General features: G+C 36.5%; 1 protein-coding gene across 1 annotated transcript; it reads left to right on the forward strand.

The window, feature by feature from the left end:
- Positions 1 to 15,842: 15,842 nt before the first annotated feature.
- Positions 15,843 to 50,909, forward strand: LOC150081280 (fatty-acid amide hydrolase 2-B-like). Its single transcript, XM_090379485.1, has 7 exons — positions 15,843 to 16,025; positions 24,190 to 24,409; positions 36,503 to 36,712; positions 39,725 to 39,844; positions 41,362 to 41,516; positions 41,662 to 41,763; positions 50,301 to 50,909. The coding sequence occupies exons 1-7, from the start codon at positions 15,843 to 15,845 to the stop codon at positions 50,907 to 50,909; spliced, it is 1,599 nt and encodes a 532-aa protein (XP_090235611.1).
- Positions 50,910 to 72,089: the final 21,180 nt, after the last annotated feature.

Here is a 72,089-nt window from a genome sequence, read left to right on the forward strand (position 1 = left end):
TCCTCATGTGTGAATGTCGATGCAAAATATTCATTTAGTTTGTTAGCTACCTGAGCAGGGTCATCAACAGTTGACCCATCGATCTCAAGTGGACCAATCTGATTCATCCCCTTCCTTCTAGAGTTTACATAAGTAAAGAACTCTTTGCTGTTTTTCTTCGCATCCCTTGCCAAGGATCTCTCGTAATCTGCCTTCGCCTGCCTAACCTCCTTTGTAACTTGGTTACAGATCAACTTGTATCTATCATAGGCGTCTGTGTCACGTGTTAATTTGTATATCATCACTGATGGTTGACCTTGGATGACGAAGTCGTCATAAATCGACAAGTTAACAATGTAACATCAGGTCGGCTCTCCACTGAATGACGAAGACAAATAACATATGGTAGCTGTTTGTTTTGTTTTGTTTGTTGTTTTGTTGTTTGGTTTTTAGGAGCATTAGCAACTAAGGCCATATTGCTCCGGGATATGCGGTGGTCATTCCCTGACCTTCCCGCAATCTTCGTATTTGGTGGTGACGGGCTCTAACCCCGGTCTAATCAAGAAGCGTGTGCTACGCACTGCTGCTCCTTCCCACCTGGCTACGGAGGCGCCACATGGCATCCTTAAATAGCACTATGGCCTGTAAAGCCCAAGAGCTATAAAATTGAACTCGGTCAGTCAAATCTTCGTTATGTTATTGTTATTATTATTATTATTATTATTATTATTATTATTATTATTATTATTAGCCATATGGTGCAAGGAAATCTGAGGCTTATGCTGCACCAGCCAAAAAAAAAAAAAAAAAAAAAAATTCTCTTATTACCCTGAGAGACAGAGAGAGAGAGAGAGAATGATGATATCCAGCTCAGAACCCTGGGTTTGCCAAGTCCATACTTATCAGATGTGGGCCCATGGGGTTGTATGTACTGTATACTGGTGTATACGGAAATCAAGCTTATGCAAAAAAAAAAAAAATCACGTAGTGTAACTCTTTTTTTTTTACCTATTTCTATCAAGTATTAGTCCAATTCCTCTTTAAATCTATACAAACTTCTAACCTCTGTAAGGGCAAGTGAAGTTCGTTTAGGAGTTCTATACCTTTCCTTTCAAGTCTGAGGACAAAATAACTTCAACCTAAAGAATATGGAAAATAAATATATATAATTTTGTTTTTCTGGGGATAAAATTAAATAATATTAATTAAATTGTTTTTATTTTTATTTGGGGCTTTTTTTATCATGTTTTTTTTTTAATGCGACTATGGGCCTCAAAAGCCCAAAGCCGTATCAAAATTGCATTGGCAAGAGTCCCCAGGAGACGTCTGGTAGCCCTGTTTATTATTATTATTTTTTTTTTTTATGAAAACCCCAAACACGAAAGGTATCAAAACCTATAGTACTTAGTACCGTGCATGGGTTGAAGGAGAAGTATTGTTTGACTGAAGGAAAATTTTCTATTTTCTTTCTACAATTATTCACTCAATTAAATGTATGTCTCCTTTGTCAGAATGTTATGCTTTGCTAAATAATTCCCTCAACATCAATTGCAATAAAAAAAAAAAAAAAAAAAAGGTGTATGCAAATGATCGTAACACCAGAGACAAGCAGAGAGAGAAAATAATTCCTTCCCCCAATTTTTTTAAAAAATAATACATATTTTTATATTTTTACTTTTATTCCACCTCACTTCCCGAATCACATTTTTGCGTATGATAGATGTGCATAATAATAATGATGCCCCATGTAATTTAGTCAGGAATCGTTACTTCGAAAGAAGAAAATGGATAAGTTGGTTGATCGAATGATTTCTTATGCAGTGAATATTTAATTTGGAGAGAGAGAAAGAAAGAAAGGGAAAAAAAAAAAAACTTCCAGAGATCCATTCTGTGGCAGAGTGTTACAATTTCGCTATTATGGTATCCACTACAGCAGCGCACAGTTGGAAACTGACCATGCATTCTTTGTGGCGACATACAGATTCTAAATGGCAACATGCCAACCTGCGACCATTTACCCTACCCCAAGACCTCACTAATTCTTTCCTGGAAGGTCTGAAACTAGTTGTAGGGCAGGCAGAAATGAGTTATATTAATCAGTACAGGATCAATACTTCGTGCGTTGCATGAAATATAAAATTTTACCTTTTTATTGTAGCTGTTGCACAGCCTTAGTATCTAGATCTTCCCAGAGACCTTGATTTTGCTGTAGTAGTCCCAACCATACGATAAACGAACCCCGGTATTTCCGAGTACAGTAATACCCCGAAGTTACGCGATAGGTGGGTCCGACGAAAATCGCTTAAGTCGAATTCGCGTAAGTCGGGTACAACTTTGCATATAAATACATATAAATTTTGCTTAATTGGGACCAAGGACTAACAAAAACACTAGTTTAGAAGAAAAATATTAATAAAATTGCAGTTCTTTATACATATTAATACAAAATATGTATTAAAAAAACAAATGACTTACGTTAAAAAGTTATTTGGATGTCGATGGCTTCATAAAATCTAACAAATTCGTCTGACGACACAGCGCGTTCTTTTTTTCACGCAGAATTTCTTCGTAGCAAGCTAATAATTTTTTTTATTCCTTGATTTGTAGCTATAACGCGTTCTTCGTTGGAGTCTATGTTTTCTAAAATTTTTAAGCCCTTTACAATTGAGCCCTTTTCAATTTTCAACCTGTCAAGTGTGCAATTGTCATGTGCTTTTCGCCGTTGCTTCATTTAGGCCTGTAGCACGTGCAATATCACATGGTCTTTCATTTCGCTCAAAGCGTTTCACAATTTCATATTTTTTCTCTATCGACAGAGGCGGATTGGCCATAAGCCTTACCGGGGAAACCCCGGTGGGCCGGTGTGATTTTGGCCATAAACCATAGTATGAGGCCATTATAAATTTTCCCGGGTAAGAATTTTTGATCCAGTCCGCCTCTGTTTATCGATAATTGCTTTTCTTTTTCTCTCTGAATCTGCAGTGTCTTCACCAGGACGCTTCCTTTTCACACCTTTTAATTAAGTACTTTACTCATTTTTAGGGAATAAAGCACAATTACAAAACGATGAGGCACGCTTGATACACATAAACAAAGCTGCGCGCATGTAGCAACTGAATAAACAACACCATAAAGGCAGAGATACACTATTAACACCTCACATTTCTAGGGGTTACTACCATAAAACAATAAAAATCCAGTTGCGTTTCTGCTAGTGAAATCTGTTATAAACTGGTAGTAAACTCGATCTAATTGTATTTGCGATTATACCGATAGCTGGAATTGTGTTGGTTTTTACGTTATTATGGTGAAATGTGTTTCCTCTTCACTGATATAAAAAACATAAAAGCAGCAAAGTTGAATTTTGTTTATCTTTCGCTCTCATTCTCCGCCGTCGCACCGTATATCGATAACATATGAAAAACGACCTTGAAGATAGTGGGCGGCAGCGTTGCCAAACGAAAAAATCAAGAACCGCGTAACTCCGAGTTCGCGTAAGTCGGGGTATTACTGTACTGTATATGTATTCATTTCTCGTGCTTTGAGACTGTTGCGCGACGCCCCTTCAGTGAAAGTTCTACTACTACTGCTTGTGTGTGCCACAGGTATCCTTCAGGTCTGTATAACTTTGGGCAGTACTTGGTATAAAAATATGGTTACATTTGTTAAAAGTACGGTTGATCTGTGGGTTTTGACTCGTACATAAGCCATAAAGGGCAATTCTTCATAAACTTATTGGCTCGCACAGCGAAAACTTGCCCCAGACTTCGGGGTCGCAGTAACGCAACCGGGGATTTTTCAAGGGTACGTTTGCCTTCAAGAAACCCCCCTTCAAGAAATTTATGTATTTTGCCATTATCGGTTCAAATTGTTAGAAACTTCCAGCTATTAGTTTAATTGCTGCCCACTTTGAGATGTTATCAAAAAATAAAAGGAAATAGAAGGCCCTTTATAATAATATTAATAAGAATATTTTTTATCATTTTGGTTATTTTATTATATTTTAATGAATTGAATGACCCTACACTATTATATCAAGGTGGTTGACTGAGTAATTTATTACTTTTTATTATTGTTATTATTATTTATTTTTATTATTAATCAATCATGTGATATAATAGTTTAATGTTATTAAATTCATTAACATAATGAGGAAAAATCAGGTAAACCCCCTCTTCTAAGTATTTTATTATATATATATATATATATATATATATATATATATATTATTTTTTTTTAAATTATTTATTTATTATTTTTAAATTATTTATTTATTATTATTTTTTATTTATTCATTATTTATTTTTTAAAATTATTTATTTATTATTTATTTTTTTAAATTATTTATTTATTATTTATTTTTTTGTTTGACCATTTTTTACCTCTACCAGGTACAAAATGGTCAAAAACGCAGTGTCTTATCATTGGAGTTTTCACAATTGATATTTGCTGGCTAGAATATATTGTAAATTAAAAATATAAATTAGAAATGAGAATATAAATAAAAATGAGAATGATTGTTCTTGATTTTCTCTGTACTTTATGATAAACCTTACTAAAAAGGTTACCAGCCCATTACATTATTATCTAAATTTGTTTTCAGCTTTATGTAAGAAATGATAACCATTCAGATAAATGACATTTTTTGGTGTCAAGGGTTAGAACATAGCGGTAGTTTTTTTGTTCCAAAATGTGCTATACTACAGTTTACTGTACCCCTCGTGTTTCACTATGTGATGAACAGAAGGTTGCGTGAAGGACAGGAACTGATAAAAATAGTTGTACTTAGAAGGAAAAAGAAACAATTATAACAGGGGTCATTAGCATTAGCATTAGTAGAGGCATTTGATGCAAGAAAGCAAGCTTATGCAGCTTCATCCAAAAAAAAAAAAGAAAGAAAAAAAAAAAAACCCACTTCCACTTCACCCCTCTGTTCGTTCAAAATACCTGTCCAGCTGAGCCTTAAACTTATTTAGGCTATCAACCTCCACTACAAGGGATGGAAGTCTGTTCCACCAACCAACCACCCTCTGGCTAAAGGCAAATTTCCGCACGTCTATCCTACATCTGTCTTTCCTCAATTTGAATTTATGCATTCTCTCAGGTGATTATTCTGAGCTAGAGGAAGAATCCCATCAGCACTGAGCATGCTCAAACCATTCAAGGCTTTATACACCTCTATCAGATCACCTCGCTGGTGCCTAGTCTCCAGACACTGTAATTTGCAAAACTTAAGCCTTTCTTCGTAAGGGCACCCCTTTGTTCCATTCACTAATCTTGTTGCCCTTCTCTGTATTCGTTCCAGCAGCTCTACATCCTTCTTGAAATGAGGGCTCCAGACCTGTATACAGTACTCTAGGTGTGGCCTGACCATTGCCTTATGCAAGGGAATAATCACCTCCTTATCCCTGCTGGAAAAATTCCTGTATATCATTGACAATACTCCATGAGCTACTCTTGCAGCCCGTCTGCACTGCTCAGAGAACTTCATATCTGCCTGCACAACCACCCCCAAGTCCTTTTCATTCTCTACCACTGTCAGTGTAGTACCATAGAGTTGATACGTTGCTCTGGGGTTGCTGTTTCCCATGTGTAGTACTTTACATTTGTCAATGTTAAACTTCATTTGCCACCTCTCAGCCCATCTGCTCAACCTTTCCAGATCCTGTTGCAGCAGCATAGTGTCAGTAGTGTCCTTGACAACCCTGCCAACCTTTCTATCGTCTGCAAACTTGGACATTAAGCTTGATATACCATCATCGATATCATTTATAAATACAGAAAACAATAATGGACCCAATACTGAACCCTGAGGGACTCCACTAATAACACTAGTCCACGATGAGCAGTGTCCATTGATTACCACTCTCTGTCTTCTCCCCCTAAACCACCCCTTTATCCATAGCAGCAATTTGCCTCCAATGCCACACTGCTCCAATTTGTGCAGCAGTCTTCCATGTGCAACAGTATCAAAAGCCTTTCTAAGATCCAAGTATATAATATCAAAGCTATTCCCTGCATCCAGTTCTTTTGTGATTGCATCATAATATGCAATCAAATTGGTCAGGCAAGACTTCCCCTTAACAAAACCATGCTGTGTCCCAGCTATAACTGAAGTCTTGTCTAAACGATCCTGCAGTGCTTCTTTAACCAGTGCCTCCATTAATTTTCCTGGAACAGAAGTTAAGCTCACAGGTCTATAATTACTTGTGTCAGCCTTTGATCCTCCTTTGTGAATTGGGGTCACATTTGCACATTTCCAGTCTATGGGTACCTCCCCTGAGTCCAAGGAAGCTCTCATAATTATGGCTAAGGGTTTGCTTACTTCCTTTGCTGCCTCCTTTAATATAACTGGATAGATCCCCTCCACCCCGGGTGCCTTTCTTGTGTTTATCTTCAACAGTTTCTCCTCCACTTTACTCCCAGTTATTTCAAGATTCTGTAGCTTACTGCTAGAGTTGAATACACCTCTGGCATTCCCCTTGCTGAATAACTCCTCATGTGTGAATGTCGATGCAAAATATTCATTTAGTTTGTTATCTACCTGAGCAGGATCATAAACAGTTGACCCATCAATATCAAGTGGACCAATCTGATTCATCCCCTTCCTTCTAGAGTTTACATAAGTAAAGAACTCTTTGCTGTTTTTCTTTGCATCCCTTGCCAAGGATTTCTCGTAATCTGCCTTCGCCTGCCTAACCTCCTTTGTAACTTGGTTGCATATCAACTTGTATCTATCATAGGCTTCTGTGTCATGTGTTAATTTGTAAGTATCCCATGCATTTTTCTTCTCTGCCATATGCCTCATTAGTTCATCTGACATCCATTTTGGCCTAAACCTTGAACAATATTTCTTAGTTGGTATGTAAAGCCTAGTAGTTTCCAAGATTAATTCTTTGAATGCTTCCCATTTTGAATTTGCTGTTGGTAACATCATCAGTTGGTCCCACTGTATAGAATTTAAATACTGTCTCAGTCCATCGTAGTCGCCTTTACGGAAGCAGTAACCCTTCCCTTTACCCCTAATGGTAGTTACTTGTTTGAGTAAATCCCACTTCAGCACACTGTGATCACTGCCACCTAGTGGTTCATTTATCTGCAGATTCTTAATGCATGAAGAATCACTGCTGATAATCAAATGAAGAGTATTACTCCCTCTAGTTGCCTCCCGAACATGCTGATGTAGAAAACAATCATCCAATAAATCCACAAAAGCCTTGCTAGTGTGTGAGTGACCAGCCCCCAAATCCCTGATTTACTGGCCCACTCTATTTCTCTGTACAGTTTCTTATTATACTCATCAGAGTCATTAGGCCTATAGCACACTCCTACTCTCAATTTTGATCTCCCAATGCTTATGTCACACCAAACTGACTCAACACTGCACTGTCCAGCGATGTCGACTGGCTTCACTTCCTTGGTTTTTATGTGTTTCTTAACTAATAGCATAACCCCTCCTCCCTTCCTATCCTGTCTATCCTTCCTGTACACTTTGTACTCCCCAAATTCCAATTCTGCATTCCTTATATCTGTGTGACACCACGTCTCTGATATCCCAACAATATCTGCCTTTGATGTTTTGAGCAATACCTCAAATTCATCAAATTTATTTACTAAACTCCTAGCATTCGTGTACACGCAAGTATACCTGCACCTGTTTCTATTCTTAGCTACCCTAACACAACCCATGTTTACTTGTACCGCAATGGCTCCCAGCAGTATCTGAAATATCATGCATCTTATTTTTCAGGCTTCTGCTCATTCTAATAGAAGCAGTGCAAGAATCTCTTTCACCTCTGCCAGTGGCTACTGTCAATCTATTGGTCTTTGTCCCCCCCCCCAAGCTAGCAGTTTTCCGACCCACCTAACACTGCCTCGATAGCATCAGCAAATATTCCTGCACCCTTTCTATTTAAGTGTATCCCATCCCTGTAGAAGCAATCTCTCCTGTTAACAAGTATAGTCCAGGCTGAAAAAAATTCTACCCCTTGAGCCTTGCACAATCTTTCCAGGTCGAATTTCATGTTTTTAATCGACTTTCATTTGTGTTTAGTGAAAAAAGGTTAGTTTTTACTTGCTTCGGGAGGGATTCAAGCAAAAACCGGTAATTGGCCATGGCCAGGGGTACTGTAAACACATAAAATATATATACAGGGTGTTTCAAAAGTGATGGTCAATAATTTGAAGGTGAACTACAATATGCAAAAAAAGCCTAGTAAACATGGGTCCTTAAGTGAATTGTTTTCGAGATATTGCACATTTCTAGTTGGGATCCACCACTGACTTGTTTATTAAGGTTAGGTTATGCTTATTCTTTCCCTTTCCCCTTTCTCTGAGACGCAGCAGGCATACTAGTGCTTGTCAAAGGATAGTCAACATGGAAAGAGGTTACAGCAACAAAGGGTATGTGGACATGCACTTCATGTATGGTAAAGCCAAAGGCAGTGCACTCAAGGCTGCACGTTTGTACCAAGAAGCATTTTCCTGCCGAAGGCAGCCCAATAGGCACACATTCATCAGGGTACATCAACGCCTTAGAGAACATGGAGTATGAGCAGGTAGGCCCAGAAGCATAACACCTGATGTTGATGAAAGGGTGTTAGAAAGAATAGAACAAAATCCAGGAATTTTGACAAGGAGGATTTCTCTGCAAGAGCATATACTGAGTCCTAGCAGTGTGTGGTGAATTTTACATCGCCAGTTACTGTACCCCTACCATATCCAGCGTGTACAAGGTCTCAGCAATACAGACTGCCCTCCTAGAGTGCTCCCATAGTCAGTGGTGGATCTTAACAGAATATGTGCAATATCTCGAAAACAGCTCATTTGCAGCCCGATGTTCTTTGGGACTTTTTTGCTTATTTTTGTTTGTACTTTTCACCTTTAAATTATTGACTATCATTTTTGAAACACCCTGTATATTATAAAATATATTTTGTGTTCACGAACTATACTAAAATAACTCTATACAGTTATTTATTCTTTTTTTGGGGAGGCAGAAAAAGAATAATATGTGATAGAAGAATAATAAATAGACAAATAAGGCTATCCACAAAAGCACCTCATAGACATGCAACATTCCTGGTCAGGGATGGTCCTCAGGATGGGGATGCCAGGACCCTGCAATGGTATTTGGCATCCCGGCTGCAGGCACCTCTGTAGCCAGGTGGGCAGGAGCAGCAGTGCGTAGCACATGCTTCTTGATTAGACCGGGGTTCGAGCCCGTGACCACCAAATACGGAGGATGCGAAAAGGTCAGGGAATGACCACCGCATATCCCTGGCGCAATATGGCCTTAGTTGCTAATGCTCCTAAAAAACCAAATAGCAACAACAACAGCAGGACTGGTTTTGGGACTCCTCCTTTTTGTTGTGGCCATGTTATATCATTTAAGAAATGCTTTAGGTCTGTGTCAGCATCTAGCCTCCCTCCGTACAATTTTTTATGGCCCTGGGGATTGCAGCAGATGCAACGTACACCAACATCTGAGCTTCTCATTGAAAAACTACCTTAACTGTTTTCAATGCTGCATTCTGAATACCGACTGTTCTTGGAACTTGAGCACAATGTTTTGGGGTAACCTCCTCCTTTTATTATAACAAATGTTTTAGGTAGGCACCTTCAGTGTCAAGGCACTCACCAAACCCCTTTAACAGTGGTCTGCATTTACATTTCTGGCAATAGATGCAGATAAAGAGACAGAATATCAGTTGAAAATATGATCACCTAAATGTTGAATTTAATTTTTTTGTTTTATTTAATTTATGTTATTTAATTATTCATATGTTGCAATTTTCCCCTTAAATTATTAAAAAATAACTAAACGTTATATACTCTCTTCTTGCTGCATGGCTGTTAAGGTCCAATTTGTATTTTATATAGTTCCTGATTTCATTTCCCAGCAATTAGAAATACACATATTCAGAAAAAATAAATAAAATGAATATTCATTGAATGATCTCTGTTTTTCACAAATAGCGATCTTTTCTAAATTGTGGTGACCTTTACTTTGAAGTAGTCTATATAATTGCTAAATCATATACATTGAACCAGATTAGATTTTTAGAACATATGAATTATATAATTAGGATGCTGTTTTTCTGTCCTGCGACCATAACTGAATGGTGGAAGTTAATACTTTGATCCTCTTTTGTTTTTTCTGCATGTGATTTGGTTGGCTTAATTTACTGAAAAAAATGTGTGCAAAAAATCATTCATCTTAAAAAATGCATTGTGAAATAAAACACTATAGTGCGTGTAAGATATAGTCTGTGTAGGATGTAAATATTAAGATATTTATTGAAATTTTACAATAAAATTGATACCATTTCAATACGTACATTTACCCTTGAGTTAGGGGTGCAGAGCCAATTAGACCAACAGACTGTATTTCAGCAATTCATGCTCTTCATCTACTCCATCCACACAGCTGTTTTTCAAAATGTTTTCTTAGATTTCTCCACTGAAAATTCCAGAAATCTATGTTAATTATGACATGGTTATGAAAAATCATGAATTAAGTTAAACCTAATTATATGCAAGTGTTGATTGTCATTTGTCACTTACAGTTATTGAGAGCAAACTAGCTTTACTGCTGCATACTTTCCTCCAATTGGAAGAAAGCATGTGGCACAACATGTTGGCCACTGCTTCGACAAGATGGGTGGTCCCAAATGGCTTGCCCAGGATCAATTGGCTAGTGGGTTTGCCTGCAAGGGCCAACTGTATTAATGCCATGCCCCTACTCTCATGGTCTGAGATACAGGATTCAGGCTAGTGTTAGTAGTGGTACTGTGTTTAGATAGCCCTTGAGCTTATCCAAAAGCTGATGAGTCAGTCCTGGAAATTTTCATTGAGGAAGATATGGACACAAGCTGATGATCATACTTCCCCAAAAAAGATAAAGCCAAGACAGAGAAAGCAAAGCTCTTAGTCCTTTGGAAGTCAATTGATGGATCCATCAATTTTAGAACTTTGGTCTGAGGGGGACATCATCCCACTTTTATAAGAACCTCTCATCAGAATAGACATTTGAAGTTCTGGTCAGACCTTCTCTTTCTTACCTTTTCCATCAAGAGGAAGGGGTTCTCCAAGGTTCTATTTAGAATCTTGGGGAACCCCTATTAACACTCTTTGCTATTAGGAGAAACTCATTACAGGTCAGCTCTCATCAGTGACTTCCAATGCTATGTCAGTGATTTCAGCAACTTTTGTCAATCTTATAATATGAGATTAATTAAAAGACTGTTGAAGCAGGCTATAATGGATGCAAGCTTTTATCACAAAAATCTGACTGTATCCATTTCTGTCATAAACAAAACCTTGATCCAGAACTTATGGCAGGTTGGCAAGGAAGTGACATCAGTGTGGTATACAAATTAATGTGGTGTTCATGCACACATTACACCTGAAATTGCATGTGATGTTTGAGTTAAATTGATCCTGTAGGACAATTTACTAATTAAGAAAATAACTAATGTGAAATAAGCATAGATTAATTTAACAATACACTGAAAACACAAATGAAATAACTTCTTTATAAAGATGACTCACAGGTGAATTATCTTTATAAAAAAGTCTAATTCGTTTGTGATTGCTGTACAGTAACTAGAAGCCCCTGGCTGTAATTTTCTAAGTATTACCCCGGGGGGCTCACATCTGGTGAATATGGGCTTGGCAAACTCAGGATATTGAGCTGGTTATCATCATTCTTCTCTTTCTTGCATCGTGGTGATTCCCTTCTACTTCTGACACTCTCTTTCTCTCTCTCTCTCTCTCTCTCTCAGGATAATTCAGAAATTTTTTTTTTTTTTGGCTGGTGCAGCATAAGCCTCAGGCTTCCTTGCACCATATAGCTAATAATAATAATAATCACAGAAAACAGTATTGAAATAAGATATCTGCCTCACAATCAGTTTCATGCAGTAAAAATTTCATAGTATATTAAAACAATAAATAATGCAATCCAAGCATGGAATGGAACATAACCAGAGTTATTTTTCTGTTAAGAGTGATTGCAAATTATATTGAGGTGCAGTCACAATATTGTGAAGGATTGAAATTGAGGCACAATAAATTATAAAAAAAGTACTGGCACAAACTAATTGTTAGTTTTTTGGTTCATTTTGGATGTAAATGTGAAATAATTAAATTTTTTTTTTTTTTTTTTATAATTGCAATATGACTGCATATAAATTGGTAATTCAGCATCACTGTGTTACATATTTTAAAATAACAAAACCAAGACAAAAAAGAAAGTTTTAAAACACTATTTGTATATATAAGTATGTTTCCAACCAGTTATATATTTTACATTAACCTTTTTTATTTAGAAACCTTGACTCATTTTTGTTATTTTTGTAAACTTTTTGTAAGATTTTTGTAAAATTGATTGTTGTCCATTCTGATGACTTAGCCATACCATTGTCAGTTCAATGTTAATTTTTCTGAAAAGCAGAGTTCGAAATGTACTTTGTTCCATTTACTTCAGTCTGGTGAATACAAATTATTAATGAGAGATAACACTCATTGAACCATATATATGTATAAACATGTGCTAATGTTAAATGTTTAACATGTGCTAATGTTAAATTAGATATGCTTATTTCTAGAATTTTCATGAAATTCAGGTTTTTACTTGAGAGATGGAGAATAAAAGAAGAAAGTCTGTTCCCTCACTCCTGTTCTATGAGATATGATAAGTGCATGCCTTTGTTTTCTAAGGCTTACTTACTTTTTCACTAAAGGATAGATTTGCCTTAACTTTTTTTTTTTTTTTTTTTAACTAAAAGTATCTAAGCAGTAAATATTATTATTTTAATGGGACCCAAGCTTGTTTCTCATATCTGTCATATTATGTCTGTAAATGTATGTATGTGTGTATGTTCAAGCCAAAGTAAAATGTTAGATGGTTTGAAATATTTTCAGTCCCCTGGCTGAGATTGGCTGACTACAACTTTGAGTGAAGAGGATTTTAGAAATTTCTGCAGTCATCAATAGGAAAATTGAATTTTCCCCTCTCCAGAAAAAAGGTAGACAGCAATGTGTTATTATGACTAAGCCTCATCAGAGGAGAATATCCAAGTTTGTGTGTGTTTCTTTTCTTTTTTTTTGTTCTGGCAGATATTAGTATTAGCAATGGCCACATGGTGCAAGGAAGCCTATGGCTTATGCTGCACCAGCCAAAAATAAAAAATAAATAAATAAAAGAATAAAAATAAATAAATAAAATAATAATATTAAGAAGAAAATTTAGAAAAAGAATAATAATAATTAATAAGAGAAAAGGAAATGGACAACCCATGCATTTCTCTCCCCAAATTTTCAACCTCTACAACCCATGTAGATAACTTATCCCAGTAATTTATAACACGCTGGCTAAAATAAAACTTCCTTCAATCCAGTCTAAACATCTCACCCCTGTAACTTGAAATTATGGCCCCCTTGTTCTACCTTCAGAGGTAAAGGGAGGGGTTTTTGCTTTCATAAAGGTGGTCTGAGACAGTATTTAAATTCTATATGGTGGGACCAACTGATGATGTTACCAACAGCAAATTCAAAATGGGAAGTATTCAAAGAATTTATCTTGGAAGCTACTAGGCTTTTCATACCAACTAAAATATATTGTTCAAGGTTTAGGCCTAAATGGATGTCAGATGAACTAATGAGACATATGGCAGAGAAGAAAAATGCATGGGATATATACAAATTAATGGGTGACATGGAAGCCTATGATAGATATAAGCTGGTCTGTAACCAAGTCACAAAGGAGATTAGGCAGGCAAAGGCAGATTATGAGAAATCTTTGGCAAGGATGCAAAGAAAAACAGCAAAGAGTTCTTTACCTATGTAAACTCTAGAAGGAAAGGGATGAATCAGATTGGTCCACTGGATATTGATGGTTCAACTGTTGATATTCCTGCTGAGGTGGCTAAGAAACTAAATGAGTATTTTCCATCTACTTTCACACATGAGGAGTTATTCAGAGAGGGGAATGCCAGAAGTGAGTTAAACTCTGGCAGTGAGCTAGATGATTTTGTAATAACTGAGAGGAAAGTGAATGAAAAATTGTTGAAGATAAACATAAAAAAGACACCTGGGGTGGATGGGATCTATCCAGTTATAATAAAGGAGGTAGCAAAGGAAGTAAGCAAACCCTTAGCCATAATTGTGAGAGCTTCCTTGGACTCAGGGAAGGTACTCACGGACTGGAGATGTGCAAATGTGACCGCAATTCACAAAGGAGAATAAAAGGGTGACACGAGTAATTATAGACCTGTTAGTTTAACTTCTGTTCCAGGAAAATTAATGGAGACACTGGTTAAAGAAGCACTGCAGGATCATCTAGACAAGATTTCAGTTATAGTTCGGACACAGCATGGTTTTGTTAAGGGAAAGTATTGCCTGACCAATTTGATTGGATACTATGATGTGGTCACAAAGGAGCTGGATGTAGGGAATAACTATGATATCATATATTTGTATCTTAGAAATGCTTTAGAGGTGGAAAATGAAGCTTAACATTGACAGATGTAAAGCAGTAACCCCAGAATAATGTATCAACTCTGTGGTACTACACTGACAGTGGTAGAGAATGAAAGGGACTTGGGGGTAAATATCTGTAGTCAGATATGAAGTTTTCTGAGCAGTGCAGACGGTCTGCAAAAGTAGCTTATGGTGTCTTGTCAATGATATACAGGAATGTTTCTAGCAGGGATAAGGAAGTGATTATCCCCTTGTATAAAGCAATGGTCAGGCCACTCCTTGAGTACTGTATACAGGTCTGGAGGCCTCATTTTAAGAAGGATGTAGAGCTGTTGGAACGAGTACAGAGAAAAGCAACAAGATTAATGAATGGAACAAAGGGTTACTCTTACGAAGAAAGGCTTAAATTTTGCAAATTACAGTGTCTGGAGACTAGGCACCTGCGAGGTGATCTGATTGAGGTGTATAAAGCCTTGAATGGTTTGAGCATGCTCAATGCTGATGGGATTCTTCCTCTTGTTCAGAATAATCACATGAGAGGACATAAATTCAAATTGAGGAAAGACAGTTGTAGGATAGATGTGCGGAAGTTTGGCTTTAGCCAGAGGGTAGTTGATTGGTGGAACAGACTTCCGTACTTTGTTGTGGAAGTTGATAGCCTAAATAAATTTAAGGCTGAGCCGGACAGGTATTTGGAACGAATGGAAGGGTGATATGGGAGCAGTTTTTTTTTTTTTTTTTTTACTGATGCTGCATAAGCTTGCCTTCTTGCATCATATGCAAGAAAGCAAGCTAATGCTAATATCAGCAGATCTTCTGTGTAAAAATGGAGATGCTTTACATAGTAAACGTAATCAGTGTAGTGTTGTGTTGTGTTGTGTTGAATTGAATGATTAGCCTAGTTGACAATAAAAACTGCCATTACTGCCCCATGGCAGTGGACCATTATAAGTGGTCAAATCTGGGATCTTTACAGTTTTCATCAGCCTGCCAAGATGCTAAGACAGTTGTTGTTTGTTTGTTATTTGGTTTTTAGGAGCATTAGCTACTAAGGCCATATTGCTCCGAGGATATGCGGTGGTCATTCCCTGACCTTTCCGCATCCTCCGTATTTGGTGGTCATGGGCTCGAACCCCGGTCTAATCAAGAAGCGTGTGCTACGCACTGCTGCTCCTGGCTATGGAGGCGCCTGCTAAAAGTCTGTCATATCTGGAACACATGGGAACCCTGTTATACTAGTATGTTAAATGAAAATTATCATTTTAAATTTTAAAATTTCTAAATAAAAAAAATATATATTTCTATCTTTTTTTTCCCTGCAGGTCCAGAATAATTTGTACTTCCTGAACATTTTACTGATGCTTCATTATTCCTAAAGCATGGAAAGCCTGTGGAATACTATTTGCTTTTTGTTGATTAGAGGCATTTTATCCCTCTTTCATTGCATCTCGTGCTGTATATTACGTTTATGGTATGGAAAATCTGATGCACTTCCTCCAATTAAAAATCCACTTCTCTTGAAATCTGCTACAGAACTAGCTGCGAAGATTAGAAAAGGACAGGTAAAAACAACAAAATCAAAATTATAGATGATATAAAATATTTCAATATTTTATTTTTCTAAATATTTATTTTATGAGATTTTACGTGGGTAAATGTATATGATTAAATCTACAAAGCTTTTACCGTTTTAAAAAGTACAGTAATATTTTGGGCAGTGAAAAAATTCACCATCGAAAAATCTGATCTCTTGCTGTTGTACATGCAGCACACTAACATGGCCACATACATGACCAACTTTATTATAATATATTTTTAAATTACTAAAAAATGTATAATAAAAATAATGAAATGCCAAACAGTCTTCTCCATTTCAAAGACATTGCTTTATATTCTGTTTTTCAAAAAATTTATCGAGCAGTGCATAACATACACTAAAATGCTCAAATATGTCTATTGAACTTAGAAAATATAAATTATTGCAATGTAAGAAAAATATCAATTTTTCATAATTGTAACACATTAACCACTTCAGTATTAAAGGCATTCATGCTTACTTCCTTCCTTCTCCTTTCCTGTCAAGAATAGTGGTTGTGATCTGTCTCCAGGCTGCTCCTATCTCAGCCAGACTATTCTGGATGTTATCTTCCCATTTCATGCGGGGCTCCCCCTTTGCCGCACCCAAGAGGGTTTGGCTTCCCAGGCTAAACATGGAAAGTGACTGTTGTCCATTCTGATGACATAGCCATACCATCAAAGTTGGGTTTCTTGGATCTGCATTTGAAGTGGATTTATGTTTAATGCATCCTGTATAGTTTGACTGTGGACTCAGTCTCATCTTGTCTTCTGTTCCACTCTATGAAGGCACCTCATCTTGGCAGCCTGCAATTAGCTTTGATGCTCAGTGCTAAGAGGAAAGGGTCCATGACTCACAGCTGTATGTCAAGGTTGGTACATAGGTGGACTTGTACACAGCTAAGTTAGTCCCCATGCTCACCTCCTTCTTGCTGATAAGCCCTTGATTTATGGCATGGTACAGGCAGTGCTATAGTTGTAAAATTAACAGAAGGTATACTCTGTAAATGTTACATATGCAGAGAGTATACCGTGCTTATTAATTGAATTCCAGAGAGTATACAGCGTATACCCGTGTGCATATATATACACTGGTGTTCAAAGAAAGTGCATCACCTAGGAATTTCACATTTCTAACCCTTTTTCGCGATGGTATGTTACATTAATGACTAGCATCACAAATAGAAATAAAAACAAAAGATATTTATTAATAGTTAAGGCAAAGCTAATAATATTTGACAGGTGCTCACAAAACATTCCAAAATTAGCATTTGCAACCTTTATATAACAGTTTTGGTAAATACAACAATTATGGTTGAAATGTTATCAGAAGCCCTCAATTTGCTTCAGTTTATTATTTTAAATGGAAAACAAAATGAAAAGTCCACCAGGTGCAAACTAATATTTAAATATTTAGTTAAGCCGCCTCCGGCCCTGATGACAGCAGCACACCGTCGAGGCATTGACACGATCAATTTCTGAAGGTAATCAACTGATAGTTCGTGGTTCCACACACAAATTATGGATTCTTGAAGTTCACTAAAGGTCTTTGGTTTCTTTCTAGCAACTCCAGATTCCACGCAATGCCAACAGTTCTCTATAGGATTCAGGTCCGGGCTGTTTCCTGGCCAGCTAAGAGTTGTAATGGACCGTTCTTCCAACCATGTTTTCACCTGTAACAAATGTAAACACATTACTGTCGAACATCTAAAGCAGAAATGAAGCTAAAGTAACTACAGAAGTGCCTACTTACACATTTTGCCCGATGACAAGGAGCAGAGTCGTCCTGAAAGATGCAGTTACTTGGCAGGTTGAAATAGTCTAATTGTTGGCAGCAATTTACCTTACAATATAGCCAGGTATCCATTGGCATTTACGGAACCTTTTATAAACTGCAGGTGACTTACTCTGCGATACGAAATGCACCCCCCATATCATTTGGCTGGTAGGGAATTTCACCGTACACACCATACAGTCTGGATGGTATTCTTCACCACGTCTGCGGGAATCGTTTGTCTCCCATCAGAGCCATGCAGGTTAAATTTTTTTCTCATCCGAGAAAATCACTGAATTCCACTGCTCGGGGGTTCATTTGACATGCTCTTTACACCAAATTAGTTGGGCCGTTTTCATTTTTTGTGTGAGGAGGGGCTTCTTCTTAGGATGACAGGCAACAATTCCATTTTTGAAGAGGCCTCACTGTTTTTTCTCTTGCTACCACTCCTGTATGTGCTTCCCATTCTCTTTTCAGCTCATATGAAGAAGCTTTATGGTTTTTAAGACTTGTTTGCGTCCGGTTCCTTTTTTCATATCAGCAGAACCAGTATTTTGAGTTTGGAAAGAAATCTCGCTGTCGACTGATTAGAAGACACTCTATAAGCAATATGATGGGAAGAACACCCTTCATTACGTAAAGCAACAATAGCACTCTTTCTTCGTGGCGTCAACTGCATGTAACTCGCCATCTCGACACAAGCAAGGAATGACCAACTCTTGCAGAGCGTTCTTAAATAGCTGAAAGTAACAGCTAATGCAATATTGTGTCATCGCCTACGTGTGTCAATCTTATCTGATTCAATCTGTAAGAAATATTGCCATATACTTACGTTATTTGGACGGCAATTACAATTTTAAGGAGTGATGCACTTTCTTTGAACACCAGTGTATATACAGGGTGTCTCAAAAATATTGGTACAAACGTTTAGGGGAGGTAGGTAACATCTAAAGGAATGTGAATCGCATAGGAACCCATAACCGGAAACGTCACCGTAAGTCGGTAGATGGCGCTGTTCATCAGTTCGTGAGAGGGAAATTTCTGGTTTACTCATTCAAGCAGCAGTCGCTGCACGAAGAGCCTGCATCGATATATGACCTCTGAGCTGTCAGACATGCACCTAGTGTATGGATTAGCAGAGGGCAATGGACGAGCCGCTCAACGAATTTATAGAGAACGCTTCCCAGACAGACATGTACCAGACCACCATTTGTTTGCGAGTGTGCATCAAAATTTGTGCGATTATGGGTCATTTAGAGGTAACAGGAGTAGTGCGGGCAGACCACACTTGACACGAACTCCCGCCATGGAAGAAAGTGTGTTGAATGCCGTCCAGAATAATCCTTCTACCAGCACACGTGCCATTGCCTCTGCCTTAGGAGTGTATCGTTGCAGTGTAATGTGTGTCTGGCACCACGATTCCTTACACCCCTTTCATCTCCAAAGGGTTCAGTTACTGCTCCCCCAAGATCATCCTGCACATGTGGCTTTTGTGCAGTGGTTTCTCCAAGAAAGTGTTCAAGACTTGAATTTTCTAGCCTATGTTTTGTTCACGGATGAGGCTTATTTCACTCGGGAAGGCTTATTCAATCGGCACAATGCTCATGTATGGGCTCACGACAACCCACACGGTGTGCGCCCCCATGTGGCACAACCTCGCTTCACAATAAATGTGTGTGTAGGTATGGTCGGTGACTGTTTGGTCGGCCCATACCTGTTACCATCCCACATGAACTCCGCTAAATATCAGATCTTTCTTGAACAAGTTCAACCAGGGTTACTTGACGGTGTTCCAGCAAATGTGAGATGCAACATTTGGTTTCAACATGACGGGGCGCTTGCCCATTATGGAAGGTGTGTTCGTGACCATTTGAACAGGCATTTTTGGCGTCGTTGGATTGTCCGTGGTGGACCTGTTGCCTGGCCCCCACACTCACCTGATTTAGCGAGCCTTGATTTCTTTCTGAGGGAGGCCCTCAAATCTATCGTGTATGAATCGCCTGTGGAGATGGAAATGGATCTCGGGGGGAGACTTGTCTGCGCTGCTGCTACTGTCAAAGAAACTCCAAGTGTGTTTGACCATGTCCACCAATCCCTGCACCGGTGTCACACATGCATCGCATCTCATGGTGGAACCTTCGAGCATCTGTTGTAAAATCATGAAATGCATCCATCTCAATACTCCATTGTTAATATTATGTCAAATAAATGTTTGCCACTAATTACTGTCTTGTGTCATTTCTGCTTCTTGTGCCTCTGCTACTACTTTCCCGTGATGTTTCCAGTTATGGGTTCCTTTGTGATTCACATTCCTATAGATGTTACCTATCTCCCCTAAATGTTTATACCAATATTTTTGAGACACCCTGTATATATATTAATATATTGTTTTTTCAAGTCTTTCAAAAACCAGAAGACATACACTGTTCACCTAAAATAATTCAGAGGGTATACAGTGTATACCTGCAGATACCCTCCACTACAGACTTGTTTACAGGCATCCCGATGCTGCAATCCTTGCATTTAGCTCTTCATCTATTCAGCCATCCTTACTGATGATAGAGCCCAATACTCCGGTTTGTTTCCCAAAACAAACAATAATCCGGTTTCGTACTTCAATACTTGAAGTACGAAACCGGATTATTGTTTCTCCCACCTAAGGTGATCAGATGGCATACATGTAGGAAATCGCCATAGACTTGGTCTTGATGGATTTGATAACCATTCCTCTCTCTCCACCGTAGCCTTCTGCTATACATTCAGGTTATGTTGAAGATTTTCCTGCAACTTGGCCATCAAAGCTATATCTCGGTGAAAGCAAGCTTGGAGATGGCAGCAGGCCTCATCATCTAATTTCCCAACTGGAAGGGTCGGGTATGTGCTTTGCAGTCCTTGATGATATCATCCACGATGATGATGAAGATACGTGGAGAGAGAATGTCTCCTTACCTCACACCAAATGTTGTCAAGAATTCTTCTGAATTGGCATTTGCCAATTCTCATATAGTTGCAGCATCATGTGTAGTAACGTCTAATGTCAGCTAATAAGCTTCTGCTAAAATTTTTCTTCTCCAGCACTCTAACTCACACCATGGAACCTTGTCAAATGCTTTCTCAAGGTCAAAGTAGCAGAGGTGCACTTCTGAGTTGTACTCAATGGATTTCTCAATAATCTGCTGGAGCATAAAGATAAGATCTTGTGTGCTCCTTCCCTGTCTGAACCCACATTGATCATCCTCCAGCTGTCCATCCACCTCTTTCCTGAGCCTTGTTTCTAGCATTCAAGAATACACTTTCTCCAGTACACTAAGCAAGGAAGTGTCTTCATGGTTTTGGCACTCCTAGTTGTCACCCTTTTTAGAAATGGGACTGATAAATCCCAGTCTGCCAGTGTCTCCTTACTTTTCCATCCAGCTGCATCACTCCAGTTGACATGGGTGGACAGTGCGATGTTGAGTCAGTTTGGTGTGACATAAATACGGAAAGGAAAATAGTAGGAGAGTGTTATAGGCCTAATGACACTGATGAGTATAATGAACAATTGTGCAGAGAAATAGTGTGCCACTAAATCAGAATGTCTTGTAATGGGGGATTTTAACTTTCCAGATATTGACTGGAACTTGTGGATTGGTCACTCACTCTAGTAAGACTTTTTTGTGTATTTATTGGAGGATTGTTTACTACAGCAACATGTCCGAGGGGTAACCAGAGGGGGTAATACTCTTGATCTGATTATCAACAGTGATAACTCATGCATTAGGAATTTATAGATAAAGGAACCACTAGGTGACAGTGATCACAGTCTACTGATGTAGGATTTACTTAAAGATGTAACTACCATCAAGGGTAAAGGGAAGGGTTTTTGTTTTCTTAAAGGTGACTACACTGGTCTCAGGCAGTTTAAATTCTATATAGTGGGATCAACTGATGATGATAAAAACAGTGAATTCTAAATAGGAAGCCTTCAAGAAATTAATCTTGGAAGCTACTAGGCTTTTCATACCAACTAAGAAATACTGTTCAAGATTTATAGATGTCAGGCCTAAATAGATGTCAGATGAACTAATGAGGCTTGTGGTAGAGAAGAAAAATGCATGGGATGCATATAAATTATCTGGTGACACAGAAGCCTATGGCAGATATAAGCTAGGCTGTAATCAAGTCACAAAGGAGGTTAGGCAAGTGAAGGCTGATTATGAGAAATCCTTGGCGAAGAATGCAAAGAAAAACAACAAAGACTTCTTTACTTATGTAAACTCTAGAAGGAAGGGGATGAATCAGATTGTTCCATTTGATGTTGGTGGTTTGACTGTTGATGATCCTACTCAGATAGCTGACAAACTGAATGAGTATTTTGCATCTACATTTACACATGAGGAATTCTGTAAGGAAGGGGAGGTCAGAAGTTTACTAAACTCTAAAAGGTAGCTAAATGATTTTGTAATAATGGAGAGCAAAGTGGAGGAGAAATTTTTGAAGTTAAACACCAAAAAGGCAAAAACCCTTAGCCTTAATTATGAGAGCATCTTTAGATTCAGGGCAGGTCTCCATGGACTGGAGTTGTGCAAATGTATCCCCAATTTACAAAGGGGGTTCAAAGGGCGATGCAAATAATTATAGACCTGTTAGTTTAACTTCTATTCTGGAGAAAATAATGGAGACATTGGTTAAAGAAGTGATGCAGGATCACCTAGACAAGACTGCAGTAGTAGTTCAGACACAGCATGGGTTTGTTAAGGGAAAGTCTTGTCTGGCCAATTTGATTGGATACTACGATGTGGTCACAAACGAACTGGATGCAAAAAATAATTTTGATATCATATACTTGGATTTCAGGAAAGCGTTTGATACTGTTGCACATGGAAGGCTGCTGTACAAATTGGAGCAGTATGGCATTAAGGGCAAGTTGCTACAATGGATAAAAGGATGACTGAGTTGGAGATGGCAGAGAGTGATAATAAATGGACACTGTTCTACGTGGACTAACGTTATTGGTGGAGTCCCCCAGGATTTGGTGTTGGGCCCACTGTTGTTTTGTGTATTTATTAATGATATCGATAAAGGTATATCAGGCTTAATGTCCAAGTTTGGAGATGATACAAAGGTTGACAGGATTGTTAATAACACTAAAGACAGTATGCTACTGCAACAGGATCTAGAAAAGTTAGGTAGATGGGCTGAGAAGTGGCAACTGAAGTTTAATATTGACAAATGCAAAGTACTGCATATGCGTCCCAGTAACCCCAAGAGAAATGTACCAACTGTGTGGTATTACACTCAGGGAGGTGGAGAATGAAAAATACCAGGGGGGGGTAATTGTGCAGTTAGGTATGAAGTTCTCTGAGCAGTGCCGATAGGCTGCCAGAGCAGGTCATGGAGTTTTGATATATAGGAATTTCGCTTGCAGAGACAAGGAGTTAATTATACCACTGTAAGGCTATGGTCAGGCCACACCTTGAGTACTGCATACAGGTCTGGAGGCCTCATTTTAGGAAGAATTTAGAGTTGCTAGAATGAGTACAGAGAAGGGCAACAAGATTGGTGAGAGGAACAAAGAGGTTCTCTTACCAGGAGAGGCTTAAATTCTGTAAGTTGCAGCATCTGGAGACTAGACACCTGCGAAGTGATCTGTTTGAGGTGTACAAGGCCTTGGATGGTTTGAGCAGGCTGAATGCTGATGGGATTCTTCCACTTGCTCAGATTAAGAACCTGAGGGGGCATAGATTCAAATTGAGGAAAGACAGTTGTAGAATAGATGTGTGGAAGTTTTCCTTTAGCCAGCGGGTAGTTGATTGCTGGAACAGACTTCCATCTGTTGTTGTGGAAGTTGATAGCTTAAATAAATTTAAGGCTGAACTAGACAAACATTTGGAGTGATCGGATGGGTGAAATGGGAAAGTTTTCTTTTTTTTTTTTTTTTTTTTTTTGCTGATGCTCTATAGCAAAAAACAAGCTTATAAGCTTGCTTTCTTGCATCATATGCCTCAACTAATGTACTCTCAATAGAAGATTCGTCCCTGTGTTACCCATATATTTCACCAAAACTCTGGTGTTATGTCATTATGTTTGGCTGCCTTTCTGGCTTTCATTTTTTGTTTAGCTGCACTCAGCTCTGGCAGAGCTGAGTGCTGCAACCTGTAAATTTATAGTTTAACCTTGAATATAAATTAAGTTGTAATAGAAGGCTCTTTCTATTACCTGAATTATGTCCCCCCCCAATATGGACAGGTATGCAAGAGTAATTCATGAGTGGTGAACTTCACCGTAGTTATGACTATTATTTACAGAATAGATTCTGTGAATCTATTTGCAAGTCATGAACAATGAAGTTTTTGTGCATAGCTTAATCTCTCTCTCTCTCTTTTTTTTTTTTTTAGGTAAAGAGTGAAGATCTAATAAAAGCATGTATTGAAAGGATTGAAGAAATTCAGCCTATACTAAACGTTGTGGTAGATACAAGATTTAATGAAGCTCTGGAAGAAGCAAGAAAAATTGATCAGTTCATTTTGTCCACCATAAAATCTGAAGAAGAGCTAGCTAGAGAGAAACCGTTCCTAGGCATACCTTTTACTTCTAAGGAATCCATTGGTATAAAAGGTGAGTCTTGTGGAAGTTATCTTGTTTTTAAGATAATCGTGCAGCAGTAAAAAAAAAAAAAAATCCACATTATATTTATCGTGGGAGGATATAGTCCTATCTGGGACCATTGCTAACCTACTGTGCACATGGCCATGTTAGAACTTTTAAGTTCTAACATGCAAACAAGTGCACAGGGTCATGTTAGATGTTAGGACTCATGTGCACAGGACCATGTTAGGCGTTTGGATGCAAAGAAAATAACTTCCCTCCTTCCTACACATGAAAAGGTCTATCTTAATTATGGCCATTTGTAGACTTCCATGTTAAAATGGCTCTGGCTGTACCTAGTATTTTGTTTGGCACCTATATATTTTTGCCGAGTCATTTCACTTTACTTATTGTAAAGGTGGCATTGTGGTGATCTTCAGCTGTCACGCATTATTTTCACTTTCTGAAGATACTGCCAATTGCTCTTCCTTGCTTGATTCTAGATATATATTTCACAATATGAATTACATACAAAGAAAAATGCATCTGGAAACTTTTTAAAATTGTGGAGAAAAATATATGCCAATCAACATTTCCCTCTTGGAAAGAAAGTATTAGGTTTGGTGAAATATGCTATTCTATTAAAATGTAGTTGGTGTACATTGGCCATCTTTAGTGATAATAAGCAAATTTCTCCTTGGCATTAATTAAACAAGATAGTTACAAGTATTATCTTCAGTGCAGCTAGCTTATTCCTGTAATGCCCTTCCTTTCATCAGAAACTTTCCAAATAAGTTCTGTTTCTTTCTGTGTTTCACTGTTATGCTCTGATGCATCTTTCAAAATAATCCCACAAGCATTCTGATTCAAATTCTGGAACAGTGAGGACCAAAGAAAATGATTTTAGTAATGTAGTGTAGTGTAGCTTAGTAGACACACAGCACTTTGCTCCCAGTATTTTGCACTTATTGATATAGATACTACCTCCCATCCGGAATTGAAGGTATCCAAAATTTTATTCATATTTGCTTACATCGCAGGAAAGGTAGTTGTCAACCCTGATTGTGGAATTTTCTTCTGACAAGAGATAATTATGTGACAAGATCTTATTTTCTTCTGACAAGAGATTATTATATGACAAGATGTTACTAAATTATAATTTTTTTTTTTTTTTTTTTTTTTTAACTAGCAGTGTGTCTGTATTCTCTAAACATTTATTTATTTTCGAGGAAGCAAAGATTAAGAATTTCACAATAAAAAGAGCACCCTGTGTATCTTTATCTGAAGATGCATTCCAAGGTTAAAGGTTGTTTATTCACAATTTGTATTGTTTTAATTTGGGCTGAAATAATAAAGTGTCTTTAGTTACACATTTATATAGAGTGGGCATATATTTTTCATTGCATTACAAGCTTCTCTAAAATTAAAAAATAAATTATGTGTTTACTCCCCGGGATGAATAAAGGGAACACTAGATACCGAAAAAAAAAAAAAAAATATATATATATATATATAACATAACTGTTTTGGGATATAACTTAAGGATTTAATTTTTGTTTTAAATTTTATTGAATTAAATTGGAATCATGACTCTGACCAGAGCAGCAAAGCAAAAGGCTCAAGCTAATGGGAGTGCTGTGGTTCAGGGGAGAACTGAGGGGGGCAGTTGCCCTCTGAATCACAGTCTATTAAAATGCACTGTTTGCTTGATGTTTGCGGAGCAGTCGGGTACGGGACATGATACTGCCAAGGGGGATGTCTTTGTGTGTGCACGATGTAAGGAGTGCAAGGAAATCAGGCGACAACTCAGCGTTGTTATGGGCCTTTATGAGACCTTGAAGGACAGGGTGGATGCCCTCGAAGGAAATAAATTGAGGGGCCCATCAAGCTCTCAGCTGCCCACATCAACGCCAGAGCTTGCACTTGGTCATCAGGCAACACAGGGGCAGCCCCCTAGGCAGAATGCGCTGGTCCCACAGGAACTAGTAGTTGTTGGTGACTCTATTGTCAGGGAAACGGGGAACATGCTTTGTAAAAAGGATAGGTGGAATAGGACCAGGGTATGTCTGCCAGGGGCAAAGGTTGATGACGTTGTAGAGCGGATATCATCTTTTAAGGGCACAAAAGGTGATATAGTTGTATACGTTGGCACTAATGATATTAATAGTAGGAGACCGGCGGAATTACTTAGCAAGTACAGGTCACTGTTGAAAAAAAGCCGTGAATTAGGGTTGAACTTGAAAGTGTCTGCAATTCTGCCCAGACACGATAGGAGGGAGTATATGATGAGAGCCTTGTCGATCAATTCGGCCCTGGAGGGATTGTGCAAGGCTCAAGGGGTAGAATTTTTTTCAGCCTGGACTGTACTTGTTAACAGGAGAGATTGCTTCTACAGGGATGGGATACACTTAAATAGAAAGGGTGCAAGAATTTTTGCTGATGCTGTCGAGGCAGTGTTAGGTGGGTCGGAAAACTGCTAGTTGGGGGGGATACAAGGACTAATAGATTAACAGTAGCCACTGGCAGAGGTGGAAGTGATTCTTGCACTGCTTCTATTCAAATGAGCAGAAGTCTGAAAAACAAGATGCAGGATATTTCAGAGACTGCTGGTAGTCATTGCGTTACAAGTAAACACATGGGTTGTGTTAGGGTAGCTAAGAATAGAAACAGGTGCATGTATACCTGCGTGTACACCATTGCTAGGAGTTTGGTAAATAAATTTGATGAATTTGAGGTATTGCTCAAAACATCAAAGGCAGATATTGTTGGGATATCAGAGACGTGGTGTCACACAGATATAAGTAATGCGGAACTGGAATTTGGGGAATACAATGTATATAGAAAGGATAGACAGGACAGGAGGGGAGGAGGGGTTATGCTATTAATTAAGAAACACATAAAGTCAAAGGAAGTGAAGCCAGTTGACATCGATGGACAGGGCAGTGTCGAGTCAGTTTGGTGTGACATAAGCATAGGGAAATCAAAATTGAGAGTAGGAGTGTGCTATAGGCCTAATGACTCTGATGAGTATAATAATATATTGTACAGGGAAATAGAGTGGGCCAGTAAATCAGAGAGTCTTATAATGGGGAATTTTAATTTCCCAGATATTGACTGGAATTTCTGGGTTGGTCACTCGCACACTAGCAAGGCTTTTGTGGATTTATTGGATGATTGTTTTCTACATCAGCATGTTCGTGAGGCAACCAGAGGGAGCAATACTCTTGATCTGATTATCAGTAGTATTTCTTCATGCATTAAGAATCTGCAGATAAATGAACCACTAGGTGGCAGTGATCACAGTGTGTTGAAGTGGGATTTACTCAAGGAGGTAACTACCATCAGAGGTAAAGGGAAGGGTTTTTGTTTTCGTAAAGGCGACTATGATGGTCTGAGACAGTATTTAAATTCTATACAGTGGGACCAACTGATGATGTTACCAACAGCAAACTCAAAATGGGAAGCATTCAAGGAACTAATCTTGGTGGCTACCAGGCTTTACATACCAACTAAGAAATATTGTTCAAGGTTTAGGCCTAAATGGTTGTCAGATGGACTAATGAGACATGTGGCAGAGAAGAAAAATGCATGGGATACATACAAATTAATGGGTGACATGGAAGCCTATGATAGATATAAGTTGGTCTGTAACCAAGTCACAAAGGAGATTAGGCAGGCAAAGGCAGACTACGAAAAATCCTTGGCAAAGGATGCAAAGAAAAACAGAAAGGAGTTCTTTACATACTTGAACTCGAGAAGGAAAGGGATGAATCAGATTGGTCCACTGGATATTGATGGTTCAACAGTTGAGGATCCTGCTCAGGTGGCTAACAATCTAAACGAGTATTTTGCATCTACATTCACGCATGAGGAGTTATTCAGGAAGGAGAATGATGTAGGTAAAGTAAACATTGGCAGTGAGCTGGATGATTTTGTAATAACTGAGAGGAAAGTGGAGGAGAGATTGTTGAGGATAAACATAAAAAAGGCACCTGGGGTGGATGGGATCTATCCAGTTATATTAAAGGAGGCAGCAAAGGAAGTATGCAAACCCCTAGCCATAATTATGAGAGCTTCTTTGGACTCAGGGGAGGTACCCATAGACTGGAGATATGCAAATGTAACCCCAATTCACAAAGGAGGATCAAAGACTGACACAAGTAATTATAGACCTGTTAGTTTAACTTCTGTTCCAGGTAAATTAATGGAGGCACTGGTTAAAGAAGCACTGCAGGATCATCTAGACAAGAATTCAGTTATAGCTCAGACGCAGCATGGTTTTGTTAAGGGCAGGTCTTGCCTGACCAATTTGATTGGATACTATGATGTAGTCACAAAAGAACTGGATGCAGGGAATAACTTTGATATTATATATTTGGATCTTAGAAAGGCTTTTGATACTGTTGCACATGGAAGACTGCTGCACAAATTGGAGCAGTGTGGCATTGGAGGCAAATTGCTGCTATGGATAAGGGGATGGTTGAGTGGCAGAAGACAGAGAGTGGTAATCAATGGACACTGCTCAACGTGGACTAATGTTATTAGTGGAGTTCCTCAAGGTTCAGTGTTGGGTCCATTTTTCGGTGTTTATGAGTGATATTGATGATGGGATATCAAGTTTAATGTCTATGTTTGCAGATGATACAAAGGTTGGCAGGGTCGTTAAGGACACTACTGACGCTATGCTGCTGCAACAGCATCTGGAAAGGTTGAACAGATGGGCTGAGAGGTGGCAAATGAAGTTTAACATTGACAAATGTAAAGTACTACATATGGGTAACAGTAACCCCAGAGCAATGTATCAACTCTGCGGTACTACACTGACAGTGGTGGAGAATGAAAAGGACCTGGGGGTAATTGTGTAGGCAGATATGAAGTTCTCTGAGCAGTGCAGACGAGCTGCAAGAGTAGCTCATGGTGTCTTGTCAATGATATACAGGAATTTTTCTAGCAGGGATAAGGAGGTGATTATTCCCTTGTATAAGGCAATGGTTAGGCCACATCTTGAGTACTGTATACAGGTCTGGAGGCCTCATTTCAAGAAGGATGTAGAGCTGCTGGAACGGGTACAGAGAAGGGCAACAAGATTAGTAAATGGAACAAAGGGTTGCTCTTACGAAGAAAGGCTTAAGTTTTGCAAATTACAGAGTCTGGAGACTAGGCACCGGCGAGGTGATCTGATAGAGGTGTATAAGGCTTTGAATGGTTTGAGCATGCTCAATGCCAATGGGATTCTTCATCTTTCTCAGAATAATCACCTCAGAGGGCATAAATTCAAATTGAGGAAGGACGGATGTCGGATAGATGTGCGGAAATTTGCCTTTGGCCAGCGGGTGGTTGGTTGGTGGAACCGACTTCCATCACTTGTTGTTGAAGTTGATAGCCTAAACAAATTTAAAGCTCAACTGGACAGGTATTTCGAACGAACGGAGGGGTGAAATGGGAGAGGTTTTTTTTTTTTTTTTTTTTTTTTTTTTTGGCTGATGCTGAATAAGCTTGCTTTCTTGCATCATATGCCTCTACTAATGCTAATGCTAATGCTAATGACCACAAGGTGAGAGGACTTTACAAGATAGAGAGAATACAAGAGCATTATACCATATTTAGTAATCATGTGGGCTTGAACTTCGGTCACTCAAAGTGTGTACCCTTTTGTACCCTCATACTAGATCAATTGGCCACCTGTTTATTTTATTTGAAAGAACACAACTTAAAAAGTTTCCATCAGACATTAATAGGTTTTTGTGTGGGTCCCATTGATGCCCAAAAAGATGTTGAAACAATATTAAATTTCACACCAATGTTTGTCCAGTACAGAAGTAACTGCATTGTTGATACATGCACAGCATTCTTTCACACCTTGGACTTTAGTGGACATGCTTGTTTGTTAAAATAATCTAAGAAAAAAAAAAATCCAAATCAGTTATATCTAAGCAGCAGGGGAGCGAAGAAATGGGTCTTTGTTGTCCAATCCTTTTGCTTGAAAACATGTTATCCCGGAATTTTCTATCTTCCTGTTCTTCAGTGTAGAGAAGTGCCATTCTGCCAAAAAATAACGTTTGGTTGTGGTTGTTTCATCTGGTGTACAGCAAAATAACTGAGGTGAGTGACTGATTTCTTCATGAAAGAAGAAATGACTAGTCACCATACATTTGACTTGGGATTATCTCCATCAAACTCTTATGCAACATATGGGTTTCAGCAGTTTTATAGGAAAAAAACTTTTGTACACTCCAAGGGTTGCACTAGTTTTAGCAATAGACACATTCACAAAAGGGTGATGGTCAATGTATTGAAAACAGCTACAAAATACTACAAATTTTTTTTTTAAAAAGCAAAATTTTACCTTGCTGAAAATATGCTAAACTATATAACCTAACCTCAATACATATTAAAGAACAAATAAAACTGTATTCAGAACATAATGGCTTTACAGTTGCTAAGACTGTTCAGTTGACATTAAACAAACCAAACCCAAACAATGCTGAAAATTGCACAGACTACAGTCAGTATGTTGATATCAAATAGTTGTCTGATTTCATGTGCTTTTGCAGCACTTATTGATTACCTGCTTAAAAGGAGACATGTATACAGAGCCGTGCCGAGCCATTTTAGTACCTGAGGCAAGAATGAAAAATTGTACCCTCCCCTAAAATATTTTAAAAAATATATATGACTTATTTAAAATACATTTCTGGTTTTAATAAAAATTAAAGATGAAAAAAAAAAAAAAAAACTGTTTAAAGTAATTTTTATTCTCATAAGCAGTATTTATTATAAATATATAACAGATTTATTTATGCATCATTCATTTCAAAAATAATAACAATATTATTATAATACTTGAAACAAATGTTTTGTCAAAAATATCACAAATTAGAATAATTTTAATTATAAATAAACAATATTTCTTTAATGAAAACATAAAATTGAAAACGTTGGCAATTATTTAATCTTTCTTTTAGCACCCCTTTCAGCTTTTAACCTGAGGCAAGAACCTCATTCGCCTCACCCTCAGCGTGGCTCTGCGTGTATATATAACATTAGCACATTGTTTAGGTGCTGTTTTGACGTGTATATGCATCGAACAGCAGTGGGCATATCAATGGTTGTATGCAGACATTGCATTGTATCTCTATATTGCTAGGCATTGATTCAGAATACCCAGAAAGAAGTAGATCTTGGCAGATGAAGAAGACCATAAGCATTACTTACCTGGATAGTATTGGAATTTGATATTCTACAATTTGTAACCTTTCATATATTACATGACTAATCGATATCATGGTCTAACCTGTAGATGGCATATGGCATGGGTGATGTAGTATTATTGATTGCTGTGCTCTAAATAGGTTTCTGTTACCTATCTTCACAGTGCAACAAACATCAAATTTAAAGCTAAATTAATCACACTTCAAAGATCTATGCTCCTTTCTATGCTTCCGGCCTGCAGGACAGTATCCTCTGCTGAACTGCAGGTCTTGGCAGGTGTGCTTTCAGTGGACCTTCATCTCGTGTTCAAAGGTCTCTGCTACCAATTAAAACACAGAATTCCCACTGGAATTCTTGGCATAACCTGTAATTTAGATGCATACATCAAGCAAGAGAAATCAGGATATGGAAAAATTTGATAAACATCTTGCAAACTAGATGGGATACCAGCAAAACTAGGCATGTGACACAAAACTTTATATCAGATATTACCTTTGCCATTGGAAGAGATGTTTAGAAATGGTTCAGCCCTAGTCTTTACTCTTAATTCTTAATCACTGGTCACAGATCCCTAAATGTGAAATTATTTCAATTCGGCCTTGTCAACTCACAGTTTTTTTCCTGCTGGTCCCAGCAAACTTGGGCTTGTGATTTATCGTTGCTCCAACTACAAGTATCCAATGAAATTGACCAAAGATCAACAATAAAATCTTACCATAATAATTTTGCTGAAGTAATGAAGCTATTCTCTTGGAAAATGAAGAATCCTTTCAGGCATTCCAAAGATTTGCACTTGTGTTTACAAAAAGAGAGATGTTGGTTGCTCCACCCACTGCTTCTTCTTCAATTGTTGAACCTCTGGCAAATACACCTACACCATCTACTGCAAACTCTTAAACTTCTGACCAGTACTTGATGTGTATGTTAATTGTTCAACAGACTTTTTGCTTTGATCTGGAAACGTATCCTAAACTTCAAACCGTGGAGGGGGAACCTCACGTTGATACTTGATTTAGGCTCTTGGATTCTGCTGAAACTATTACTTACATATTCTGTGTACCTATCACTGTAAAATAGACCTACTTACCTGACAGGATGTACCTAGATAGAATGTCTTGCTAGATTTCTTTTTCCCAGAACAACTGATTTCAATGTGGCCTTAACGGGGATGACTTTATGATAGGATACACACACCTGACTGGACTACGTGATTGGACTTTACTGACTGCACTTACCTAATGATACAAACTTGCCTTCTCCTTCCATGGATCAGAGTTTTTATTTTCTGTTTCTCCACATCTCCTAAAGGAGTAGAAATTATGGCCTCACGAGGCAAACTCTTTTTGCTGGGACCCAGGATTTGGGTCTCCTATGGTACAGGATTGTTGTGTTGGCACCCACTAGTTTCTCCATGTGGGTGCGGGATTATTATTTTTATTTTATTTTATATACTTTTTATTTTTATCTAACTTATTTTTTTTTCTTATATATACATTTTTTTTATTTATTTATTTATTTTACAAATTAATTTATCTAATTATTTCTCCTATCCTATTTGTATTTTAATTTATTTTATTTTACCTGTTTTATTATTATCTTTATTTTATTTTATTTATTTTTTTTTTTTTGCTGACACCCAAGGACATCCATTACTGTCTGTGGGTGTGGGATTTTTATTTATTTTATTTTTTTATTTATTTATTATTTTTTTTTTTTCTGGCCCCCAAGGACTTTCATTACTGTTTGTAGGTGCAGGATTTTTTTTCCCCTCTGACATTTTGCCTTTTGCTTGAGTTGGGATTTTGCTGGTGCCTGGGCTCCACTAGTATTAGACTTCACCAGTGGACTTTGGATGTGTTTTTTTTTTTTTTATTCTCTCTATCTCTTTGAATGATCCCAAACTCGTTTTAAGCATTCAGTACGAGCTGGTTGAGGTCTGCCACAGTACATGCGCAGTTGTGGTCCACCTCCCTGTGGTGTAGACGGACATTGGGCAGGCTTTCCAGGTCACGTTCCTGGTGACAAAGAGGCCAGAAACAGCTAAACAACATAACATGCCTCGTAGACCAAGGGCATGCAGGTCTCCATAGACATAGAGAAGGCATTTGATACTACCTGGCATCACAGCATTCTTAAGAGACCTGCATGCCCTTGGTCTATGAGGCAACCTGCCTATATTCATTGAGAACTTTTTATGGAGTTGTTCTTTTCAAGTACGATATTTTAACTCCCTTTCTACGACATTCTTGCAGGAAGAAGGAGTTCTGCAAGGGTCTATACTGAGTGCAACCCTTTTTGCCCTTAGAATTGACTATTACAAAAGAACTTCCAAATACTGTTGAGTCTTACCTTAATGCTGACGATCTCTCTCTCTCTCTTTTTTGCCATTCTCAGAACATGAGATCTGTTGAATGTCAATTGCAGATATCCCTAAATAAAATGCAAAAGTGGGCAGTGCTCAAAAGCTATCATCTTTCACAACAGAAAACTGTTGCTATACACTTTTGCAATCAACGTAAATTGCATACAGATCCCAAACTTCACATGTCAGACTTGACCATTCTGATTGCCAACAAATTGTATACAGATCCCAAACTTCACATGTCAGACTTGACCATTCTGATTGCCAACAAATTGCATACAGATCCCAAACTTCACATGTCAGACTTGACCATTCTGATTGCCAACAAATTGCATACAGATCCCAAACTTCACATGTTAGACTTGACCATTCTGATTGCCAACAAACATCAGATTTTTGAGATTAACCCTTGACAAGAAGTTAAACTTCCTTGAACATATTAAATTTGTATGTAATACCTGTCTCAAAAAGCTCTACATACTAAGAGCTTTATCCATCCTGTCTTGGAGAGCAGATTGTACCTCATTGCTTTGATTATATAGAGCATTGATTAGATCCTATTTGGATTATGATGCTCCAGTCTACGATACTGCCCGAAAGAGTGTACTATGGTGGCTGGATCCTATACAACAGAGTGCATTACAGATTGCACTTGGAGCCTTCAGGACATCTCCAACTCATAGTCTATATATTGAAGCTCATGAACCCCCTTTGCACCTCTGCAAAAAAATGTTACTACTCAAAAAGTATGCAGCCAAAATAAAAAGTTGCTGTTTGCATCCTATTCACCCATACCTCTTCAATCCACAACTACCTAATCTCTATAGAAATAAAGCTAATAAAATAAGGCCAGCAGGCCTACGGCTTTTTGAAATATCACAGAATTGGAAAGTTCCTCTTCACAATAGTCAACAGGTAATGAATTACTTTCATCCACCTTGGCCTCCCCTTCCTCAACTGAACTTTGATACTTATTTTCTTCAATGGGGTAAGAATCTTCTACCGACTCTCAACCTGAAACAACTCCATGCAAGTCATATTCAGAGCTATGTTGATTTCCTGCCAATATATACCAATGGGTCCAAATTTCAATCAGCTGTTGGAGCAGCAGCAGCAGTGTTTCCCTCTGCTATCATTTCAACTTACCTTCCACCTGAGTATAGCAACTTTTCTGCAGAACTCCATGGAATAAAATTAGCTCTAGAAAATCTGAATCTTTACCCATCTCCAAAATATTTAATTTACACCGACTATCCCAGCTCAATTAGAGCAATGAAAATCCCTCCTATACAAATCATCCTGTTTTCAGCCAAATCACGCAGTTGCTCTTGAAAATTGAACATCGTCAACAATTAGTGAACTTTTGTTGGATTCCAGTGCATTCAGGGGTAAATGGGAATGAACTGGCAGATATATCTGCAAAAAATCTGTTAACTTTAGATTTTACCTCTGTCCATATTCAAGCCTTGGACTGTAATGTCATCATAGCAGCAAAATGCCTTGCACAATGGAAAGAACTATGGCACACCCAGACTAATAATATTTATGTTCATGTTTATGTTCCTGTTTCAACTTTTTCAGTTGAAACAGGAACCAAAATTTTGGCACTCAAGCATCCAGACAACGAGAATGGAAGAAGTGGTACTTGCATTGCCAAGATTAGGGCATACTCATCTGACTCATATCCATCTACTCACAGGTGATGATCCTCCTCCTCGGTGTCCACACTGCTCAGCACAACTAACAGTCAAACATATTCTTATTGACTGTCCTCACTATCAATAGGACAGAATATGAGTCCTACTTTCTTTAACAAATCTTCAACAACCGAGATGACTAGAGCATATTATTGGCAATCAGCCAAATAATAATGAACTTTTCAGCTTTCTGAAAAAAATTGGAATATATCATTGATTCTGAATAGTTTTCTAAAATGAAATTGAAATGGCTTCAATTCTGAATTATTTCCTAACACATCCCTGTGAGCGGAGCACACGCTTCTTGATTAGACCGGGGTTCGAGCCCGTGACCACCAAATACGGAGGATGCGGAAAGGTCAGGGAATGACCACTGCATATCCCTGGAGCAATATGGCCTTAGTTGCTAATGCTCCTAAAAACCAAATAACATCCCTGTGGACTGGTGCATTATAGGCAGTGTAGCTTATGTGCCATTAAACACCCATAACATGCACACTGCACAAACATAACATTACACACATTTCTGAGCCTTTTACAGAGTTCTGTATTCAACATAGTGTACAAAGGTGGAGTTGAACTGACATTCAGGTGCAGTCCTACATAAGATACTCTACATGTCTACATTACCTATCTTATGCTAAATTTGTTTGCTACTTCTGCTATATATTGCAGATTTTGATTGACTATTTGGGAAATGTAAGGTATATTTTAAAAATTAAAGTTCATTTACTAAAATTCTTAGTCAGCTGTTTTAAATCTTGCTTCACAAGGAAGAAAAGTTGTTCATATTGGTATAATTGTTTCCAGATTCGATTTTCTATTTTGTAAATCTTAAATTGTGTATTTCAGGTTTGAATTTTGCAAGTGGCTTTGTACCAAGAAAAGGCATAAAAGCTGAAAAAGATGCAGATGCAGTTGCAGAAATGAGAAAAGCAGGAGCAATTCCTATAGCAGTTACAAATGTTCCTGAACTCTGTATGTCATATGAATCACCAAATAAGCTGTATGGTCGCACAAGAAACCCATATGATACATCAAAAATTCCTGGTGGCAGCAGTGGTAAGTAATCAGTCAATCATCAGGAATTATGTTGTGAATGATTGCTCCATTTCTATCCATAAAAAATACAACTTTTGTGTAATTAGTCATGTTGATAGAAACTTATTTTTGTAGTATACTCAGCATTTTGTATGGATATGAGAGTTGTCCCAAAAGTATTGCACACTGTGCATGTGTAATCTACTGGTTTAAGTCATATTGTTAACTATAGCCTTTTATTAGAGGATAGATCTCAAGTAACAAGATCTGTTTCTACAATTTTCATCACTGGATGAGATATTTGTGAGCTATAACATTTTGGAATGGATGTAGAGAAAAACACATGAAAGATCAGTGACTGTACATTAAAATTGAAATGTTACATTTAGAATCTCACAGAAATCCATAATGCCTTTGGGAGAATTTTGCAGGGATAATAATCTTGACCAGAATGCATTGTCTCTTGTGACCTTTATTGAAATGAAGGTCACAGGAGACATGACATCTACATTTTTGTCTATTTTGAACATCATTTGGGGGAGGGGGATTAATGTGTGAAGAAATTACTAAGGAAGTGGGTGTCTCAAGAAGTGAGGTTCAGAGGATTTTGATTAGTATCCTTCAGAAAAAAAAGTGATAACAAATTGGTATTCTTTGCCATATTTCAGATGATGAGCAGAAGACTTGGGAAAACTTAAGAAGCTTGATCCCCAAGCACCCGGACTAAAGAGAACTGTTTCTTCACCCCTACAATAATAGTTGGATCTTGCCTCTCCCACCATATGGTTCCAAGTTTACTTTTTGTTTAGTTATTTCATATTTTTTGTTATTTATCTGTTTATTTCATGTTATACTGATATTAATTCATATAACCTAAATTAACAAGTTAGGTAATATATGCATTGTGTTATGTTTCAGGCATGTTCAGTTATCAAATGATGTCTCATAGGTTAAAAACTTCTATAGTGTGCTCAAGAACTGTTTACCAGAACCTCATAAAGTGATTCATACCTGTGAAGAAACTGATTGCAAGCAGTGTGATATGAATGCACTGTTTTAATTTTAAAGTGAGTCTGAAAAGAAATATCAGAAAAGAAGCTGTATAACAGTTTCTTGTTGAAGTACGTTGTGTGGGTGTGTATTACATTACATTAAAGCGCCATTCGTAATTACCATATTTTCTGAATAATAAAATGCACCCATGTTTTAGAAGGCAAATTTCAGAAAAAAAAATATTTTATTAAATACATTTGAAACAAATTCACAAGTGCTTACTAAACAAAAGTCAGTGAAAAACAAAGCTTTTGCTTTAACTTAACATATAAAGCCAATTATGTATTGCTGCTACTGTCATATTTGTAATTACTGATTGTATGATCTGAACTTTCACATTCTTCAAAGAGTTTATCATCTTCAGGGCCACCGAAGATGATAAACTCTTTGACATTGCTGATTCGTATTTTTTGAAAGACATGGTAAGTATCTCATATTTTGCTAACTCCCACTAATTTTTCACCCATTCGCACCTGAGAAATGTTTGGTCACTTCATTCTTCCTTTAGTGTGAAATTGTTATTCAGTGCCTCCATCTATTTGATTCACTCTCACACATGAATAATTTTAACAGTTAAGATATCCATTCACTGCAATTGGCTAAGATCTGGAATTACAGCTAACTCTGTTTAATTTGGCAATCATCCTTTTTTTTATATCTGTCATGTGTGATTTGAAATGGTCACACAATAAAAGAGAACCCTATATTCTAGTATATAAGTTGACTCAACATGTAAGTGAACTTTTATTTTTTATCTTGGAAATACATGCTTAATCATATATTCATTGTCAATCCCCTTCTTTTAAGTCATCTTTGCATCTCATTTAGTTGTGGTGTATTACAGCAAAATCTGTTTTAAGAACCAGTCTACTTTTTAAAGCAGTTATTTCTGCTCCTTATTTTATTAATATTATCTTTTAAGTAAAATGTAAAGAAAGTAGTAAGTTTATACAGTCCTTCCTTATGTAGGAGACCACGAACCACCATCTAAAGGTGGCAACATGACACTGCTCATACTGATGCTATGTACGTACATGGGAGGTTATGATTATGTAACTGAGACATTCCTTGTTGTCCATTTATAACTGTACAACACATTGGTTTCTCTGAAAAACAACAAGGAAGTGCATTTGTTATAAAAAGTTAACGTTCTTAACAGTTTACTTTTGCAGAATTCAAAAAGTAAACCCAAAAACACAACTCTCGACAAATTCCATTAATTGTTTTTGTCTGATTTAGAAGATGAACAAATTGTTAAGTTTTTAAAGGTGAGCAACAATATATTTGTGCAAAAATATATATGTAATAAATTGTAAATATATTCATATTAATTCATGTCTTTCTTGACCTTAAAAACTTCTAAACACTTTCTTGACCTTAAACACTTTCTTAAACTCTGTCTTTCTTGACCTTTTAGTTCAAAGTTAGTATTTTTTACTTGGCGTATAAAGTGATCGTAAAATTTTAGGTGATTTTTTAGTGGTTCAAAGGTCAACTCATATGCCAGAATGTGTGGTAGCTGTTTTAGGAGACCACTTGAACATTTTCACTGTAATTTCTCTCTCTCTCTCTCTCTCTCTCTCTTACACATCATGACTAATGGTTACTGCATGTACCTAGCTAGTATACCTTCTGATCATAAGGTACAGAAGAATTTTAGGCAACGTTTTCTAGAAAAAAATGTGTCCTATGGCACAGAAATTATCTATACTTAACACAAGGAGGAAGGGTGGATAAAATGTTGTGATATATTAAGTGTGATCACAGAAATGTTACATAACAATTTTTTTACTAAAAAAATAAACAATGACTCAAATTGGAGTATTTTCTTATATAATAATAAGAGGATCAAGGCTGTTGTTACAAAGTGGAGAGGAGGTTTTCAGGGATTGCTTTCAAAATTAAAAAATTACACTACATAATTTGTGAATAGGCCTTTTTCTCAACATTTACATTTTAAAAAATTTTCTAACTTTGTAGGTGGTGAGGGTGCCTTACAGACTGCTGCTGGATCTGTACTTGGCATCGGTAATGATCTTGGTGGCAGTATTCGTTTGCCTGCATACTTTAATGGAATTTTTGGCCACAAGCCTTCTAGAGGTAAGTTGCAATTAAATTTTATTCAATTTAATTTTTACAAAAAAAAAAAAAAAAAATACTTGCAATGTGAAATGAAGAAATGCTTATCTGTTATAGATGTTATGTAATTTCTGTGATTCCAGAAAAATTAAATCCATTAAGGCAAATTTGTTCATAATAGTTGTCATCATGGACAGATCACAGTACTTACCTTTCAACACAGAAACTTGGTCGTGATAGGAGTGTGAAACAAGGCAGGTTTCCATAGAAAGCAGCTGCATTGAAGTACCAACTCCCGGGGATGGCAAAACAAACACAGACCTTTTCATGTTGCCTTAGGCTGATTAAGCTGATTGGACCCCATGCCTTTTTTTTTTTTTTTTGCAAACTATTATTTGGTGTTGAGTTTGAGCATTAGGCATTAAGCATTCATAGAAACTCTACAGTTACAAACTAAATGCCCATTTTTACAAGAAGACAAAAGCCATGACTATGTACAGACTTGGGTTTTAACAGTAACTGTCTATTGCAAAATAGACCTTTGTCATGCACACTGTATGAAAAAATGACACAAATAAATTGCACTTACATTTTTCAATAATAATAATGAAATAAAATATATCCATACTTGGAGGTTCTAAAAAACCTCCCTAATTAAGGTGTTGCACTTCCTAGGTCAATTTTCAGCTTAAAAAGGCTTGATACAATCCAAGCGATGACATGACTGTCATTTCATCACTAACAAGGAAGTTCCTGTCACATCTTTGGTAGCAAAACTCTATACACTCTGTTCTTCGACTCTTGTTGAATATTTTTGCCATATCCACTAGCAAAAGAAACCGTTTGGTATGAGATTCCATTGGAATTGCATACCGATTGTTCTAGAAGAAGAAGAATACATATTTTCCTGTACAAAAAATGACCTGTACATGTGGGAAGTTACTTTGTTTTCGACTACAACAGTGTCCCATCCCTTCCCCACATACATAGAACACTTACCAATAGTACTTGTTGTGTGTGTGGGGGAGGATTATCATTACTATAAGTTTTCTGCAAAACAAAATGTTGACACACTGCATCATACACCACATTCTATTGATTTAAATATGACTGTTGTCTATTAGTTTTTGCAGTAAAAAGTAAAGTTAGTCAGATATTGTGTTGAGTGATGTTACATTTTTTGTAGGCGCCTCCGTAGCCAGGTGGGCAGGAGCAGCAGTGCGTAGCACACGCTTCTTGATTAGACCGTGGTTCGAGCCCATGACCACCAAATACGGAAAGGTCAGGGAATGGCCACCGCATATCCCCGGAGCAATATGGCCTTAGTTGCTAATTCTCCTAAAAACCAAATAACAAACAAACAAACAAACAAACATTTTTTGTAATTACTATGGAGCATTAACACTTTTGACACACTAAAATAAGCCATTGTCCCTTTTTTGAATGATTCTCATAATTGTTGGTCCCATAATGTTTATTCATTGTTTCTGAACTGCAACTGATTATTTAGTGATACAGCAATTTCCTTTTTTGGATAGGAATTGTTTCGAATGAAAATCAGTTCCCTACAGTTACAGGAAAAGCAGATAATTATTGGTTTACAGGACCGTTGTGTCGATTTGCTACTGATCTGAAACCCATGTTGAAGGTTCTGGCAGGAGATAATGTCAACAAGCTGAAATTGGATTCTAGTGTCAGTATTTTAGTATTAATAAGTTTATTATTCAGACATTAATTAGCATTTTGATTCAATTATTTCATTAATAAATTTTTTTTTGTTATAATGTGAATATTTTTTTTAATTCAAACAAGCAATTTTTTTTTAAATTAAAAATTAGGTGGATTTCAGCAAATTAAAAGTGTATTATATGGAAGATAACGATTCAAAGAATTGTCTTTCCAGTCCGGTTCATCCAGAAATTCAGCAAAAAATATTTAAGGTAAGACAATTAACTATTCTGATAACTGAAATAACAATAACAGTTATCCCAGTATTCATAAATAGTATATATTAATGCTTTTTCAGCAAAATCTAAGCAGAGACAAATGTGAAACATGCCAATAGCAGGCTGTTTTGGGCAGGCGGCAGCACCAGCAACTTTATTGTATTAAAAAAAAATAAATAATATATTTTATCGTATACCTTAGCTAACCTAACGTAATGAAACTATATAACAGTTTCATTATGCTAAGGAAATTTCCAAAATCAGTTGGTACTCAAAATTTGGAAAAAAGAAACTCACAATGGAGAAATTCCCATTGCCGACACTGCTGGCTACCAGACAACGAACACTACCATCATGGTGTCATTTTTACCTCTGCTTGGATTTTGCCACTTTTTCTCCTTTTCTTAAGCAAATCGTTACAATTATTAAATTACTACTACCTGTCATAGCACCATAACTAACCATTTATTTGCTTTATTAGTATTTACAGTAAAAATGAAGTATTCTTAAAAATTATAGTTAGACTTAATGAAAAAATTTATTGGTAAGAAATAATTTTTTGTAAATTTCATTTAAAAATAAACATGAGAACTGTTTAAAAAGTAAAGTATATAATCTGTTGTGTAGGTTCATGTATTGATAATAGTGCTGTGCTTAGAGTAGAAGCAGTACTACCTGTATGACATTGTCAATAGTTGCAATGTTGTCAGTACTGCTTCTACCCTGAGGCTACTGAAACTTTGGCTGTTGTTTCACTGGGCCAAAGCCAGCAGTGGTTCAGTGCCCCCCACCTCAACTTTTTGAACCATTGCCGGATCATGTTGGCATTACTATTGAATAAAACTACAATTTTCCCAATAGTTCTGGTCTCTTAACAAACAGCATTCCTCAATTTATTCAGAATAAGACAGTGACAGGTGGTATTGATAATCTCTCCTCTCCTCTGTGGCTAAATTCATTCTTCTATCGATGGCAATTTAGTAAATTGCCATTAATAGAGGAATGAATCTAGAAGATACCCTAACAGAGGAATGAATCTAGAAGATACCCTAACAGAGGAATGAATCTAGCCTTTACTTTCTGAAAAGAGAAAGGTGAAAAAAAAAAAAAAAAAAGTTAAGAAATGTTGGAAAACTGATGGCAATTAAGCAAAATGCCATAACTTTTTCCACCAAAACCCTGTTTCCCATGTGTGCTTTCACATCTTCCTCTCCTCTTTCCCATGTGGCTATTTACATAGCTTGTTCATTAGAGTTTGCCAAATGTGTGGGTTAATGGTACAGCCATGGAGTGAATATTTTCATGGAATTTTTAAAAGTTATAAAAATGAAAACTTTGTACCTGAATCCTTTTAAATATTAATTTGTTCTTATTTGTCCAACATTAGAGTGAAATAATTTACAAAAATTAAATCATAAATTTTTAAACTCATTAAAAATAGTAAAAAAGAGTTATTATTATTTTTATTTTCAGTAGTAGCATTCTATAATATCTATTTACAGTATTTATCATTTAATTCAATTTCTAGATCTGAATTCCAGAGAATTTCGGATTTTTTATTTTTAAATGCAAATTAAAATTTTAAATGCTGCTGCAGCCAACAGGTGCGATCTCTTCCTTAGATTTTCAGTGCTATTTTCATGATGACATCCATTAAAAATTGTTAGTTAGTTTTATTTCCAGCTATTAGTTGAAAATGAAAATAAGACATGACAACACATACTGGAAGTTTTCCAAATGATTTGTACATTAGCAGAAACATTATTTTAATTGTATATGAGACAGCCTTGGAGATAAATGTATGTGTATACTCCTCAGAGTTCACACACAAAGCATATTCATGTACATATTCCAGAAAAGATTAAATCTTTACTGATAATATTAAGTTCTTCACTTGATTGACCTTGCATATTTTCTTCCATGTTTCCCAAAATTCCTGCTTACTGCTGTCATCCACCCAAGCCTATGGCACACAAACTCATAATATTAATATTAATATTAATACTTATAAAAATTAAAAATACAGTGGATTCCGGTTATTTGGGCCACTGGTTAATCGGGGCAGCCGTTTATTTGGGGCAAATCTTAAAAAGCAGAAACCAATCAAGAAAATAGCCAGGGTTTACTTCGCTTAATTGGAACAGCATGCCGTTTAATCGGGGCAGGAGACCGCAGCACTGGAGATTACCCTACGATTGTCTCCGATGGTACCATGTGGTTCGGTCAAAATTCTGGAGGTCACAACCATAAAACAATAAAAACAATTAGCAGTCACCTGTTTATTGGGCTTTTCTGTTAGTGAAATCTATTATAAACTGACGGTAAACTCAATCTTACTGAATTTGCGATAATACCGACAGCTGGAATTCTGTGGTTTATTATGGTGAAATGTGTTTACACTTCCATGAAATCTTCAATCATATAAAAAAATTAATTTTCAGATCTTCTCTTCATTCCTATTTTTAAAGCTTTGTAACTCGTTACTCCGTTCTCACTTGCATGTATTGTGTTAATTGCAATTTGTGTGTGCCTTGTTCTTTGTTATTGATTGCTTATCTTTTTACTGTTTTAAATTTTAACCCCCACCCACAAATGTCAGTGAACAGAAATGTCAACTAGTTCGTATGTACATATTACAGTACGTATTAATTATTCCGATTATAACGTATATTCTTCCAATTTTCACGTATCATTTAATTTTATAATTGGTAAGGTAATAAAGGATAAATTTGTGCTTAATGGATAATATTCCTCCTATTTTCGCTAATTAGAATCGCTGTTTAATAGAATTAAAATTCAATTCACAAACATGATCGCAATGACCGGCGCTTACTGCACATCGTATAGTGAACAGTACTTTACTATGTTGAGTTCGTCGTAATGTGATTTGATTGTACAGTGAACCAGTTGTAAAGGGGTGGGTACATTGTATTTTTAACTATTTACGTGAAACTTCGGATAATTGGGGCAGCCGCTTAATCGGGCCAAAATGCACTAGTCCTGATGTGTCCCAAATAACCGGAATGGACTGTATATATTTTTTAAAAGTTTAATTGCCATCACTCTATTGCTTTTTCTACACATGCCATCATAGTAGATATAGATCTTCTGTGTGCCATACTGTATCTGCATACTTTTATTTTTGTCATGCAATTTTTATTGCATGATGAATCTTTAATATGTAGATTGATTATAGCATCATTTCCTTATTTGAAAATATTAGCTTTGTAATAAAAATATTACTGTTAATGTTTATATTCAATGTTATAATATAGTATACAAATTAATTAGCTAATCTTATTAAACCTTTTATAGTTTTTAGCCTACTTTCAAAAATATGGAAAGTAGGCTTAAGATCTCTTTATGTATTGTGTCCTAATTTAAACCAAATTGACATGCGAGGAGGTTTTTTTTTTAATGGAAAAAAAAAAAAAAAAAAAAACCTTTTTTTTTTTTTACCTCTCCAAACAGGAGAGGTAAAAAAAAGGTAAATTACAGCCATTATCAATCCACTGCAAGATGGAGGCCTCCTCAACGATTCATGTTGAAGGAAATGGACCATAATCTACCATGCTGGTCCAGTGTGGGTTGGCAGATCAACCGTATAGCAGTCAGGGGCTTGAACCCTGGCTATTCAAAGAGCATGGGCTACTTCACACCCACTCCTGACCACGCGGCTACAGAGACACTGAGAGGTATTAGAACCTATAGTACTTAAGTACTATGCATGGACTGAAGGTTGAGAAGATAAAAACAGATACTTGTTGACATTAGACTTGAACTTCTGTAGATTGTAATTTTCAGGGAATACGTATGGAGGAAGGTTGTTCTAGAAAGCAGAAGTTGAATGAATAAATGAGGAAGAAGAAAAGTTGGTTCTTTGAGTTTGAAGTTGGACAGTAAAAGGATGTTGACTGGTTGCAGCACATGTTTGGACTGCTTTTGAAGAGAGAGCAGGAATTATAGAAGTCGATTGAGAAGAACAATGCCCATGGAAGTATCTATAGAAAAGACATGCAGCAGAAACAGAATGCCTATGAGATAGAGTGGAGAGACTCTATTAGAGATGAGTCATTAATTAACCTAACTGTCCTCTTTCGAATGGAATCTACAAGCCTGAGAAGTTTGAGGGGGCACTGCCCCAGATGTGGGAACAATATTCCATGAGAGTAGGGTGAATTTGAGATTTGTACAGAGTGAACAGCTGTTTGGAAGAAAAGTAATGCCGAGAGCAAAAGAGAAAACCCAAATTTTTTACTGCAGAGGAAACAATATTTGTTTCCTCTGTAGGTAAAAAACTGGGTTTTGCTTATGTTTTTGCTTATGCCAAGAGAGATTAGAAGTCAGGGTAATCCTCAATAGAGATATATGATGTTGCCTAGAAATCAGTGTCAAAGATAAGCATAGGAGCAGAAGAATCAATTTTTGCTAGATATAAGACAGGACTGAGTGTAAGAAGGATTGAAATCGACTGAGTTATCTTTGCCCCACTAGAGAATTACCTGGAGATCAGCATTTAAAGAGTCATTAATGGATATTTGAGAAGTTGAAACTATTTATGCAGGTCAAGGTTTCTGAAAGAGGAAGGTAGAAAGCAAAACTATGGATAGGATTTCCAGTCAATGGAAGAGGGACATTAATATAGATGAGGAAAAGAGTGGGAGAAAGAAATGAATCTTGGGGAACACAAGCATTAGTGAAGAAGTTAGAAGACAGAGAGCCATCTACCATCACCTGCAGTGAGTAGTCAGAGAAAAAACTGGATGCCCAATTACAAAAAACAGTTGGCAAACCATAAGGTGGAACCTTTATGCTAAACATAATCAAAACCCTTTGAAATGTCAAGAGCAACTGCTTGAGTTTCACCAAACATTTTTATTGAATTTGTCCATAGATGGGTAACATAAGCCAAAATATCACGAGTGGATCAACGCTGACGGAATCCATACTGTTGATCATTGATCAGATTGAAGGTTTCTAGATAGTTTAAGAGTTGGCAGTTAATTGATTTCTCCATTACTTTAGAAAGAATGGAAGTAAGTGCAATGGGACGATAATTGGATGGGAAGGATTTGTCACCTTTTTTGGGAACTGGCTGGATATGAACAAATTTCCAAGCAGAAGGGAAAACACCTTTGGAATAAGAAAGTGAAAAAAGGCAATGCAGAATAGGAGTAAGTTCAGAGGCAAAGGTTTTGAGAACAAGTAGAGAAATACCATCAGTACCTGGAACTTTCTTAGTATCAGGATTGTTCAAAATCCTTCTGACATCCTTTTGATGGAAGACCACAAGAGGCACTAAATGCAGTGTATTGGGAATGATGGAAGGTAGTTTACCAAGATCATTAATACATGAGTTGCAATCAAAATAGGAAGCTAGCAGGTCAGCTTTATATTTCGCTGAAGTTGCAATAAAACCATTTGGTTTTGACAGAGGTGGGAACAGAGATGGGCAAAAGTTGCGACCAATAGTTTGGCAAGGGACCAGAATGTTTGACTACAATTTGGACAAGAATCAAGTTTTCTACTCTTAGCCTGTTCAAAATCTTGTTTGGACTGAATAATAACTTCTTTGCAATTGTTGCAAGCTTTTGTGTAGGCAAAAAATGAACCTGGAGATTTAGATACAAGCTAATTACGATATGCAACATTCTTCTCTTGAACAGCCTTAATGCATTTATTGGAAAACCAAGATTTAGATAAAGAACAAGATTTTAAGGTGGAGCGTGGAATAAAGGATTTCATCCCTACAAGAATAATTTCACCAACACGATCTGAGCAAACGTTGATATCAGAAGATTTTAAACAGTAATCCAACCAAGGAAAAGAAGAAAAGAAATCTCAAAGATCATCCCATTTTGCATTCTTGTAATGCCAATGTGAGGTTGAGAATGGCCACTGGAGGAGTGACCATCACCAAGTTGTGATCTGAGGTGCGTAAAGGAGCACTCGTCGTGACCGTGTACATAGAAGGGTTGTTTGTGAGAAAAAGATCAAGCACGTTGGCTGCATGGTTAGTATTGTCTGGTATTCTGGTAGGTAAATGAGCAATCTGCACAAAGTCATTAGTAATTACAAAAGCCTCAGCATTTCGACCACCTGGGTCTGTGTGACTAGAAAACAGAAGCCAGCTGCAGTTGTGAACATTAAAATCACCAAGGAAAATTACCTCACTGTTAGGAAAGTTGGACTGGAGAAAGTAAAGTTGCAAACAGAGGAAGTGAAAGAGTTCCAAGTGATCAGTGGAGTTGGGAGAACAATAGAGGCAACAGATGAATTTGATAGAATGTGGTACACAGATTTTAAGCCACAGAAGATTGAAAATAGAAGATGCCAAATTATTAAGTCTCTGACAGGGAATATCAGTATGGAATATATGCACAAGTACCACCTTTTAAGGGAAAGGAGTCATACAGCAAATAATTCAGACAACTGAGATGAGCAGTGTTTGAATCAGCCGATAACTGGGATTCTGTAAGAAAAAGTGCGTGGTGTTTGGCAGACTAAGTGGAAATGGATCTTATTGAGATTAGAACTGAGACTCTGTATATTTGTGAAATGAATGAGGAAATGTTTAGGGGTTTAGATCTTTTCACACAGAAGTTTTTTCTATTAATTTGATGATTCATGATGTATTCAGTAGTAAGAAAAGGTGGGAGGGACATGCTGTATGAAGTAATGAAATTTTTGGATATGGCATACACATGGCAAGAATATACCCAGCTTTTTGACATAATGTTGTTGTTGTTGTTGTTGTTTGGTTTTTAGGAGCATTAGCAACTAAGGCCATATTGCTCCGGGATATGCGGTGGTCAGTCCCTGACCTTTCCGCATCCTCCGTATTTGGTGGTGACGGGCTCGAACCCCGGTCTAATCAAGAAGCGTGTGCTGCACACTGCTGCTCCTTCCCACCTGGCTACGGAGGCGCCCTTTTGACATAATATGACCTCGACAATGCCCCCCACATACTCACTACTCAGACTTCCTCCAGTCACTGTCTGGTAGAGTAGAGCCAGCAAGATTATACACTAGCTGATCCAGAAGCCTCTTAGAGAGTTACCAATAGGTTCTGTTCAGTGGACTATCTAGTGGCCAGCCTCTGAACACCGTTTTAGAGCATCATACCCTCAAAACATAAGGAAAATTGGATCTCTCCATGGTGTCTATCATAACTTCAAAATAATTCACTCATATTGCATGATGGAAGAGATGGTGGGGGGTTGCTGGAGCTTTGGTCTGGAAACTAAACATGGGTTCCACCGCTTCAAGCCTCCAATAAGCAAAGTATTGCATTGGTTGATGAAAGTCATTTACCACCTAGTATTGCCTAGTAACATAGAGGGACAGCATTACTCGGTGTGATGAGTGTGACACCTCCACCCCTGCTTACTTTGGTTTGTACTTGGGTGAAAAAATGGTTTTGTTTTCAGCACACGGGGATTATACCCAGGGTTGCTAACAGTTTCCCCATCATAAAGGTGCACGCAGAGGATTTTGCTGTTACAAACCAACCGGACTTTGCTGAAATTAGATCCACTTTACTTGAGTGTCACCCAAATGTTCAGTTCCGTCAGCATTTTAGACTCCCATGTAGCAAGCCCAGCTTGGCATACCTGAGAGAATATCTGTGACAGCTTCAAGGACCTAAGTTCTCTGATGAGGTATTTTTATTTCCATTTGCCACTTGTTTCAATATGGTTGTCAATCAAATTATAAGCACCATCACTACCTGTTAGGATTCTTGTTTATCTTCCGATACAAACCATGGGGAGTTTTATATTAAACTAAATTATACCAGATATTCAGTATGTGCATAGGCACTTCAGGGTAGGAGTGGAAAGACATTGATTGTGGTCCCTTTAGATTTTTGGTGGATTTAGAGCAGACTGTCAAGGCAACATAGCATTAATTTATAGAAAAGAGCAAAAATAAATCATCACCATACAGAAACCTTAAAGACAATTCTCACTGGCACTACATTAAAAAATCTGTCAGGAGTATCCATATTTCTTGCCTTTTGCATTCATATTTCATACTGTCAGCAGCAAATCTGAGATCTGGCTGCATGATCTACACCTAAAATAACAATACCATAGAATTTCAACAGAAATGGAAGTATATCTTACTAAAATAAAATCTGTCCAGTCCTGCTTGTAGAGAATATATACAAAGGCATTTTATTTTTATGCACCATCTTGAAACAGCCACCAAATGGATAAGCACCACCCATTTAGAACATTTGCATTCAATACAAACAAATTTACAGTACTTGAAGGATGTGTCCTAACAAGGGGGTGATTTTGTTTTGATTCATGATCTTTAAAGAAGATTAAAACAAGCTCAGCATGGTGAAAGAAGTGGAAGTAGGCACCATCAGTTCTCTTTGGAACTTCTTGTTATAATTTAATGTTGTTATAAATCAGTTAAATTATTAAATTAAAACTTATTTGATGTATTTTGTTGTTAACCCAGTTCTTTATAATTTTAACATATCGTGAAACCAAATTATTTAATATCTTTATCTTTTACAGGCTGTACAATATCTTCAAGAAACTTATGGATGCACAGTTCAAAAAATCACTATTAAGCAGTTAAAATATGCACTTGGTGCTTGGTTTCACAAGCTAAATTTGGCATTTGAGTATCCGTTGAGTGTGGAACTAGCAAATAGGAAAGGAAAGAAAAATATACCTCTTGAAATAGTAAAATGTTTGTTAGGATATTCTGATCATACCATTCAATCTTTGGTTTTTGCAATATATCAGTCATTTTTTAATCCAAAAGACACTAAGGTTCATAATGAGTATATGGAAATATATGATCAGATACAAAAAGAATTTAATGAAATTCTTGATGATAATAGCATTTTTATTTACCCTACTCAACCTGTTTTAGGTTTGTATCACAACCAGACTCTTTATAAATTTTTTGACATTAGTTTCACAGGTATTTTCAATATATTAGGTTTTCCAGCTACTAATTGCCCGGTAGGTCTTTCTTCTAAAGATATTCCCATTGGCTTTCAAGTTATAGCTGCTATGAATAATGATCACTTGACATTGGCCACAGCAGTGGAACTGGAGAATGCATTTGGAGGTTGGGTCCTTCCTGGTCCTGTGTTTAAAAAATTAAAAAAATAAAAATAAATAAATAATAAGGTGAAAAGGTGCCTTAAAAGCTTGAAGAAAAGTTTAAATATGTGAATTGCATAAATTTTAAGGTAAATGAAAAAATTATTTAGATATCTGGATGAAAAAATTATTTGGATATTTAATAGAAGAAGAACTCTTTATTGCATACAAATTTAAATTTATTATTAAGAAATAGAGTACAAAGATAATATTAAGATACAGGGTATTTTCTGTGCTACATGACCCAGTAAGTGAGTTTATCTCCGAGGAAAGTGCAATGAATTAAATATATTATGTTACAGTATACCTGTGTTGATGTTAGTTACAGTGTTACAATAGTTTTTTGCAACTGACTGCCTCTAGTGTCCAGGTACAGTTGAATGTGATGGAACGGCATGTTTGCCAGTGTTCATAGTAGAACCTCACTCTCAGTGTAACAGTGAAATGTGATACATTTCCATAAATTTAACATTTCCTAAGTATTGTAGTACATTTTGTTCTTTATAAATCCTCACAAGATGTCTGACAGATACAAATCGCCCACATTAGTATTAACCCCCCACCCAAACAATTCTACCTTTTCTGTTTTTTTAATGTGGTACATTAAAAAAACAGAAAATAATGTTTAACAGTGTAATGTTTTTAAATTGGTTAATGAGTTTGTTAAAAGTTACAAGTACTATTTAATAATAACAAAAGTCAGACTAGGGCCACCCGGAATATTAATTCTTCTGCCCAAGTGTATTATGTTCATGAATTCTCTATGTTCTCTGGTTGATTTGCATATTTTCCTGGACGAAAAACCTGAGTGTTTGGGTAAGAAACCTTGCTAAAAAACCTCTGTGGCTGAGTTAGTCAGTCTCAGGCCTACACCTGAGACTGACTAACTCAGCCACAGAGTGAAAAACAGCCATGAAAATTCCTTGTGTCATTGATGGGATTCAAACGCGGGCCCTTTTCCAGCTGGTATGATAAGGACAGTGATGATGCCACTGCGTTACCCATGCAGACACAAGTACTGTTTGGTATTTAATGATTGTTGAAAAAAATTTGGGCCAATAATTCTGCACCAGACTAACCTTCAAAGGTAATGCTGCCCAAACAAAAAAGCATGTTCTTCAATTAAATATGGCATCAACAGTTATTGCAAAATCAGGCATTGGAGGAAACTCGTTTGGTAGTAACCTTCATTACTCTTCTGTGTTTACCCTATATGGATGTTTCTTGAAAATATTAGTTTTCATCTGTTATATTTCTTAGAAATACTTGTAAAGTAATGGCTTATTTAGCATGGAAAACACCCTGTATTTTAACTGCCTTATACAGTCGAATCTCGTTAATACTTATACTTCCTTATACAGTCGAATCTCGTTCAAGGGGCCTAAAATCACGTTTTGTAATAACGAGGTTTGTAGTAATGAGATCCCTGTCAAAATTTTACATTTTTTTTTTTTTTTTTTTTTGGTACATACGTTATATCTAAGAATAATAATAAATAATAATATCAAAAATAAATTAATAAAATAAAAACAAAAGCCTTATCTAACAATACAGTAATAGAAATAACATATTTTTTAAAGATTTTATTTTATTTGTAAGATAAACTAAGAAAAAAGCAATTAACAGAAATGAAAATATTGTACAGGATATATTTTGATATATACAATATTTAGTATCAGAATAAAAAGAATTACAATCTTAATATAAAAGGAGCCATACAAACCATTATATTTTTAATAAATTAATCTAATTTAAAGAAAGAATCCAATGTTGTTTGCACAGTTTTTGTCCTATTTGCATTTTTAACTACAGAACAGACATTCAACATACAACAACTCCACATTGCCCACACACAAAATTATCTGCATTTTGCAAAAATATATACCAATGGATCAAAATCTGAAAGTGGAGTGGGTGCTGCAGCCGTCTTCCCTCATAAAACCTTCTCCGTATCGCTTCCCAATGAATGCAGCAGCTATACAGCTGAATTATACGCCATCTGTCCATCCATAAAAGCATGATATATGGATTCCATGAGTGCACATATAGCTTTACAGAATATTCCTTCTCAAACACATCCTTTAATAAAAATTATAAAATCCAAACTGATGCATATCCAAGAACTCAGCAAGTGGTCATTTTCTGCTGGATTCCAGGCCATGGTGGGATACCAGGGAACGAATGTACAGTGCCACTATTATGTTCATTACAGTATTATGTTCCATATCTTTCTACTAAAAAGTAATATATGAAGAATATGTAGGGAACAGTGGACAATTCAATGGCAAGCCCAAACGCATAATAAACTCCTCCAAATAAAACCTGAACTGCAGTAATGATCCTCCAGCTTCCGTGTAAACAGAAGGGAGGAGGTAATCTTAACCAGAGCGCGAATTGCCACAGTCAACTTACCCACCTTTATTTTCTCACAGGTAATGATCCTCCGCAATGCACACATTGCAACTCTCCTCTTACTATGAAACATATTCTTGTTGAGTGTACTTTATACGCCACTGGCCTGCCAAGTCTCATTTAGCTTTCTTCCAAATCTTAAAGAATCCCTGACACTCTACACATCATAGGTAATGATGCTAATATGCTGGAATTTTTCTAATTATTAAACAGATACAATTATATCACAGTTTTTGACTGATGTCATAAACAATCACTATGCACGTGTAACATTCATAATGTTGATTAGTGCAATATGGCCTAAGTCTCCCTTGCACCAAAATACAACAGCACAGACATTATCAAATGCAATAGTTGTTTTTTTATTATGTTCAATTATGTTCAATCTCTATTATGTTCAATTCATTTTGGGCATTATTTTTAGATAGCAGTGTGTGCGCTTCACTTTTTCTGGTAACAAAAACATCATTGTTTTGTTTGGTGCTCAGGAGCTCTTCTGTTGTTGGCATTGCAGTGATCAGCAACATCATCATCCACCTTCACAAACTCTTCAAATTTGCCAACAAAATCCATATGCTCCTTCAAATTCCTCCATTCCTCAATGTTGATATCACATTCGTCTGCTGAACCATGTTTTCGATGATATTCTCTCCAAAGCCACTCTTTCTGAAGCAGTCGATTATTACACTTGATGCAATACTGTCCCAAGCAATAACAAGATTACAGATAGCATCCAAGACATTCCAATTTGGCTGAAAATTGTTCTCCCCTTCTATGTTCAGGATCAAGTACCTTATCAGGCAAATTCTGTATGCTCTTTTGAGGTTTAAATAAAGCTTTGATCCAGTGGTTGCATAAAACTGTTAGTATTGTGGGTAAAAACAACAGCCATATATTTGTCAACTTAAGTGTCTCGGCAGAATGTGCTGTACAATGATCTAGAATCATCAAAATGTTCCTGTTTTCTGAAGCCATTCTTCTGTCCACTTTTGATAACCAAGACTGAAAAATTTTGACTGTAAGCCTATCACTTCTATTGGTCTCATAATCACAGGGAAGTTGGTTAACTGCTTTAAAACATCGTCTTGGAAAACTTATCAATCAGAAGTGGGTGTAGTTTTGTACTGCCATCTGAATTGCAGCATAACAGAACAGTGAGTCTTTGTTTACTAAATTTTCCACCATGGCAAGACTCTCCTCGAACAGCAAATGTTTTGTTTGGCAGCAAATTATAAAATAAACCTGTCTCGTCAAGATTTAAAATATCCTTCTGCCTCATATTTTCAAAAACGGACCATACATACAACCAGTTTAGCCTTTTCTTTGTCAACTAATCCAGAATCACCGCAAACATTCCGTGAAACGAAGTTATTTGTGTCTTTAAATCTTTGAGCCAGCTACTACTGCATTTGAAGTCACTAATTCCATGTTGCTGAGCTAGATAATTTGCCTTTTCTTGCAAAAATCGGACCTGATATGGGCAAATTAGATGCATGCATTTGTTGGTACCACTCAGTTTTGTTCAAAGCTCCTTCCTTGTATTTTGCACCACAAATTCGTTTCCTGTTTTTCATCGCTGCTCCAGTGTCACACACTTCTTCAAGTCATTTTCGGTTTTTCAGTATTGTAGATAAAGTAGGTAAAGGGAATGTATTCCTTTGCAGTGTCCGTTCTGCTTCTTTCCATCCTATCAACCTCTTGTATAGTTTTTTAGGCTTAATTCCATCTGTTTGTTTTGTTGCCATAATACTGCTAGATAAGATTTAATATAAACAAATTTTAAATAAATGAAGACACAAGTTCCAAAAAAGACATCAGCTCAGATAAAATGGCACAAAAAATAGATTGCTGTGTACAGTAGCAAAAGACTCTTTGAGCTGGGGTAATAACTGCAACTAACCTTATTCCTGTGGAGAATGTAGGGAGTGCATATAAACAATTTAGAAAACTTTTTATTCTTTTGTTAAGTTAGCAACTCGTCCTTCACAAAAGCAAAACTGCTTTTGCTTTCACAAAACTAATTTCTAGCAAGCTTATGCAGCATCAGCCAAAAAAAAAAAAAAAAAAACACTCCCATTTCACCCTCCGTTCGTTCGAAATACCTGTCCAACTGAGTCTTAAATTTATTTAGGCTATCAACTTCCACAACAAGGGATGGAAGTCTGTTCCACCAACCAACTACCCGCTGGCTAAAGGCAAATTTCCGCAAGTCTATCCTACATCTGGTCTTTCCTCAATTTGAATTTATGCCCTCTCAGGTGATTATTCTGAGCAAGAGGAAGAATCCCATCAGCATTGAGCATACTCAAACCATTCAAGGCTTTATACACCTCTATCAGATCACCTTGCTGGCTGGTGCCTCCGTAGCCAGGTGGGCAGGAGCAGCAGTGCGTAGCACATGCTTCTTGATTAGACCTGGTTCGAGCCCGTGACCAACAAATACAGAGGATGCGGAAAAGTCAGGGAATGACCACCGCATATCCCGGAGCAATATGGCATTAGTTGCTAATGCTCCTAAAAACAAATAACAAACAAACAAACCTTGCTGGTGCCTAATCTCCAGATACTTCTCCATCTCCTTGGAGAAGTAAGGAGCCGGGTAGCCAGGGGCAATAATCGGACAGCTCTGCCAAGATTTGTATTAAACATACAAATGACAATATTTATTTCTCACAGAGTGAAAAAGAACTTTTTTAATACATATTAACAGAATTTTGTAATAACGAATATATTTACATAACAAAGCCTATCCTTTTGCAGGGGAATGGTATGTATTTCATATAAATGAGTACTTTGTATAAACTGAGTTTGTATTTTGTAAACGAGTTTGTAAACGAGATTTTACTGTAACAGGACAAGCACAATTTTTTATTTATATATATATATATATATATATATAGAGCAGGCCCCCATTATAACGCGGTTCGCTTTATGCTGATTTGCTATAACGCTGTTCTTATATTATAACTTGTATCTGATTATAACGCTGTCACAATCACTGTAACGCTCTTTTACAGATTGCATTTTTGGCATATTTAACGAAATCGTTTCATTTGATGGAGTCGATATCTTGAAAATGTTTAAATGGTTAAACATTGGATTTTTTTTTTTTTGCTATATGATGATTAAAGCTTAATGATTCTCCAAACACTGCTTTAGCTGACCATTGTTAAAAAATCTTGGGATGATGACTGATTGTCTAAATATTCTGAAATATTCTAATATTTTTAAAATACCAGGGTTCTGTGGCAGATTTAGATTCAAAAGGGTTCCATGGCCAAAAAAAAAAAAAAAAAAGTTTGAAAAACACTGCTTTAAATTATTGCACTTTTTTCGTTCTTCTGCATAACTGTCCTTCTCTTTACAATTAGGCCTTTCTTTAGGATTTTTAATTGATAAATTCATTCTAGGTAATTTTAAGGCAAATAATAATTTTGTACCACTTAAAAATAATTTAAGCATAAGCAAGTCTTGTTATATTTTTGTATGAAGAGTTAAAAGAAAAGGGTTTTTTTTTTTTTACAAAGTATTTCTAATTATTTGCACAAGGGAAAAAAAGCATTTTTTCCCTACTTCTAGATATTTATTTTTAATATAAAATCATTATAAAGCAATTTTCAAAATATATGGTAATATATTTTGAAAATAATTTTCAAAATATATGGTAATGTTAAAGATGCACATATTGTTATTTTATTATGGTATTTTTGTATATTTTAAAATGGCTTATGTGCTTAAATAGTGGGGTGCACTGAGTTTTGTAATTAATATTTCCATTCCAATCAGAGGATAGACTCAGGTAGCAGCATCCCCCCACTTCAAATGACTCAGTCCTATTCTAAAAATATGAAATTTATATGATATCCAGTTTGTTTTCTGTTCTTAACTTCGCACTTTTTTTTTTTTGTTTCAGAACAGACTATACATATTCCTTTAGAGACTCAAATATTTTATAAAATAACATAAATATGACAGAGTAAAAAGAAATGCAATAGGTTATATACACAGAATTTAAATTTTTATAAGGTATGCTACTTGTTTTAGGCAAATGATTACCAACCTTTTCAATTCAACCCCTCCTCCTCCACTTTACTATTAATTTCTAAAGCCCTCTTATGAAAACCATATAAAACTGTATAATTTTTTTCGTATTAAATTGTTAGAAAAAGTATTTAGTCTGTATATTAGCAAATTTAAGGCGCCAAATTTTTAAGGCTTTTCTGTTGAAATAGAACATGTATAAATATGCTAAAAGAAGCAGCCAAAGTGGTCACCCCTTGGATATTATTAATCAGAGCACATTTTGACTTCAGGAAAATTCCCTTAGATTAAAGATGTGCAAACATCTTGCTGACTGACAAAGATTATTCTAGTAAAAAATGGGTAGCTGAAACCATAAACATGACTTCTATGGCAGGGAAAATTGTGATATGAATTTACCTTGGCCTGCACTCCAATTTACATTTGATAGATATAAAATTATTTATTCCATAGTAGTGGATTTTCTGTGGGATCATCTGTAAGAGAAGATAATAAAGGACTGGTTGCAAGATTAATATTTTTATAATTTATATGCGCTTTAGTACAGATTTTGATATAATCCCAGGTGAAACTTTTATATAAAAATGAAATTCAACAGGTATTATTAGAAGTAAGTTATTACTATGAATAAAAGGAGTAGTTATAAATGATATTGCTCTGATTAGATTACTATTTGAAAGGGGGAAAAAGGAATTTGCTCCAGTATGCATGAACAGTAGAAACAGCTAGCTGTATGAGAGCTGTTACATCTCACACTACAGTCCGTGTTATTATTTTTTTTCATTCAGCAAAAATTGATTTATGTTATTATTTTACTAATATTACTATCAACGTAGAACATATTGAGTAGCACAGCTCTGATTCATACTATCTAATTATTATGATATGAAATCTAAATCATATAGTGGTCATCTATATGATGGAATTTGCATTTGTTATCTAAAGGATGATTTTTTTTATCACATTATTTCTTTTATATGCAGTTTTGCAAATTTTTAATAATAGCAACATTATTACTGTGTAGAGAGAGGTTTGGAAATTTGGTTGGAACCATTGAATACTGTCCATTATTCAATTTTTAGGTTTTTTTGGACTGCTGTTTGTCAATAGAAACACAAATGACGTCTGCCTGGATAATTTTGAGCCTTTTTTGTACAGCTGTGGCATTGGTGTAGATGACAACTGGGTGGTGCAGGGCTCATACTTCAGTTGTTCTGGAATTTCTGGATGAAAATTTCTGACAAAGGGTGTTTTCTACCTGCTCCCCTGAGGCATATGGCACAGGACTGGCATGGGCTCCAGTGTCACCTGATTTAAACCCATGCGATTTTTATCTCTGTGTTATCTCAAAGACAGTGTTTCAAAAGAATCCAGCCATTCCTGCACTGAAGAAAGCAACTGAAGATAATTTTTTGTTAGCAAAATGCCCTTAGGCATTGGGAATAAGCATACTAGAAATAGATATTGTCACAACAGACAAAATGTTAAAACTTTATTAGAGAATAAATTAAGAAATAAAGATAAAAATATAATAAAAGAAAATATAAGGAAACTTTTTAAAATGCTATATACAAGTAAATACCAGAAATAGATATACTAAAACCGATAAAAACAAATATACACCAAGTAGCTTTCGGAGTGATGTGACCCTTTATTAACTTTGTCAAAGTGTGACACCTACGTTAATCCTGCAGAAGTATAAAATGCATGCATGCACTATAACTAAATCAATGCTGATTGTGGGCAGTGAAAAAGGAAGGGAAGGAAGAAACAAACATTAGCCTTTGGATCCTGCAGGGACAGGGTGACACATGTTTGTCATGTTACTAGCTCACCATTTCTCATAATTTTGTAAAATGACTGCTTCCATAATAGGATGTATGCAAGTTCCACAATTGCAATTAATGGTGGAACCCACCATAGTTATGTGGAGCACTTCCAACCAGGAAAAATGATGAGAATCATGTTCACGGTCCAAAATTTCAACATTAGAATATGAGTTACAATTCATGTGCTGCTCACACTAATGCTCAGCAATTGCAGGATGAACAAAATTGGCCTGATAGGAATAGCCCCATCATTCTCCGAAATACAATCACAGTCTCTACTCAAACTCGCCAATGTTGCAAACCTTACAATCCAGGCATGTAATCCAATAAACTTGAGTCTGTACATTGCAGTTAAGAGAATTGATCGCAAAGTCTCTACTCAAACTCACCAATGTTACAAACCTCACGACCAGGCATGTAATCCGATAAACTGAGTCTGTACATTGCAGTATGAGAATTGATTGCTTTAACTCTAGAAACAAAAAAACTTCAACTTCCTCCTACCTGGGAGCCTTAACAAAACCAGTGTGGTAGCGATGCAACACCCCGGCAAGACATGCTATATTTTTATCTTTATTTCTTAGTTTATGCCCACTGTATATCTTTAATAAAATTTTATTTTAACTTTCATCAGTTGTGACAATATTTTTAGAAATTTTTTATGTTGGAGAAAATATCAGAGCTTTGCAACTTCACATCCCAACTGACACATTATTGATAAATGTCATAGTTGGAGCGTGAAATATAAATTGATAAATCTTGAATACTGGAGAACATTCAGTGTTGCCAACCCAATCTCCAAACCTTTCTTTACAGAGTAATGATATCGTTGGTGAAAAAGTTGGAAGCATGCACAACCTTTAAGAATAGAAATAGTATGATGAATAAAAAATCGCCCTATATATTGTTTAATGTTTAAACCGATTATAAAATTGCCAATAAGTGCTGTTTTAAATTTTTGTTTATTAGTGGATATGTATATATCTACTTATTAGAAGGAAACATTTATTTATAGACAAATAAATAAATATATTAAACTATTATGTGTTTGTTATTACTGCACTGAATTTTTCAGGCCTTTTGGTTCCTGTTGAAGTGTGATCTCAGCTAATGAAATTCTGATTTAAATATTTGATGACTTATATTCATGAGTAGTTTTTATATACATTTGTCTTGTTTAGTTTGTTCTTTTTCAATTTTGGCATGCTAAAGTGAATTTTCATACTCAGCAATTGTTGAGGCTTGGAGATGGGGGAAATCCCTCGTGCCATCAGACAGCTAACACACTTTACTCAGCAATTGTTTTCTAGTAACCAGCATGGGAGACAAAATATCTTGGCAAACTTGTAGGATATTTAATTCATGCCATTCAAATCATTTTACAAATTTCATACACTTCAAATATTTGTACCGGGCAGAAGAGACTAGATAGTCTCAACAGGCATATAATAACTTTCTTTGTTACTTTATAAAATTCTTTTGAAATTGAAGCAGCAGTGCAGTGTAATAACAAATGTTTGTATTTTCTGTGTTAATTATTTTTAAACTCTTGTTAATATTTTAATTATGTATATTGTAGTGTAGCATGACACAATGTAATTTACAATACATAGAAAAAAATAATTAATTGTGCAATAAATGGTATATATGTATTTATTGTTCCATGGTAATTTCCACTTATGTAATAATAATGTTTGCAAACAACAGAGTTAAGAACCAAAAATGGGCACGTACGGTCTAAAGAAATAATTTCTCTCAATGTGATTTTTAACCATTAAAAAAAATTGATATGATGAGTGATTTTAAAAATGATTTTTTTCTATGCAACTAAATTGAGGATGCTAGATAGCCAATGATTATGTGATAAAACTATTTATATTCAGCATGCCTTTATTAGTGCCTTTATCATATGAATACATTGAATAAAAATTAAAAATATATTGAAATGTAAATAGCAAGAACAGATATCAAGAAAAGAATTAACAAAAATCAAGAAGAAGAATCAAAGCATTTCACTTCCTTATCAAAAGATGGTATTAATGATGTCATTTCTATTTGCAATTTGATATAGTTGTTAATTTTACCCAAGATATGTGATATAAAGAAAATTTCTACTACTTATATATATGTTTAAATAAAATATGAATGCTCAAGGCATAATGGCATAATATATTATGAGTTTAAAATACACTGTAAAATATCGGTGTAAATACACCATAGTGAACTCATAATGAAAAACTACATAAGTAGTGTAAAAGCATCAATTTAATTGTATCTCATATTGTGACTACCTTCACAACAAAATACCATGTATTGCACTACCTTGTATAAGTAACGCTTTGCTAATAGAGAAGACTCTTGCTACGTATTCTCACTGGGCACCATCACCCAGGCAGCACCTTTTCAAGGCTTATTGGCCTATCCTCAGTGGGTGGGCTTGGTACCCTGGGGTTGCAGTCACAATATGAGATACAATTAAATTGATGTTTTTACACTACTTATGTAGTTTTTCATTATGAGTTCACTATGGTGTATTTACACCTATATTTTATAATATATATGCATGAAAGACATTACATGGGATTGACAAGCTTAAATGCAGTAAAACATTGGATTCCATGCATATTTTACAAAATTAAATGGTTTATTGATACCAAGATGTTTCTTACATCTTGGTATCAATAAACATCTTTAGTGCATTCGATTCACTAAAGAAAATTGCATTAATGTCAACATTTCAGATCTGCTCAGTAACTTCGGTATCAAGACCCGTTGCCAAGCTGTATTTGTGATTAGAAGACAAATATAAAGTGATTTGGAACAGCTTTTCAGTTTATATTTGTATTCTGAAGAGTCTACTCAGACTACACACATAAGGGGGCATAAATTCAAATTGAGTTAGGATGGTTGCAGAATAGATGTGTGGAATTTGCCTTTTAGCCAATGGGTGGTTGATCACTGGAACAAACTTCCATCTGTTGTTGTTCTGGAAGTGGATAGGTTGAATAAATTCAAGGACAAACTATTAGAGGGGATGGATAGGTGAAATGAGAATTTTTTTTTTTTTTGGCTGATGCTGTATAAGCTTGCTTCTTGCATCATTTGCCACTACTAATACTATTGTAGTGTAGCAGTTGGCTTTAGTGATGAAATTCCAGAGTAGATCCAAAATGTTAACATTAATGCAGTTTTATTTAGTCAATTGTGAACATACTTTAGTATGTATTGAAAATATTTATTTCCTCTCTTGGGATCATTGAACCATTTAATTTTGCAATATATATATATATATGGAGTCCAGTATTTTATTGCATTTAATAATTTTTACTTCTGTTAAATCATGTTATAATAAATAATTGCACAAGTTTAATGTATTGTCCGAGAATATATCTTTTCTGATTAAATGCCATTTTCAAAAGTTGAATATATTTTTATGTGAGTTTAAGGAGTAGTTGAAAAGTTTCTGGCCTACATATAAAGAATACAATCTAAACAGGAAGCAACTTTTATTCAACATAGTCACCCTCTGTATGAAACACATGTATTTCATAAAAGTTGTGATAGATCAGCTCATGCAACTACTCATAGATTATATGAAGTGCTTCCTGCATAGATTTTTCCAGCTGCATTTTGTATATAGTGATTTTACTGTATATATATACAAAAATCACAACTGATGCATGCTCAGTTTTTATCTTTAATCATCTTTGTTGAGAATGGAATGAAATACTCTCCTCTCATATTTAATTTTTGCTTTATGCGTTAAAAGCAATCCATATTACAAAATTTTCTGAATAGTTTTACAATCACTTTGTAAAAAAATTTATCAAAAGGAAAAATTAAATGCAAATGAAAAGTAAGGTATTAAAATGAAACAGCAATATAATACAATACAAGACAACACAAGAAATTTCAAATTTCTTCACAAAAAGAAAAAACATACAATTCAGGAGAGACTGTCTATATCTGATTAAATTTATGGTTATTAACAGTTAAGACATCATTTAAAGTTTATTTGTTTAAAACAATTGCATTATTCATGTTCTCTTTGATTTGAACTCTGTATTCTATATTTTGAACATGAACACCTTTCATAAAATTCCTTTTCTTTCCATCATACTTGTCCTAATACTATCTAAATGACCATATGTTTGCTGTAAAAATAAATTTGCTTTCTTTTATAAGCTGTGGTTTCAATATTTAATTACTTATGTATTTATAAGTAATTATATTCTACTTATATAAAATTAATTTTACATTTTTTTTTTTTTTTTTGCAATTTCACGCAAAGTAATGCATACACACTTCAAAACATGAAATCTTTCTCATCTGATGACATTTTCCAACTTAGGATATGACTTTTTTCTTTTTACCCAGAGATTTGTTGACACTTGTATATAAGCATAAGTTCATACCCTATATATGTATAAAAATTGCATAACTTGTGTTGATATGTACATTTCATACATGTATTTAGATGTAAACAGCTTAAGGGTTGCACAATTGAATAATTTCCTCATCTTTTGTAGACTACATAGAATCCAATAGGATCATCTAGACAAGACTGCAGCAATAATTCAGACACAGCATGGGTTTGTTAAGGGAAAGTCTTGTCTGACAAATTTGATTGGTTATTATGATGTGGTCACAAAGGAACTGGATGCAAAAAATAATTTTGATATCATATACTTGGATTTCAGGAAAGCTTTTGACACTGTTGCGCATGGAAGACTACTGTACAAATTGGAGCAGAATGGTATTAAGGGTAAGTTGCTGCAATGGATAAAAGGATGGTTAAGTGGGAGAAGACAGAGGGTGGTAATCAATGGGTGCTGCTCTTCGTGGACTAATGTTATTAGTGGAGTCCCACAGGGTTCGGTGTTGGGGCCACTGTTGTTTTGTATATTTATCAATGATATTGATGAAGGTATATCAGGCTTAATGTCGAAGTTTGCAGATGACACGAAGGTTGGCAGGGTTGTTAATGACAGTAATGGCAGTGTGCTACTGCAACAGGATCTAGATAATTTGGGCAGATGGGCTAAGAAGTGGCAACTGAAGTTTAACCTTGACAAATGCAAAGTACTGCATATGGGTAGAAGTAACCCCAGAGAAACGTACCAACTGTGTGGTACTACACTTAAGGTGGTAGAAAATGAAAAAGACCTGGGAGTAATTGTGCAGTCAGATATGAAGTTTTCTGAGCAATGTAGACAGGCTGCTAGGACAGGTCATGGGGTTTTGTCAATGATATATAGGAATTTTGCTAGCAGGGAAAAGGAGGTGATTGTCCCTCTGTATAAGGCAATGGTCAGGCCACGTCTTGAGTACTGCGTACAGGTCTGGAGGCCTCATTTTAGGAAGGATGTAGATTTGCTTGAGCGTGTACAGAGAAGAGCAACACGATTGGTGAGGGGAATGAAGGGATCCTCTTACCAAGAGAGGCTTAAGTTCTGCAAATTGCAGTGGCTGGAGACTAGGCACCTGCGCGGTGATCTGATTGAGGTCTATAAGGCCTTGAATGGGTTGAGCACGCTGAATTCTGATGGGATCCTCCCACTTGTTCAGAATACGAACCTACGGGGACATAAGTTCAAATTAAGAAAGGATAGATGTAGAATAGATGTGCGGAAATTTGCCTTTAGCCAGCGGGTTGTTAATTGCTGGAACAAACTTCCATCTGTCGTTGTGGAAGTTGATAGGTTAAATAAATTTAAGGAGGAACTGGACAGGCAATTGGAGGGTATGGTGTGATTTTTTTTTTTTTTTTTTGGCTGATGCTGCATAAGCTCCTACACTGCTTTCTTGCATCAAGTGCCACTACTACTACTACTACTACTACTTGTATATAAGCATAAGTTCATACCCTATATATGTATAAAAATTGCATAACTTGTGTTGATATGTACATTTCATACATGTATTTAGATGTAAACAGCTTAAGGGTTGCACAATTGAATAATTTCCTCATCTTTTGTAGACTACATAGAATCCAATGACTCCTTGACCACTTGAATAGCATCATTATTCATTCCAGAGTGTCATTCTTTGAAACGTTTTTTCAGTGCAAGAAACAGAATCTGAAAGGAGGAGCTGTAATTGGACACAGGGTCGGTGTGACAATTCAACTTAAATGTGATTACCTGAGCCTGGGACTGGAAATGTCATGCAGAAAGAGGGATCCCTCTTGAGAGTTTCCAAATTGTTCAAAATTGATCCTCTTCCTCGTCGTAATTCAAATATTTTTGCATCTGTTTTGCTGAAACTTTTTTCATGCCCAATTCTATGTGGACAGTACAGTGGACCCATTCTCAGGATATGTATGGTGTCTTTGCTATATGTTGTAACCTAATCTGATTGCATTTCAAATTAAATCTTGATGGTACTGTATTGTGGACAGTCATGTAACATCTCTATCATATCCTCAAGGGTTGGCTTCCTGAAAGTCTTTTCACAGTAATATATTTTATTACCTGTACCACTGTCTTCTTTTCTGAAGTTATAGGCTTTGGTAGATATGATTTGTTTAAACATAAAAAATTATTTATTATTATTACAGCCATGCAGTGCAAGGAAGCCTGAGGCTTTTGCTGCACCAGCTAAAAAAAAAAATTGCTGAGTTACCCTGAGAGAGAAAGAGAGAGAGAGAGAGAGAGAGAGAGAGAGAGAGTCAGAAGTAGAAAGGAATCACTAAGAAAGAGAATGATATCCAGCTCAGGACCCTAGGTGAGCCAAACTCATACTCACCAGATGTGAGCCTTTAGTATTACTCTAAAAATTTTTACATTCATATAAATGTTCATAATTTAATATCAGTTATTATTCAAATAATGAGATGTAGTAGGCCAAAATTTTTTCATATACTCTTCATATTTTAAATATATAATATACTTTTGCATATTGTACTTATATATTTATCAATATTATGAAGCCATGTATTTTGCAATTGTTTTGTAGTAACCAATAATGTATATATTCAAATAACTTCAAATTTATAGAAGTGTTGAGTAAAAAAATTGCAGAAGATTCTGAAATAAACTATAAATAAAAGTTTCTTTTATCCTTTTCTTGTGTACAGTTACACTTTAAACATATATAAGAAACTGCTTTAATTTTATAGTTTGGATATTATATTATTATACTAAATTTCCTTGTATTTTTTGTGAGCATTATTGGAGATTATTAATTGTGCCCTCTTAATAAAACCCATTTCATTTTCTTATAATTATGTTATCTCTCTTTGTATTTGATATAATATCTATTCAAGATGGAGTTAAAGGGCATTGTTTGAAATGCAGGAACAACTGATCCAAGGAAAAGACACGTTACTACACTGCATCGGTTGTGCCTAGAATTAACTAACTTAAATTAACATGAATAAATTGAATTCCATATATTTTAGGATGCTATGAGTTGTGATCAAAACGTTTAGGGACTCACTCTGTCATGAAATTGCAGATCATAATGAGTTGCAAAATTGCAATGTGTTCAGTGACATCTAGACAAAAATGTGAGTTACCTGTTTATCTGCAATCAGTCTGAATTAGTATTAGTGGCAAATGATGCAAGAAAGCAAGCTTGTACAGCATCAATCAAAAAAAAAAACATGAAAGTTTGTCCAGCAGTCAACCACCTGCTGGCTAAAGGCAAACTTCTGTGCCTCTATTCTGCAACCATCCTTTCTCAATTTAAATTTATGTCCCCTCGTGTATAGTTGGTGCAAGAGGAAGGGTCCCATCAGCATTGAGCTTGTGCAATCCGTTCAAGGCCTCAATCAGATCACTGTGCAGTGCCTAGTCTCCAGATTCTGCAGTTTGCAGAGCTAAGTCTTTCTTGGTAAGAGTACTTCTTTGTTCCATTCACCAATCTTGTTGCCCTTTTCTGTACCTGCTCCAGCATCTCTACAACCTTCCTAAAATGAGACCTCCAGACCTGTATGCAATATTCAAGATGTGGCCTGACCATTGCTTTATATAATGGAATAATCACTTCATCCCTGTTAGCAAAATTCCTGTATATCACAAAACCCCATGTACCGTCTTGACAACCTGTCTGCACTGCTTACAAAACATATCTGACTGCACAATTACCCCCAGATCTTTTTAATAGACTAATATACCTTAATCAATATAAATAAATACTGAAAACAACAAGAGAGAGACTTGACTGGAGTGGTGCTGCCAACACAAAGAGTAGATTGTTGATTAGTGGAAAAACCCATGTTTTTTCCACTAATCAATGTTGCTAGACAAACCTCGATTTATTCTTTTGCATCAATGGTAGTGTGAAAATATGGCTTGAACCTCATGAAGGCATGCATCCAGGCTTCTGTCCACCACAAGCAGCTGGCGGTGGTACCAAGGTACGGACTGAATTTGCTTGTATTGTTAGAAGGTACGAGTGGACCCAATTTGTACTGTGTAAGATTACAAGTAGATTATAACTTTGACCAACTTCACCCTGCACTGCTTCATTTTAACTGGAATTCTTTCAAGAAAATGCAACTGTCCATGCAGAAATTGAAACGTTTGTTGATTTTGTCATAGGATTTTAGGAGCATCAGTGACTAAGGACATTGCTATGTACAATATATGTAACTTGCTTCTGTTTTGTGGTCGATTTTATGTATGCTGGATGAACCCCCCCCCCCTTTTCTGAGAAAAAACTATGCTACTATGAAACCGACTAACTCAGCCACATGGTAAACACCCATAAAAATTTCTCATGCCATTAACAAGACTCAAACTCAGGTCTTTTCCCATCAGTGTGGTGAGTATAGCAATCCTACCAACTGTGCTACCCACAACGGCTCCCGCACTGCACAAGTGGTTCAAGGAACACGCTGAAGATATTACTCATCTTGATTGGCCTCCAAGTTCACGTGACTGCAATCCAACTGAACACCTGTGCGACATTTTGGAATGAGAAATGAGGTTTAGGGACATGCAACCATCATTTACTCCAACATTGTCGAAAGCCTTAGAGGCAGCACGGTTGGCTGCAGATACCAGTAGACGTCTAGGGGAACAGAAACTGTTAGCTGAGTTAGTTGATCTCAGGCGGAGATAGCAAGGTTTTTTCTCCCGGACACTGGGTTTTTAGTCCAGCAAACAAAGTCGACCATAGAACAAGCAATTTACAGACAGTATGCACGAAGCAATATGGCCTTAGTCACTGATGCTCCTAAAACCCTACTACAATAAACGATAACAACAACATTGCGAGCATGAGACATGGTGCTTTATCACTTGCAAACATTCATTTCTGTCGGAAAAAATGCAGCATGGATGGATGCCCATAGTCTCCTAATAGCTGGCCATAGACCTCACCAGTGAAACCTTCGGCCATATGCACAAGGAGTTTTAGTTCTTGCCAATGAAACATGCCCCATATTAAGCAACGCCACTACCTACCTGGATAGGCATAATGGCTTCGACTCGTGTTGCTTGCACAAAACAGGCTTCTGTCGGTGTGTTGCATCAGGTGTTTGGGCTCATCCGACCAGCACACTTATTTCCACTCCTCCAGTGTCCAAACAGTATTTGTGACCACAGCATTCGCATCGACGATGATCAGCAGAGGAGAGGGTATCTCTCAGGTCCTCTCTAATTGAATCCCATATGTCTTAGTGTGCGAAGCATTGCCATTTGGGATATTCTCGAATTCCCTATATTCTATTCCGATGTCATTTGTCACACAATGACCTGCCATGGAACTCATACTGTGCACTGCACCCATCTCTTACAATGAACATTTGCCTTGAGAAATCCATTACAGTTTTGTTGGCAGGACTTGGGGAATGTCGGTTACTCACCACTACATTGAGCCTTGAGTAACCGACAAGACATGCTGTTTCCGATATGGAGGCACCGACGCACAAGCTATGGTAATCATTCATTTTTGAAACCGTAATATCTACTTCCCATAACTGCTACTTTATCACCGACTTGCATGACGATGCAAATTGCTGCTGCTCTAGCATACGAAGCTGATGGGATTTTTATACTGCAAGCAATGCAGTGTAGTCCATTACGGATGTGGTGGTGGTAATTCAGTGATCACTGAGTGTATATGAAATTATAGCTTTATTATACTATGTCTTATTTGTGAAGGTACAGTTCAATAGAGTGAAGTATAGAAGAGCAAAACAAATTTAAAGTAGCCAACCGAAAGAAAAAAAAAATGGATTTTGCTAAAATTGGAGCATTAGGCGATCATCGAATTTTTCATGAATAACTACTGGTCTCCAAAGAGGAGAATGGACCAACAGTTATTCATAAAAGAATGCAAAGAACAACAGCAAAGACTTCACTAATGTAAATTCAAGAAAGAATAAATCAAATTGGTCCACTTGATATCGATGGTTCGACTGCTGATGATGCTTGCTGCTCAGGTAGCTAACAAACTGAGTATTTTGCATATACATTCACTCATGAGGAATTCTAGGGAAGTGGAGGCCAGACGTTTATCAAACTAACAGGGACCTGAATACTTTTGTAATAACTGAGAGGAGAGTGAAATAGAAATTGTTGAAGTTAAACATAAGAAAGGCACCTGGGGTGGATGGGATCTACCCAATTACATCAAGGAAGGCAGCAAAGGAAGTAAGCAAACCCTTAGCCATAATTATGAGACCATCCTTACTGTAATTATTAGCCATATGGTGCAAGGAAGTTGATGGACCGGAAATGTGCGAATGTATCCCCAATGCACAAAGGGGTATCTAAAGGTGACAAGAGTAATTACAGACCTGTTAGTTCAACTTCTATTCCAGGGAAAATAAAAGTTAAAGAAGCAATGCAAGATCATCCACATAAGACCGCAGCTTTGGTTCATTCACAGCATGTGTTTGTTAAGGGGAAATCTTGTCTGACCAATTTGATTGGATATTATGATGTGGTCACAAAGGAACTGGTTGCAAAAAACAATTTTGATGTCATATACTTGGATTTCAGGAAGGCTTGATATTGTTGTGCATGGAAGACTACGGTACAAATTGGAGCAGTATGGCATTAAGGGCAAGTTGCTGCTATGGATAAAGGAATGGTTGAATAGGAGAAGACAGAGTGGTAATCTGTGGGGACTGCTCATCATGGACTAATGTTAGTGGAATCCCATCAGTGTTGGGACCATTGTTGTTGTGTTCTATATTTATTAATGAGGTTGATGAAGGTATATCAGGCTTGATGTTCAATTTTGCAGATGATATAAAGGTTAGAAGTGTTGTTAATGAGAGTATGCTACTTCAATAGGCCCTAGAAAAGTTGGGTCGAGAAATGGCAACTGAAATTTAACGTTGACAAATGCAAAGTACTACATATGGGTAGCAGTAATCCCAGATAACGTACCAACTGTGTGGTACTACACACAAGGTAGTGGAGAATGTAAAAGACCTGAGGGTAATTGTACAGTCAGATATGAAGTTCTCTGATCAGTGTAGACAGGCTGCTAGGTCAGCTCATGGGGTTTTTTCAAGGATATACAGGGACTTTGCTAGCAGCGGTAAGGTGATTATTCCTTTTTAAAGGCGATGGTCTGCTCACACCTTATGTACTGAAAGAGGTGTAGAGGCTTCATTTTAAGAAGGATATAGAGATGCTGGAACGAGTTCAGAGAACAAAGAACAAGTACAGAGTAAAGAACTAGGAAAGGCTTCAGTTTTGCGAATGAAGGCCAGGTAACTGCGAGGTAATCCGATTGAGGTGTTTAAGACTGAATGGTTTGAACAAGCTCAATACCAATGTGATTCTGGCCCTTTCTCAGATTATGCGCTTGAGGGGCATAAATTCAAATTGAGGAAGGAAAGACAGTTGCAAAACAGATGTGATGCCAACGAGTGGTTGATTTCTGTAACAAACTTCCATCCGTTATTGTGGAAGTTGATAGCTAAAATAAATTCAAGGAAGAATTTGACAAACTTTCGCAGGGAATAAAGGTGAAACGGGAAGTGTTTTTTTTTTTTTTTTTTATATGCTGATGCTGTATAATCTTGCTTTTATGCATCATATGCCACTACTAATGCTAATGCTATTGCTGATGAATGTATGAAACTGTATATGATTATGCTTCCTGTTCATGATATTTTGGTTTTAGAAGTGCAATTGGATTGGGAAACCACAGAAAATGGATAATGCTTAGTTCAACCAATAGAAATCACAATTACAGAAATTTAACACTAAAAAATTGATTACCTTGGCTATTCAGCATAAAAAAAATGTCATATTAGGGTTTCTCGAGAACTAAATCTGCCAAAAGTTTATTATTGTGTGTGTGTGTGTACCAGAGAACACGTACCACACAGTTGGTACGTGTTCTCTGGTTGATTTCCCTGTTCTGCTGGATAAAGAAACCGAGTTTCCACGGGAACCTCGCTGTTCCCGATCGAGACCCACTAAACCAGCTACGGTGTGAAAAAAATCCTATAAAAGTTTTCCCGGGTGATTGATAGGATTTGAAACGGGGCTTTTCCACCCAGTGTGGACGACGGTGATTATAACCACTGTGGTACTGCGCAGACTGCTATGCAGGACAATTATTATTATTTTAGGGTTACCCGTATTTGTGTCTGTAAATTGCGTATGTTCTATGGTTGATTTGCCTGTTTTGCTGGACGAAAAAACCCCAGTTACTGGGGAGAAAAACCGTGCTATCTACGCCTGAGATCAACTAACTCAGCTACATAGTGAAAACACCCCATTAAAGTTCCTCGCGTCATCGACAGGATTCGAATCCAGGGTTTCCACCCGGTGTGGGGAGGACGGTGACAATACCACTGTGCTACACGCGCAGACTGCTATGCAGGACTAATGTTGTAGTAGTAGTAGTAGTAGTGGCATGTGATGCAAGAAAGCAAATGACTGAGCTTATGCAGCATCAGCCAAACAAAAATCACACCATTCCACATCTA

Source organism: Mastigoproctus giganteus, chromosome 8 (assembly GCF_048544385.1).
Source record: "Mastigoproctus giganteus isolate SK-2022 chromosome 8, ASM4854438v1, whole genome shotgun sequence".
Lineage (NCBI taxonomy): Eukaryota > Metazoa > Arthropoda > Arachnida > Uropygi > Thelyphonidae > Mastigoproctus > Mastigoproctus giganteus.

What these genes read in the sequence shown, in the direction of transcription:
- LOC150081280 (XM_090379485.1), top strand. Translation starts at nt 15,843, where the DNA reads ATGGAAAGCCTGTGGAATACTATTTGCTTTTTGTTGATTAGAGGCATT. An exon ending in CGAAGATTAGAAAAGGACAG is followed by an intron (nt 16,026 to 24,189) that starts GTAAAAACAACA and finishes TTTTTTTTTTAG; the next exon opens with GTAAAGAGTGAAGATCTAAT. An exon ending in AATTCCTGGTGGCAGCAGTG is followed by an intron (nt 36,713 to 39,724) that starts GTAAGTAATCAG and finishes CTAACTTTGTAG; the next exon opens with GTGGTGAGGGTGCCTTACAG.